This window comes from Eucyclogobius newberryi, unplaced genomic scaffold, assembly GCF_026437365.1.
Source record: "Eucyclogobius newberryi isolate DKJ021-1_F unplaced genomic scaffold, fEucNew1.0.hap1 SCAF_2, whole genome shotgun sequence".
NCBI lineage: Eukaryota > Metazoa > Chordata > Actinopteri > Gobiiformes > Gobiidae > Eucyclogobius > Eucyclogobius newberryi.
Window position 1 is genome coordinate 1,995,944 of NW_027315834.1, and position 72,089 is coordinate 2,068,032.

The 72,089-nt window shown below is 45.9% G+C and overlaps 2 protein-coding genes across 2 annotated transcripts; both read right to left on the reverse strand.

The window, feature by feature from the left end:
- Positions 1 to 11,807: 11,807 nt before the first annotated feature.
- On the reverse strand, positions 11,808 to 36,084 carry LOC140367927 (uncharacterized). The gene is made up of 4 exons (XM_072454713.1): positions 35,875 to 36,084; positions 33,312 to 33,416; positions 27,403 to 28,701; positions 11,808 to 14,952 (listed from the first exon to the last, which is right to left on the reverse strand). The coding sequence occupies exons 3-4, from the start codon at positions 28,678 to 28,680 to the stop codon at positions 13,111 to 13,113; spliced, it is 3,120 nt and encodes a 1,039-aa protein (XP_072310814.1). The 5' UTR covers positions 28,681 to 28,701; positions 33,312 to 33,416; positions 35,875 to 36,084; the 3' UTR covers positions 11,808 to 13,110.
- A 10,796-nt stretch (positions 36,085 to 46,880) lies between these two features.
- LOC140367906 (uncharacterized) lies at positions 46,881 to 50,095 on the reverse strand. The gene has a single exon (XM_072454683.1). The coding sequence runs from the start codon at positions 50,080 to 50,082 to the stop codon at positions 48,058 to 48,060; it is 2,025 nt and encodes a 674-aa protein (XP_072310784.1). The 5' UTR covers positions 50,083 to 50,095; the 3' UTR covers positions 46,881 to 48,057.
- Positions 50,096 to 72,089: the final 21,994 nt, after the last annotated feature.

The window sequence follows — 72,089 nt, forward strand, 5'->3', positions numbered from 1 at the left end:
TCTGTCCAGCGAATTCCCCTCTACACCATTCATCTTTCCAGCGCATTCGCCTCTACACAATCATTCAGTTCAAAGTATTTGCAGCTAAACCATTCATCATTCCAGAGCATTTGTGTATACACCATTCATCAGACCAGCGCATTCGCCTCTACACAATTCATCCCTCCAGAAAAGTCGCGTCTACACCATTCATCAGTCCAGATCATTCGCGTCTACACAATTCATCAGTCCAGTGCATTCGCGTGTACACCATTCATCAGTCCAGAGAATTTGAACATACACCATTCATCTGTCCAGAGCGTTCACGTCTACAAAATTCATCTGTCCAGAGCATTCGCGTCTACACCATTCATCAGTCCAGATCATTCGCATCCAAACCATTCATCAGTCCAGATCTTTCATGTCTAAACCATTCATCAGTCCATAACATTCGCGTCCACGACATTCATCAGTCCAGAGCATTCACGTCAACAACATGCATCAGTCCAGACCATTCGCGTCCACACCATTCATCAGTCCAGACCATTTGCGTCCACACCATTCATCAGTCCAGAGTATTCGCGTCTAAACCATTCAGCAGTCCAGACCATTCGCCTCTACACCATTCATCAGTCCAGAGCATTCGCGTCTAAACCATTCATCAGTCCAGAACATTCGCGTCTACACCATTCATCAGTCCAGAGCAATCTCGTCTGCACCATTCATCAGTCCAGGGTATTCGCGTCCGCAACATTCATCAGTCCAGAGCATTCGCGCGTAAACCATTCATCAGTCCATAGAATTCGCGCGTACACCATTCATCAGACCAGAGCATTCGATTCCACGTCATTCATCAGTCCAGACCATTTGCATCCACACCGTTCATCAGTCCAGAGCAATCTCGTCTGCACCATTTATCAGTCCAGGGCATTCGCGTCTAAACCATTCATCAGTCCTGATCTTTCGCGTCTAAACCATTTATCAGTCCATAACATTCGCGTCCACGACATTCATCAGTCCAGAGCATTCACGTCCACACCATCAGTCTAGTGCATTCGCGTCTACACCATTCATCAGTCAAGAGCATTCAATCGTACACCATTCATCAGTCCAGAGATATCGCGCGTACACCATTCATCAATCCAGAGCATTCGATCGTACACCATTCATCAGTCCAGAGAAATTGCGCGTACACCATTCATCTGTCGAGAGCATTCGCGTCTACAGCATTCTTCATCCCAGAGCATTCGCGTCTACACCTTTAATCAGTCCAGAGCATTTGCATCTACACCATTCATCTGTCCAGAGCATTCACGTCTACAACATTCATCTGTCCAGAGCATTCGCGTCTACACCATTCATCAGTCCAGATCATTCGCATCCAAACCATTCATTAGTTCAGATCTTTCATGTCGAAACCATTCATCAGTCCATAACATTCGCGTCCACAACATTCATCAGTCCAGAGCATTCACGTCCACAACATTCATCAGTCCAGACCATTCGCGTCCACACCATTCATCAGTCCAGACCATTCGCGTCCACACCATTCATCAGTCCAGAGTATTCGTGTCTAAACCATTCAGCAGTCCAGACCATTCGCCTCTACACCATTCATCAGTCCAGAGCATTCGCGTCTAAACCATTCATCAGTCCAGAACATTCGCGTCTACACCATTCATCAGTCCAGAGCAATCTCGTCTGCACCATTCATCAGTCCAGAGTATTCGCGTCCGCAACATTCATCAGTCCAGAGCATTCGCGCGTAAACCATTCATCAGTCCAGAGCATTCGCTTCCACGTCATTCATCAGTCCAGACCATTTGCGTCCACACCATTCATCAGACCAGAGCAATCTCGTCTACACCATTAGTCAGTCCAGCGCATTCGCGTGTACACCGTTCATCAGTCAAGAGCAATCTCGTCTGCACCATTCATCAGTCCAGGGCATTCGCGTCTAAACCATTCATCAGTCCTGATCTTTCGCGTCTAAACCATTTATCAGTCCATAACATTCGCGTCCACGACATTCATCAGTCCAGAGCATTCACGTCCACACCATCAGTCTAGCGCATTCGCGTCTACACCATTCATCAGTCAAGAGCATTCAATCGTACACTATTCATCAGTACAGAGAAATCGCGCGTACACCATTCATCAATCCAGAGCATTCGATCGTACACCATTCAACAGTCCAGAGAAATTGCGCGTACACCATTCATCTGTCGAGAGCATTCGCGTCTACAGCATTCTTCATCCCAGAACATTCGCGTCTACACCATTCATCAGTCCAGAGCATTTGCATATACAACATTCATCAATCCAGAGCATTCACGTCCACAACTTTCATCAGTCTAGCGCATTCGCGTCAAAACCATTCATCAGTCCAGAACATTCGCGCCTACACCATTCATCAATCCAGAGGATTCACGTCCACAACTTTCATCAGTCTAGAGCATTTGCGTGTACACCATTCATCAGTCAGGAGAATTCGCGCGTACACCATTCATCAGTCCAGAGTATTCGCTTCCACACCATTCATCAGTCCAGCGCATTCGCGTCAAAACCATTCATCAGTCCAGAACATTCGCATCTACACCATTCATCAGTCCAGAGTATTCGCTTCCACACCATTCATCAGTCCAGCGCATTCGCGTCAAAACCATTCATCAGTCCAGAGCATTCGCGTCCACACCATTCAACAGTACAGATCATTCGCGTCCAAATCATTCATCAGACTAAACCATTTGCGTCCACACCATTCATCAGTACATAGCATTCACGTCTACACCATTCATCTGTCCAGAGGATTCGCGTCTGCACCATTCATCATTCCAGATCATTCGCGTCTAAACCATTCATCAGTCCAGATCTTTCGCGTCTAAACCATTCATCAGTCCAGAGCATTCACGTCCACACCATCAGTCTAGAGCATTTGCGTGTACACCATTAATCAGTGCAGAGAATTCACGTGTACACCATTCATCAGTCCAGAGCATTCGCGTCCACACCATTAATCAGTCCAGATAATTAGGTCTACACCATTCATCAGTCCAGAACCTTCGCGTCTACACCATTCATCAGTCCAGAACATTCGCGTCCACACCATTCATCAGACTAAACCATTTGCGTCCACACCATTCATCAGTACACAGCATTCACGTCCACACCATTCATCTGTCCAGAGGATTCGCGTCTGCACCATTTATCATTCCAGATCATTCGCGTCCAAACCATTCATCAGTCTTGATCTTTCGCTTCCAAACCTTTCATCAGTCCATAACATTCGCGTCCACGACATTCATCAGTCCAGAGCATTCACGTCCACACCATCAGTCTAGCGCATTCGCGTCTACACCATTCATCAGTCCAGAGCATTCGATCGTACACCATTCATCTGTCGAGAGCATTCGCGTCTACAGGATTCTTTATCCCAGAGCATTCGCGTCTACATTTTTAATCAGTCCAGAGCATTCGCGTCTTCACCATTCATCTGTCCAGCGAATTCCCCTCTACACCATTCATCTTTACAGCGCATTCACCTCTACACAATCATTCAGTTCAAAGCATTTGCAGCTAAACCATTCATCAGTCCAGAGCATTTGTGTATACACCATTCATCAGTCCAGTGCATTCGCCTCTACACAATTCATCCGTCCAGAAAAGTCGCGTCTACACAATTCATCAGTCCAGAGCATTCGCGTCTACACCATTCATCAGTCCAGAGGATTCGCGTCCAAACCATTCAGCAGTCCAGACCATTCGCCTCTACACCATTCATCAGACCAGACCATTCGCGTCCACACCATTCATCAGTCCAGAGTATTCGCATCCAAACCATTCAACATTCCAGAGCATTCGCGTCCACACCATTCATCAGTAAAGATCCTTCGCGTCTAAACTATTCATCAGACCAAACCATTAGCGTCCACACCATTCATCAGTCCAGAGTATTCGCGTCCAAAACATTCATCAGTACAGAACATTCGCGTCTACACCATTCATCTATCCAGAGCATTCTCGTCTACACCATTCATCAGTCCAGATCATTCGCGTCCAAACCATTCATCAGTTCAGATCTTTCACGTCCAAACCATTCATCAGTCCAGAACATTCACGTCCACACCATCAGTCTAGAGCATTTGCGCGTACACCATTAATCAGTCCAGAGAACTCACGTGTACACCATTCATCAGTCCAGAGTATTCGCTTCCACACCATTCATCAGTCCAGAGCATTCGCGTCCACACCATTCACCAGGCCAAAGAATTGGGTCTACACCATTCTGCAGTCCAGAGCATTTGCGTCTACACCATTCATCAGTCCAGCGCATTCGCGTCAAAAACATTCATCAGTCCAGAACATTCGCGCCTACACCATTCTTCATTCCAGAGCATTCGCGTCCACACCATTCAACAGTACAGATCATTCGCGTCCAAATCATTCATCAGTACAGATCATTTGCGTCTAAACCATTCATCAGACCAGAACATTCGCATCTAAATCATTTATCAGACCAAAGCATTTGCGTCCACACCATTCATCAGTACAGAGCATTCACGTCTACACCATTCATCCGTCCAGAGGATTCGCGTCTGCACCATTCATCAGTCCAGATCATTCGCGTCTAAACCATTCATCAGTCCATAACATTCGCGTCCACGACATTCATCAGTCCAGAGCATTCACGTCCACACCATCAGTCTAGCGCATTCGCGTCTACACCATTCATCAATCCAGAGCATTCGATCGTACACCATTCATCAGTCCAGAGAAATTGCGCGTACACCATTCATCTGTCGAGAGCATTCGCGTCTACAGCATTCTTCATCCCAGAGCATTCGCGTCTACACCTTTAATCAGTCCAGAACATTTGCGTCTACACCATTCATCTGTCCAGCGAATTCCCCTCTACACCATTCATCTTTCCAGCGCATTCGCCTCTACACAATCATTCAGTTCAAAGTATTTGCAGTTAAACCATTCATCATTCCAGAGCATTTGTGTATACACCATTCATCAGACCAGCGCATTCGCCTCTACACAATTCATCCCTCCAGAAAAGTCGCGTCTACACCATTCATCAGTCCAGATCATTCGCGTGTACACCATTCATCAGTCCAGAGAATTTGAACATACACCATTCATCTGTCCAGAGCGTTCACGTCTACAAAATTCATCTGTCCAGAGCATTCGCGTCTACACCATTCATCAGTCCAGATCATTCGCATCCAAACCATTCATCAGTCCAGATCTTTCATGTCTAAACCATTCATCAGTCCATAACATTCGCGTCCACGACATTCATCAGTCCAGAGCATTCACGTCAACAACATGCATCAGTCCAGACCATTCGCGTCCACACCATTCATCAGTCCAGACCATTTGCGTCCACACCATTCATCAGTCCAGAGTATTCGCGTCTAAACCATTCAGCAGTCCAGACCATTCGCCTCTACACCATTCATCAGTCCAGAGCATTCGCGTCTAAACCATTCATCAGTCCAGAACATTCGCGTCTACACCATTCATCAGTCCAGAGCAATCTCGTCTGCACCATTCATCAGTCCAGGGTATTCGCGTCCGCAACATTCATCAGTCCAGAGCATTCGCGCGTAAACCATTCATCAGTCCATAGAATTCGCGCGTACACCATTCATCAGACCAGAGCATTCGATTCCACGTCATTCATCAGTCCAGACCATTTGCATCCACACCGTTCATCAGTCCAGAGCAATCTCGTCTGCACCATTTATCAGTCCAGGGCATTCGCGTCTAAACCATTCATCAGTCCTGATCTTTCGCGTCTAAACCATTTATCAGTCCATAACATTCGCGTCCACGACATTCATCAGTCCAGAGCATTCACGTCCACACCATCAGTCTAGCGCATTCGCGTCTACACCATTCATCAGTCAAGAGCATTCAATCGTACACCATTCATCAGTCCAGAGATATCGCGCGTACACCATTCATCAATCCAGAGCATTCGATCGTACACCATTCATCAGTCCAGAGAAATTGCGCGTACACCATTCATCTGTCGAGAGCATTCGCGTCTACAGCATTCTTCATCCCAGAGCATTCGCGTCTACACCTTTAATCAGTCCAGAGCATTTGCATCTACACCATTCATCTGTCCAGAGCATTCACGTCTACAACATTCATCTGTCCAGAGCATTCGCGTCTACACCATTCATCAGTCCAGATCATTCGCATCCAAACCATTCATCAGTCCAGATCTTTCATGTTGAAACCATTCATCAGTCCATAACATTCGCGTCCACAACATTCATCAGTCCAGAGCATTCACGTCCACAACATTCATCAGTCCAGACCATTCGCGTCCACACCATTCATCAGTCCAGACCATTCGCGTCCACACCATTCATCAGTCCAGAGTATTTGTGTCTAAACCATTCAGCAGTCCAGACCATTCGCCTCTACACCATTCATCAGTCCAGAGCATTCGCGTCTAAACCATTCATCAGTCCAGAACATTCGCGTCTACACCATTCATCAGTCCAGAGCAATCTCGTCTGCACCATTCATCAGTCCAGAGTATTCGCGTCCGCAACATTCATCAGTCCAGAGCATTCGCGCGTAAACCATTCATCAGTCCAGAGAATTCGCGCGTACACCATTCATCAGTCCAGAAAATTCGCTTCCACGTCATTCATCAGTCCAGACCATTTGCGTCCACACCATTCATCAGACCAGAGCAATCTCGTCTACACCATTAGTCAGTCCAGCGCATTCGCGTGTACACCGTTCATCAGTCAAGAGCAATCTCGTCTGCACCATTCATCAGTCCAGGGCATTCGCGTCTAAACCATTCATCAGTCCTGATCTTTCGCGTCTAAACCATTTATCAGTCCATAACATTCGCGTCCACGACATTCATCAGTCCAGAGCATTCACGTCCACACCATCAGTCTAGCGCATTCGCGTCTACACCATTCATCAGTCAAGAGCATTCAATCGTACACTATTCATCAGTCCAGAGAAATCGCGCGTACACCATTCATCAATCCAGAGCATTCGATCGTACACCATTCATCAGTCCAGAGAAATTGCGCGTACACCATTCATCTGTCGAGAGCATTCGCGTCTACAGCATTCTTCATCCCAGAACATTCGCGTCTACACCATTCATCAGTCCAGAGCATTTGCATATACAACATTCATCAATCCAGAGCATTCACGTCCACAACTTTCATCAGTCTAGCGCATTCGCGTCAAAACCATTCATCAGTCCAGAACATTCGCGCCTACACCATTCATCAATCCAGAGGATTCACGTCCACAACTTTCATCAGTCCAGAGTATTCGCTTCCACACCATTCATCAGTCCAGCGCATTCGCGTCAAAACCATTCATCAGTCCAGAGTATTCGCTTCCACACCATTCATCAGTCCAGCGCATTCGCGTCAAAACCATTCATCAGTCCAGAACATTCGCATCTACACCATTCATCAGTCCAGAGTATTCGCTTCCACACCATTCATCAGTCCAGCGCATTCGCGTCAAAACCATTCATTAGTCCAGATCATTCGCGTCCAAATCATTCATCAGACTAAACCATTTGCGTCCACACCATTCATCAGTACATAGCATTCACGTCTACACCATTCATCTGTCCAGAGGATTCGCGTCTGCACCATTCATCATTCCAGATCATTCGCGTCTAAACCATTCATCAGTCCTGATCTTTCGCGTCTAAACTTTTCATCAGTCCATAACATTCGCGTCCACGACATTCATCAGTCCAGAGCATTCACGTCCACATCATCAGTCTAGCGCATTCGCGTCTACACCATTCATCAGTCCAGAGCATTCTCGTCTAAACCATTCAGCAGGCCATACCATTCACCTCTACACCATTCATCAGTCCAGACAATTCGCGTCCACACCATTCATCAGTCCAGAGCATTCGTGTCTACACCATTCATCAGTCCAGAGCATTCGCGTTTACAGCATTCATCAGTCCAGCGCATTCACGTCCAAACCATTCATCAGTCCAGATCATTTGCGTCCAAACCATTCATCAGTCCAGCGCATTCACTTCCAAACCATTCATCAGTCCAGATCATTCGCGTCTGCACCATTCATCAGTCCAGGGCATTCGCGTCTGCACCATTCATCAGTACAGATCATTCGCATCTAAACCATTCATCAGTACAGATCATCTACGTCTAAACCATTCATCAGTCCAGATCATTCGCGTCTGCACCATTCATCAGACCAAACCATTAGCGTCCACACCATTCATCAGTCCAGAGTATTCGCGTCCAAAACATTCATCAGTGCAGAGCATTCGCGTCTACACCATTCATCTATCCAGAGCATTCGCGTCTACACCATTCATCAGTCCAGATCATTCGCGTCCAAACCATTCATCAGTCCAGATCTTTCACGTCCAAACCATTCATCGGTCCAGAACATTCACGTCCACACCATCAGTCTAGAGCATTTGCGTGTACACCATTAATCAGTCCAGAGAACTCACGTGTACACCATTCATCAGTCCAGAGTATTCGCTTCCACACCATTCATCAGTCCAGAGCATTCGCGTCCACACCATTCATCAGGCCAAAGAATTGGGTCTACACCATTCTGCAGTCCAGAGCATTTGCGTCTACACCATTCATCAGTCCAGCGCATTCGCGTCAAAAACATTCATCAGTCCAGAACATTCGCGTCTACACCATTCAACAGTACAGATCATTCGCGTCCAAACCATTCATCAGTCCAGAACATTTGCGTCTACACCATTCATCAGTCCAGAGCATTCACGTCTACACCATTCATCAGTCCAGCGCATTCACGTCAAAACCATTCATCAGTCCAGAACATTTGCATCTACACCATTCATCAGTCCAGAGCATTCGCTTTTCCAGCATTCATCAGTCCAATGCATTCGCGTCTAAACCATTCTGCAGTCCAGAGCATTTGCGTCTACACCATTCATCAGTCCAGAACATTCACGTCTACACCATTCATCAGTCCAGAGCATTCACGTCCACACCATTCATCAGTCCAGAGCATCCGCGTCAACACCATTCATCTATCCAGAGCATCCGCGTCAACACCATTCATCTATCCAGAGCTTTCGCATCCACACCATTCGCGTACACACCATTTATCTGTCCAGAGCATTTGCGTCTACACCATTCATCAGTCCAGAGCATCCGCGTCTACACCATTCATCAGTCCAGAGCATCAGCGTCTACACCATTCATCAGTCCAGAGCTTTCGTGTCTACACCATTCATCAGTCCAGAGCATTCACGTCCACACCATTCATCTGTCCAGAGCGATGTGCTTCTGTAAACACAACTTTATGTAACTTTGAAGCGAGCTCTGGTTGGTAAGTGTCCGAACTCTTCTCAGTAATGTATTATTTGTCCTTCACATTCCAGTTAAGTGTGTGTCGTTTTTCTCAGGTTGTGTGTGTGTGTTTTTCCTCTATAAAACTCGTAACTATTATTATCCAAACACCACAGGCTGTGTCTTGTTTCCATTGTGTGTTCATAATAATACTAATATTACTACAAAAACAATATAGTTATTGTAACATATGATTTTATTTAACATTCATTTATTTCATTGACATTATTTGGAGAATTTATATTTTGATATTGATTGGAAGTTTGTTTATGTTGTGTTGCACTTCCCCCGACCCACTGGCTCCTCCCTCTCTTCCACACAGCCCCATCATCCACAAACAGAGACATCCCAGGCCCCGCCCCTACATTTAGAACAATATCATTGACCATCACATTAAACAGAACTGGACCCATGACACTCCCTTGGGGCGTGCGATTATCAATACTCACTACTTGAGATAAAGTGCTGCTCTGACTTGAACACTTCTCTCTTGTAAAAATGCCCTGATCCAATGGAAAGTGCGACCTGGAATGCCTGCATCATACAGTTGAATGATCAGCCCCGCCCTCCACAGCAGGTCATCGACCTGAACAAGAACCTCTTTACATGCAGATGCTTTTATTCTGTCACAGTCTAGAGAGAATACTGACTCCATGGGGCTCCTCCCCTTCCTAAAGCCATTCTGATCGAGGACAAAGCAGTTCTCCTTCTACAACTTATAGACGAGTCTTTCTGTCCCCGTCCTCTCCATGATCTTACAAAGGACTGATGTAAGAGCTATGGGCCCATATCAACCTGCTTTCTTTACCTCCTCATTGTTCCTCCCACTCATCCTACATCCTTTTCAGCTAGTGCAGCCTCTGCACTGCCCTCTGTCTTCCACTAGAGGGAGCGTGTCACATGAAAAACCTAAACCAGGTCTAAACCAGGACTAAACCAGGTCTAAACCAGGACTAAACCAAGACTAAACCAGGTCTAAACCAGGACTAAACCAAGACTAAACCAGGACTAAACCAGGTCTAAACCAGGACTAAACCAAGACTAAACCAGGTCTAAACCAGGACTAAACCAGGACTAAACCAGGACTAAACCAGGTCTAAACCAGGTCTAAACTAGCTCTAAACCAGAACTAAACCAGGTCCAAACCAGGTCTAAACCAGGTCTAAACCAGGACTAAACCAGGACTAAACCAGGACTAAACCAGGACTAAACCAGGTCTAAACCAGGACTAAACCAAGACTAAACCAGGTCTAAACCAGGACTAAACCAGGACTAAACCAGGACTAAACCAGGTCTAAACCAGGTCTAAACTAGGACTAAACCAGGTCCAAACCAGGTCCAAACCAGGTCTAAACCAGGACTAAACCAGGACTAAACCAGGACTAAACCAGGTTTATAATAATATTTAGTTGATGATTTCTCCAAATGAGATGGTGATGACTCTGTTCCAGCAGACGATGTTTTCAATGATCAAAACTGTCAGTTTGATGAGATGAAGTAAGTTTCATGAGTGAAAATACCAAGACATTTCCCAATATCACCCAACTACTTTATTCAGTCATATAAGCACTTATTTTGTGCGTTCAACAGATCAGACGAGGAAGAAGCATTTAATAAGAGAAGAAAAGATGTTGTCTTGGAGTCAGCTTTACTCACCTTGTTATCTGTGTGTTCTCTATGTTATGGAACCAATCGCTGTTACAGACAGGTACATTTCTAACCACCTGGGTTTATCCTTCAACACAACTGATTGTAAATGATACCAGTTGCCAAGACCTATGTCATATTACACATTCAAATACATTATTTCAGGCGAGAGGCGCCCTTCTTGCTGTAAAGACGCTGTGTGACAACTGTGGTGAAAAGGGTGAATGGTGAAGTCAACCATCAGTCAGACAAATGCCACTTCTCAACATTCTCCTCAGTGCAGCCATATTGTTCACCGGGTCCAGGACAACCACAGTCTTGTGGCTTTTCCCGTAGGTTCTAACTGAATAATATTTGTTTTTATCTGGATTATTTTTGCTCAATTTACTCCAGAATTAGTTGTCTACATTTTCTGATGTTGATCACTTTTTATTTCCAGTTTCCTCAACATACAGTGTATTTCAATGAGGACATTCTTTTATCATCAGTCTCTTTACCTACATGAGGTTGTTTTTGACACCTGCAAGGACAGCAAAGAGAGACTCATGGGAAAGTACCAGGGCTAAAGTCTCATTTCAGGAGCTGATGCCCGATGCCATCTGTTGTGGGCTCGTTTTTCAAAAGAACTATGGCCGAGTCAAAATCCAGTTTGACGGTTTATTTAAGTGCCAAAACAACTAAGAAGAATAAACAAAAATCCCTGTGCCATTTACAAAGTGTCCAAACTAAAACAATAGGATAAGGTATATTTACACTGGTCGTCTAGGCTTTAAAGTTCTCGCTTTCTCTGATTTTCAGATTCTCAGGTGCTGCCAGCTCTGCAGCCACACTCCCACTCCCTGGCAGCCCAAAACCGCCCCGCTCAAATACCCCTATGCCCCTCCCACGGACATACATGAGCCAATCAAAATACTTTCACAAACTACACACAATTTCCCCCAAATGAATACATGAAAATATACCCCAAAATAACACAAAATATTACCTCACCATTCCTTCGCCAAATGGGCGGTCCCAGTACAAATAAACAACAAAATACCAAAAAATAATCCCCTACAGTCACCTGATCATCGTTACCGCGCGCAACGGTGCCATAAAATGCGCCCCGTACCTTTATCTCCGTTTGGCCAATCAGTGTGCGGTACGGGAGCGTGTGCGGAAGTGAACAGAGTGAGGAGCTGGGCTCTCGGCAGGACCCAGTGTGCCCCCGGGATGCCACCGAAAGAGATGAAAACTGATATGAAATGAGGAGAGTGAAAGGTAAGATCAATGCGCTTGTGACACACGCATATCTTGGCCGGTTTACGCGTTCTGTGTGCGTGCTCAGCGCGCGATACAGGAGCGCGCGGTTGTGCGTGCCGTCAGTGCACGGGCTGACTTAGGCAGCTCGGTCACACCATCCCATGGGTCATTGTGCAAAGTTTGGGAGTTAGACTCTTTGAGCAAGCCACAAATAAGCTAATTTCAGTTCAACTTGTCCAGGTGAGATATGACTTTACACGTACTTACACATCTTATTTAATAAATGAGAGCTTAGAAAAACTGTTGATTATACCATATATTGTTTAGAGCAATGAAACCCTGGGAAGCTCGCACACGGAGCTGGAGGCTCTAAAACGTTGTCCACAAGAAGTTGGTGACATCCAATTACAGCTCTAGTGACAGACCGACACAGAAAGGAGGCCAAGTGGGTACGAGAGGGAAGTGCCTCATTTCTATGATTGCTGGCATGTGGTGAAAGGTAACTAGAATCAGAATATTGTCTTATGCCGTCTTGGTTTCCTAGTTTTCACCCATATGCCTTGTATACTTTCATGACTCAGCAGAAAACTGGATGCACTGTGAAAAAAGAAGGGCAATGAGAGGATGAAGGAGTGGATAAAGGGGAGAACATATCAGCTGTATTGGTGTGTTATGTGGTCAGACCTGGTGATGAAGACACCATAAAGGAGAAGTGGTTATGGACCATTGACCACTTGCAGAACATACATGAGAAGTGTCAAAGCCAGGGTCCTGGTTTAAGAAGAAATGGTTCAAAGCAGGTCTATTCTTCTCTTCTATTCTTCATGATAAAGAAACCAAACATTGTCACAATTTAAGCACAACATTTGTTCAGGTAGAGAATGCTTTGTTGAGTTGGAGGAGCTCTTAACAAAACCTCATTTCCTAAAAGACGCTGTCGAGATGTCCTCATACGGTCATTGTGGATTCTCATGTGTCTTATTAAGTGGCTTGATCTTGAAAAAACCTTCTCACAAACATCACAGCTGTAAGGTTTCTCTCCAGTGTGGATTCTGGTGTGTCTTTTGAGATTATTTGCTGTAGAAAACCTGTTTCCACACTGGTCACACTCATATGTTTTTTCTCCTGTGTAGATTCTGGCGTGTCTTTTGAGATGATTTGCCGTAGAAAACCTGTTTCCACACTGGTCACACTCATATGGTTTTTCTCCTGTGTGAGTAGGGTAATGTTCAGAGAGCCCATTCGATGTTCTAAAAGCCTTTTCACACTGGTCACACTTAAAAGGTTTCTCTCCAGAGTGGATTCTCATGTGTTTTATTAAGCTGCTTGACTGGGAAAATGCCTTTTCACAGACATCACAGCTGTAAGGTTTTTCTCCAGTGTGGATTCTCATGTGTGATATTAAGCTGCTTGACTGGGAAAATGCTTTTTCACAGACATCACAGCTGTAAGGTTTCTCTCCAGTGTGGATTCTCATGTGTGATATTAAGCTGCTTGAGTCTGAAAATGCCTTCTTACAAACATCACACCTGTAAGGTTTCTCTCCAGTGTGGATTCTCATGTGTGATATTAAGTGGCTTGACTGGGAAAATACCTTCTCACAAACATCACAGCTGTAAGGTTTCTCTCCAGTGTGGATTCTGGTGTGTGATCTTAAGTGGCTTGATCTTGAAAAAACCTTCTCACAAACATCGCAGCTGTAAGGTTTTTCTCCAGTGTGGATTCTCATGTGTGATATTAAGTGGCTTGATTCTGAAAATGCCTTCTCACAAACATCACAGCTGTAAGGTTTCTCTCCAGTGTGGACTCTCATGTGTGATATTAAGCTGCTTGATCTTGAAAAAACCTTCTCACAAACATCGCAGCTGTAAGGTTTCTCTCCAGTGTGGATTCTGCTGTGGCTTTTGAGAGAACTTGCTGTAGAAAAACTCTTTCCACACTGGTCACACTCGTATGGTTTTTCTCCTGTGTGGGTTCTGTAGTGAACTGGGAGTTCTTTTGATGTTTTAAAAGCCTTTTCACACTGGTCACACTTAAAAGGTTTCTCTCCAGTGTGGATTCTCATGTGTGATATTAAGCTGCTTGATCTTGAAAAAACCTTCTCACAAACATCACAGCTGTAAGGTTTCTCTCCAGTGTGGATTCTCATGTGTAATATTAAGTGGCTTGAGTTCGAAAATGCCTTCTCACAAACATCACAACTGTAAGGTTTCTCTCCAGTGTGGATTCTGCTGTGGCTTTTGAGAGAACTTGCTGTAGAAAAACTCTTTCCACACTGGTCACACTCGTATGGTTTTTCTCCTGTGTGGGTTCTGTAGTGAACTGGGAGTTCTTTTGATGTTTTAAAAGCCTTTTCACACTGGTCACACTTAAAAGGTTTCTCTCCAGTGTGGATTCTCATGTGTGATATTAAGCTGCTTGATCTTGAAAAAACCTTCTCACAAACATCACAGCTGTAAGGTTTCTCTCCAGTGTGGATTCTCATGTGTAATATTAAGTGGCTTGAGTTTGAAAATGCCTTTTCACAAACATTACAGCTGTAAGGTTTTTCTCCAGTGTGGATTCTGGTGTGTCTTTTGAGAGCACTTGCTGTAGAAAAACTGTTTCCACACTGGTCACACTCGTATGGCTTTTCTCCTGTGTGAGTTCTGTAGTGTGTCTTGAGAGCAGAAGCAGACCTCCATGTCTTTCCACACTGGTCACAGGTGAACCCCATTCTTCTGATGGACTTTTAGATCTGCCATGAACACAGAAAAAGAAGTAAAGTAATAATAGTGTTAAATAAAGAACTTGTTGAGAGTGGTGTTGTTACGGGGAAAATAAGTGTCATTTTCACAAGCTTCAGTGAGTTATGAAATGAACAGGACTTTACTGTTTCTATAAGAATGTGGACAGTGTAACAGGCTCTGGCTTTGGGTGAAGACCGACAGTATCAAACCAGTCTGACCCAGAGCTCTGTCATTTAAACATGTTTACATTCAACATTTTGACAGAAAGATGTTGAACATCAATGATGGAGGGTTTGTTCATCTGTTACTGTGGCAACAGGACACGCCCGTTGTTACTGCAGCTTCCAATTATTTCAGAAAAATATCGTTCCCTAGTTCTACATAAAATGAGGTTGTTCATGTTCAACTTCCCGCCGTCCTCTCACCGGCCGCGCGGCACCAATGTTTCAATCTTTCCAAAGCCAGTGCTTTTTCCTGCCGTATCTTTGTTTTACACTTTATTATGACCATTCCTTTCCTTGTTCTCCTGATGAAATGTATGTCTCCTATCTCCTCAGCCACAATCTTGACAACCTCGTGTGGCTCATTAAATACTCCCTCGATCACATCAGTTTCCACCACACCGACCGTAAATCCTCCTTCTCCTCTACTTGCTTCACTCAAACTCCATTTCTTTTTGCTTCTTTTCTTTTGAGTTGAGTAGATTTGGCTCGTCACTGTCCGACTCCATTTCCGCCTCCATCGCGTCACTCCTCGCTCCTCGCTCTAGAGAGCGGAGAAGGTTTGGACTTGGTTCAAGTCAAACTATTTCACCCAAAAACGCAGAAAAACACGCGCAGCGACTCGTTCTTTTCCCTCCCCCGTGTGACTCATCTGGACATCCTTCCACGCTTCCATCGTCCCCAGAGTCTGACTTTCATTTGTGTTGTTGTTTTAGCTTTGTAGCGTTAGCCGACTAGCTAACGTCACAAACAAGTTAAAACGTTGTCCTAAACGCTGGACATAAGTGAATGAAACACATTCCTGTACAAACATAATGTCATTCTCCACTGACCTTCGGCTGTGTTGAGCTGGAGCCGTTGTAGGTCTTGATGAAGTCGAGAGAGTCCAGAGTGCCTTTCTTCCTCTGCCCAGTAAACTCCTGACCGTGGAGCAGAGGCTGAGCAGGAACACGACTCGATACAACACGATTTGATTTGGATTCATCAAACAGAATGCAGGACACACGGAGCAGCGGCGACACAAACACACACACACACGCGCCGAGAACACACACGGAAGAACAGCAGCGCACTTCCGGTTACCCACAATGCCCCTCTCTCTTAAAGGGGCCAGGCCGGTAACACGACCCTCCCTCTGGATGAGAATTAAACCTTTGATATCGCTCCAGAACAACAGTGGTACAATGCAGCAAGAACAAATGACACATCAAACACTTAAAACGTAGAAAATCAACACAGAAAAATACAATAGTTTCATGTGAGAAATGTACAACACTCGAACAAACGAAACAACTCTTTTTTTTTTCTTCTTTAACCTGTGAGAAGGTATATATATATATATCTATATCTATATCTATATCTATAGATATAGATATAGATCTATATCTATATATATATATATATATATATAGATCTATATATATATAGATATAGATCTATATCTATAGCTATATATATATATATATATAGATATAGATATAGATATATATAAATAAATGTCTATGTCCATCGCGCTCTTATTTCCGGGTTCCTCGGTATCGGATAGAACTTTATCTTCCCGGTTGCTGCATCAACTGCCACATAAACCTTCACCATTGTGATAATAGTAAAGAGTGCGATATCATTAATGAAGTTTTGGGCCTCTTTGAACCGTGTTTCGTCGTAAATCGAAGCAGACTGACTGCGGTTTAGAATGGGCTTGTATAGGGGGACACGCACTGAGGACGGCCAAGAGCCTGGAGGAGCCTGGAGGAGCGTGGGAGGAGCGTGGGAGGAGCGTGGGAGGAGCGTGGGAGGAGCGTGGAGGAGCGTGGGAGGAGCGTGGGAGGAGCGTGGGAGGAGCGTGGGAGGAGCCTGGAGGAGCGTGGGAGAAGCGTGGAGGAGCGTGGGAGGAGCGTGGAGGAGCGTGGGAGGAGCGTGGGAGGAGCGTGGGAGGAGCCTGGAGGAGCGTGGGAGGAGCGTGGGAGGAGCGTGGGAGGAGCGTGGGAGGAGCGTGGGAGGAGCGTGGGAGGAGCCTGGAGGAGCGTGGGGGGAGCGTGGGAGAGCGTGGGGGGAGCGTGGGGGGCGTCCGTGTGACGTCACGTGAGTGCTCTCTATAGGATACAATAACAAAGACGTCTCATGACCTCTTGGGCTTTGTCAAAGCACTGGAAGAAGAACTGTTTGGACTACGACACAGTCTAAGGAATAAAGTCTGGCGGTAATGCAACACTCGGATGTCAACCGCCATAAAATAACAACAACAGTTAAATACAAATCAGAGTAAAGCTGGTGTTGGAGGACCTTTGGTCACAGACAGACCTTTATCTTTAATCATATTTCATCATGTTTTTATTACATTTCTCTTCTGAAGCCCCGCCCCCCTGTCCCGGGACTGTGACGTCAGCACCGACCTCTGTCTTCCACCAGAGGGAGCGCGTGTCACGTGAAAAGGCTCTGAAACAACAAACCCAGGACTAAACCAGGACTAAACCAGGTCTAAACCAGGACTGAACCAGGTCTAAACCAAGACTAAACCGGGTCTTAACCGGGACTAAACCGGGTCTAAACCAGGACTCAACCGGGTCTAAACTGGGTTTAAACCGGGTCTAAACCGGGACTAAACCCAGTTCTAAACCAGGACTAAAAGAAGATAAGACAAGCCTTTATTTGTCCCACAATGGGGTAATTCCTGTGTTGCAATACAGGGTAGGTACAAAAGTAGATATTGAGAAGCAGAAAAGCTTATAAAAAACACTCTTGTAGAAAAACTCTGATAAAACTCATATATTGCACCAGGAAGATCAACATTATGTCACGGTATTGCACACGATGGTATTGCACACGGCGGTATCGCACACGACGGTATCGCACACGACGGTATCGCACACGACGGTATCGCACACGACGGTATCGCACACGACGGTATCGCACACGACGGTATCGCACACGACAGTATTGTGCACGACAGTATCGCACATGAAGATGAACAACACAATGACACTGGCAATACATTTAGTCAAAATGTTGGAACAGCAAACGACAGTGTGAAATAATGAGAAAGCAAATGAAATGACATCACTTCTCGTACAACAACAATGCTCGTCTGCTCTCCCCAAAAGAGAAATCCCAGTGTTCCATGGTAATCCACTGAAATATTACACCTTTGTAGGAGCGGTTGAAAATGCTGTTGAATGTAACACAAATGACAACTGTGATAGATGATACTTTCTTGAACAATACACAAAGGGACATGCAAAGGAGCTGGTGAGAAGTCGCCAACATCTTGACCCAGAAAGAGGCTTCACAAGAGCAAAGACTTTACTAAAGGAACATTATGGGAATGAGCAGAAAGTGGCATCTGCTTCTATGGAAAGAGCCTTGTCCTGGCCCCAAATTAAAACTGAGGACGTCTCAGCATTGCAGGAACATGGTCTTTTTGTCCCCGGCTGTTGTAATGTAATGGAGGATGTTCAGTATCTACACGACCTGGATACCCCCTCCAGCATGCTTGAAATCATAAAAAAGGCCATACAAGATGAGGGAGCGGTGGAGAAGTTGTGCCTGCGACCTACAGGAGAAGCAGAACAGGAGAGCAAAGTTTACTGACATAACAACATTTGTGGAAAAGCAGGTGGAGATACTCACTGACCCAGTGTTGGGCAACATACAAGACACATTCACCATGAATAAAGGCCACAATAAACACTCACGGCCCCGCTCTGGAAATAAAGGGACCAGCTTTGTCACAACTGTAGAACCTATTGAGAAAAAACATCAGTTAGAGAAATCCGGTCAACATAAATATGCCGCTGTTGTGAAGGAAGACACACATTGGAGGAGTGTACACAGTTGGAAATGCTGCCACACAAAGAGAAGATGAGCTTCTTAAAGGAGAATGGCTTCTGTTCCAGTTGTATGTGTAAAGGACACATCAGGAAGGAATGCCGGAAGAGGATCTCCTGCTTAAAATGTGTCCGGAAGCATCCAACTGTATTGCACAGGGACAACATGAGTACTGACCGGACCCAGCAGAACATCTCTGGGTCTGTGGACAATGCCCTGGTTTCAAGTGGTCTTACAGGGGCTGGAGAACAGCACTGTAAGCTGCCTATTGTGCCAGTCCAGGTTAAGGCCAAACGAGGTAATAAAACCATCTACACCTACGCCTTCCTGGATCAAGGAAGCACAGCAGAGTTCTGTACAGAAGACTTGATGCACCGGCTGCACCTGACAGGAAGGAGGAGCAGCATTCTTCTCAGAACCATGGGCCAGGAAAAGGTTGTGAGCAGCTTTATTGTGCCAGAGTTGGAGGTTGCTGCATTTGACAGTGATAACTTCATTGATTTACCAAGTGTCTATTCACAGGAGTCACTGCCAGTGTATCAGAGCAACATTCCTACAAAGAAGGATCTAAGAAAATGGCCACACCTGAGACATCTTGCCTTACCTCAAATCGACGCAGGGATCGATCTCGTTGATTGGCATTAATGTTCCTAAAGCTATGGAGCCACAAGAGGTTATCTGCAGCATCAACGATGGACCCTCCGCCATAAGGACTGTGCTGGGCTGGACTGTGAATGGGCCGCTGACAGGGAACAGTGGGCAGGCCATTGATTGTGAGTCAGTGACAGTGAACAGGGTGTGTCCATCGTGAACTTAGAAGAAATGTGGCAACAGCAGTTTAAGTAAGACTTTCCTGAGTCATCCATGGACAAAGAGCCAGGATTGTCCAGAGAGGATAACAAAAAATCCTCGAAATGGTGACATCATCTGCTAAACATTTAGATGGTCACTATAAGGTCCGGCTGCCACTGAAGGAGCTGAACATCAGCATGCTTAACACTAAAAGAGCTGTTGAACAGAGGCTGAACTATTTGAAAAGGGTCTGTCTAAAGAAATCTGTGGCGTGGCAGAGGTGCAAGTGGAGGCTGTTGTCCTGCTCTAAGAAGAGAAAGGAGCTCGGAGCAAGTTACGCTCAATGCAATGAAGTGGAAGATGAGATGAAGCGATTCAAAAGAACATTTGCATCAAGCAGTCTCACTGTGGAGGACTTGAATGAAGCGGCACCCGCAGTCATAACATTCAGTCAGGAGAGAAGGTTCCCTGAGGAATTCAGGAGTCTGATTATAGGAGGAGAACCAACCACCTGTTTATGAAGAACTTGCCTTCTTTAGCTCAAGGGGAGTTCCAGCCTGCCAACCTGTATGCTACGAGAAGATGGAGACAAGTTCAATACATGTCAGACTTGTTCTGGAAACGGTGGATCAAGGAATACTTGCCTCTGTTACAGGAACGCCAGCGCTGGTCTAAAGTGGAAATGAATCTTATCCCCGGGGATATTGTGATTGTTATGGACAGAACTGCGCCAAGACATTCCTGGCTAATGGGAAAAGTTTTGGAGACATTTCCTGATCAGAAAGGATTCGTTCTCCAAGTCAGGATTATAATGAAGACTAGTTACCTGGACCTCTTTCTAAGGTCTGTTTGCTGATGGATCTGAGGCTGCATAAGGACGTTGCAGGCCTTGAAGTGACTTTTTCTTCCTTTGACTACTTATGACTATGATCTTGATTTATTGACATTTGTACATGGTAATTTTCATGTCTCCTATTGTTGTTTTTTGTAATTATTGGAAGATTTAATAATTCACCATTTCTCTTTGTTTTGGTTGTTTTTTTCTTTAAACACGTGGCTGGAAAGCCTTGACCACTGACACTGACCTCTGTCAAAATAGTTTTCTGGAAAATGAAACATAAGTAAATCTAAACCTCCAGCTTCATGCCAAAGGTCAGACTTTACCTTGAACCCTTTTGAAAACGCCCCATGGCTCCATGTGGTGATGTGGGCCGCCGGTCGCAACGCGAGCCAAATTGATAGTTTAACACGAGGTGGGGCTAACTATTAATTGCGACCAATCAGAAACCGTCACTAGGCAGAACAGGAGCCTTTAATTGACCCATTTAAACACCTTGTGCTTGGGGCCTATTTTTCCTAAAACACGTGACTAAACTGAAGGAGTTTCTGACCCTTTGGAGCACAAACCAGTGTCTGGACTGAAGCTGACCCTCTGTCATTTTGTATTTTCATTTCTGATTCATTGTGATTAGAAGTAGAAACAATCTCTGCAAAGAGGAAAAAGACATTTTAAATTAGACCTAGATTTTCTTTGTTAAATACAAATCAGAGTAAAGCTGGTGCTGGAGGATGGTCTGAGTGACACTAGTTTGAGCATTTGTTGCTTTGACAAGATTTTTTAAAAGTCACTGAAATATTTAGATGTAGTATTAATATGTAGATTAGGTTGAGGATATTTGTTTATTTGTGGGTTTGGAGAACAAACTGACTTCTTTCCAGAATGATTGATTGAACTGGAAATAAGTGGGTGACACTTTCTTTTGAAGTACAACATATCTAGCAGCTTGAGAGCTCCTTTTATCACACGTGGACAACATTGAATAAATAAAGTAGACTGAATAAATCAGCAGCTGTCCACAGGGGTGATGTTTTGTTTGAAGTATATATATGCCTCCCACTAAAGTCATACAGAAATGAACATCCATCCATCCATCTTCTGCCACTTTATCCGGGGCCGGGTCACGGGGGCAGCAGTCTGAGCAGGGACTCCCAGACTTCCCAGACACTTTCTCCAACTCCTCCGGGGGGATCCCGAGGCGTTCCCAGGCCAGCCGAGAGACATAGTCTCTCCAGCGTGTCCTGGGTCTTCCCCGGGGCCTCTTCCCGGTGGGACATGCCTGAAACACCTCCCCAGGGAGGCGCCCAGGAGGCTCCAGAACAGATGCCCGAGCCACCTCAGCTGGCTCCTCTCGACGTGGAGGAGCAGCGGCTTTACTCCGAGCTCCCCCCGTGTGGCCGAGCTCCTCACCTTATCTCTAAGGGAGCGCCCAGCCACCCGGCGGAGGAAACTCATTTCGACCGCTTGTATCCTCGATCTTGTTCTTTGTTCTTTCGGTCACTACCCAAAGCTCATGACCATGGGTGAGGGTAGGAACGTAGAGTGACCGGTAAATAGAGAGCTTTGCCTTTCGGCTCAGCTCCCTCTTCACCACAACGGTCCGATGCAGCGACTGCATCACTGCAGCCGCTGCACCGATCCGCCCGTCAATCTCACGCTCCATCCTTCCCTCACTCGTGAACAAGACCCCGAGATACTTGAACTCCTCCACTTGGGGCAAGGACTCCCCACCCACCTGGAGAGGGCAAGGCACCTTTTTCCGGTCGAGAACAATGGCCTCGGATTTGGAGGTGCTGATTCTCATCCCAGCCGCTTCACACTCGGCTGCAAACCGTCCCAGTGCATGTTGCAGGTCCGGGTTTGATGGAGCCATCAGGACAACATCGTCTGCAAACAGCAGAGATGGAATCCTGTGGTCCCCAAAATGGACACCCTCCGACCCCTGACTGCGCCTAGAAATTCTGTCCATAAAAACTATGAACAGAACCAGTGACAAAGGCAGCCCTGGCGGACATCCAACATGCACTGGGAGCAGGTCTGACTTACTGCCGGCAATGAACACAGCTCCTGCTCCGGTCATACAGGGACCGGACAGCCCTGAGCAAAGGGCCCCAGACCCCGTACTCCCGGAGCACCCCCCAAAGGACACCCCGAGGGACACGGTCGAAAGCCTTCTCCAGATCCACAAAGCACATGTGGACTGGTTGGGCAAACTCCCATGAACCCTCGAGCACCCGATGGAGGGTATAGAACTGGTCCAGTGTTCCACGACCGGGACAAAAACCACTCTGCTCCTCCTGAATCCGAGGTTCAATTATCGCTCGGATTCTCCTCTCCATTACCTTGGAATAGACCTTACCGGGGAGGCTGAGGAGTGTGATCCCTCTGTAGTTGGAACACACCCCTTCTTGAACAGAGGGACCACCACCCCGGTCTGCCAGTCCAGAGGCACGGTCCCCGACCGCCACGCGATGTTGCAGGGACGTGTCAGCCAAGACAGTCCTACAACATCCAGATACTTTAGGTACTCAGGGCGGATCTCATCCACCCCCGGAGCCCTGCCACCGAGGAGTTTGCGAACAACCTCAGTGACTTCAGCTTGGGTGATGGATGAGCCAGCCTCCGAGTTCCCGGTCTCTACTTCCTCTTCGGAAGACGTGACTGAGGTATTAAGGAGATCCTCAAAGTATTCCTTCCACCGTCCGACGACATCCCCAGTCTAGGTCAGCAGGCCTCCACCTGCACCGTAAACGGTGTTGGTGAGACACTGCTTCCCCCTCCTGAGGGACGGGCGGTTTGCCAGAATTTCTTGGGTGCCGACCGATAGTCCTCCTCCATGGCCTCCCCGAACTCCTCCCAGGCCCGGGTTTTTGCCTCTGCGACAACACGAGCCGTGGCTCGCTTGGCCTGCCAATACCTGTCAATGACCTCAGGAGACCTACAAGCCAGAGTGGCCTGATAGGCCTCCTTCTTCAGTCTGACGGCATCCCTTACTTCCGGTGTCCACCACCGGGTTCGGGGGTTGCCGCCACAACAGGCACCGGAGACCTTGCGACCACAACTCCGAGCAGCCGCATTAACAATGGAGGCGGAGAACATGGTCCACTCGGACTCAATGTCCCCGACCTCCCCCGGGACATGGGAGAAGCTCTCCCGGAGGTGCGAGTTGAATACCCTACTGACAAAGCGCTCCAACTAGACGTTCCCAACAGACCCTCACAATGCGTTTGGGTCTGCCAAGTCTGTCCGGCTTCCTCCTCCGCCAGCGGATCCAACTCACCACCAGGTGGTGATCGGTTGACAGTTCCGCCCCTCTCTTCACCCGAGTGTCCAAAACACGCGACCAGAGGTCTGATGACACGACAACAAAGTCGATCATTGACCCCCGGCCTAGGGTGTCCTGGTGCCATGTGCACGAACACCATGTTCAAGCACAAGGGTGTCCATCACCCTTGTGCTTGAACATGGTGTTCGTTATGGACAATCCGTGGCACAGAAGTCCAAAAACTGAACACCGCTCGGGTTCAGATCGGGAAGTCGTTCAGATCGGGGAAGTCGTTCTTCCCGATCACCCCTCTCCAGGTGTCACTGTCATTGCCCACGTGGGCGTTCAAGTCCCCCAATAGAACAACGGAGTCCCCGGTCGGTGCACTGTCCAGTACCCTTCCCAAGGACTCCAAGAAGGCCGGGTACTCTGCACTGCCGTTCGGCCCGTAGGCCGCCACAACAGTGAGAGACCTGTCCCCCAACTTCGGGTGGGGGACAGGTCACTGGGGTGAACTCCAACACGTGGCGGCTGAGCTGAGGGGCTATAAGCAAGCCCACACCAGCCCCGCCTCTCCCCGTGGGCAACACCAGAGAAGTGGAGCGTCCAGCCCCTCTCGAGGAGATGGGTTCCAGAGCCCAAACTGTGCGTGGAGGTGAGGCCCACTATATCTAATCGGTATCGCTCAACCTCCCGCACAAGCTCAGGCTCTCTCCCCCCCAGCGAGGTGACATTCCATGTCCCCAGAGTTAGTCTCTGCACCGGCCCCTTATGGATCCTCCTGCGGGTGGTGGGCCCACAGGAGGGCGGCCCCACGTCGCTCTTTCGGGCTGTGCCCGGCCGGGCCCCGTGGGGTAGGACCCGGCCACCAGGCGCTCGCCATGGAGCACCCATCCCAGGCCTGGCTCCAGGATGGGGCCCCGGTGACGCCGTTCCGGGCGACGTAAACTGCCTTGTTCTTGTAGTCATCATAAGAGGCTTCTGAACCGATCTTTGTCAGACCCGTCACCTAGGACCTGTTTGCCTTGGGAGACCCGACCAGGGGCTTGAAGCCCCCGACAACATAGCTCCTGGGATCATTCAAACCCCTCCACCACGTTAAGGTGTCGGTTCAAGGAGAGGTGAACATGTGAAAGTGAATACATTAAAGCTCTTAGTTTATAAAGTATTCAAGTGCATCTCTTATTGCAGTTGTCACATCTTGTTGGGAATTTGGAGGAGCTTGTACATGAACTTCATTTTAATATCAAAGAAGATGTGACTAACTTAACTCCTGATGACGTGGACGCTCAGTCAAACCTGAAAATCCATTTACATGTGTGAAAACAGAATCACAAAACCTTTTATTGCCTTTGTCAGTGAACAAAAATCACAGACTAGGAACTTGCATCGGTGAGTGAACGATTGACAAAGCCTCAAAGTTATCAAAGTATTTTTTTTTTAAGACATGTACAGTGGATATTACAAGAAATTGATTTGCCAAACTCGATCCTCATCATTAATTACAACTATTTTGGATTAGTTTGGGGTGAATGGGGTGTGGCCTAGAGTGGGCGTACTCTCAGTCAAAGACATTTCTAATTAGGACAAATATAAGTTAAAGCATCAAAATGACATGTAACCATAACAACAAACTGCAACAATGTCAATGAACACACATCATGAGCAGGTCATGAGGAAGTACATTAAAGGTTGAATGGACAATTTTTTTGGCCCAAATCTGAGTCTTATTTCCTCGTGGCGTGGACTGCCGATTAGTCCTGCCACGTGTCAATCATAAAACGCACCTCCCGCTCACCTGCAACCGCGTGCGGATCATCCCATATTTCCATGTGTCTAAGCGCATTGATCTATCATAATATAGTTCCCTCAGTGTACGGGGCAAAATGAAGACGGAGAAAGACAGTTCGAGCTGATGCAGAAGTAGACGGAAATCTACGGGAGACGAGAGATGCGATGCGCTCCATTGCGCTACTAAACGAACGCACGTGTGTGTTGTATTGGTCCGCACGGGGGAGGGGCATGTGCACGGGGGAGTGGCATGTGCACGGGGGAGGGGCATGAGCACAGGGGAGTGGCATGTGCACGGGGGAGGGGCATGAGCACGGGGGAGTGGCATGTGCACTTCCGCCTGCGTTCTCAAATCGCCGAAAAATCGTCCATTGCGCCTTTAAATATGACATAAACACAGTTCAAACACAGTTCTTAAGGCAAACTAAACTAAAGCATGATTTAGTGACAAGTTTAGATCACACAGTAAACCTTAAGATAAGATATTCCTTTATTGTCCACACATGGGGAAATACAGACACAGAGGAAAAGGACGGATTACTTTTAAAAAACACTCTTAATAGAAGAACTCTTAGAAACAAAAACTCCTATAAACAGAACCCCTCATTTCGTAATAAGGAATGAAGGGGAAAAGAGAGATAAAATAAAAACAGCTAGCGTAAGACAAAATAATACTAATAATAAATGGTAAAATAATCACTCTATTTACATCATTTATATAAATCACTTTAAATGTGAAATACAGTCATTAAGGACTTCATCCTGAGAAAGTTTCCATCCAGCAGAACAAGAGGATTTGTTACAGTGGACGATTCCACTTCTCCACAGGGGTCAGGTCCTTTTGGTGTCCTCTGTGTTCTTTATCAGAGGTGTTGACCCAAAGGGGGGGAGGGGGGTGTGGTGAAGACAGTGTTGTTGCTCCATGGGGGATGGGGAACATTCTTCCACCCATCCAACATTTTGCTTTGCTTTCTGCAACAGTGTCTTGAATGATGAAAAGGTCATGTCTTTTAAAGGTCTCTTTGGACACATATGTCCTACAGAGGACATTTTGTTCAGAAAGAGAATCACTCTTTGAACAGAAATGGAAGCTTAAGGTTCAACATACCCGTCGTATACAATAGTGTCTTGAAGCCACGGGGCGGGAGAAGCTTATCAGGTACTCAGTGATGAGGGAGCTAAAGTCAGCTAACTAGCTTGGAGAATAATCTCAAGTGAAACTGTAAACACCCTTCATCAGTAGGTTCTGCCTGGTGGGCGGGGCCTACTCAGAGTAGAATAATATCTGCATTCTCAAACTAGATCCTCAGATTGAGAATGACTCTTGGATGAGTCGAAACGTCCTGTTTTTCTAAAAAAACAGTGTCAAGATGACGAGCTCATTTATCATAAAACATGAACATTAGCAGAAGTTTGATATGAAAACACATGAATCTGATAAAACTAAGGCTTTTCAACAGTGTGAACTCTCATGTGTTTTATTAAGCTGCTTGAGACTGAAAATACCTTCTCACAAACCTCACAGCTGTAAGGTTTATCTCCAGTGTGGATTCTGGTGTGTTTCTTGAGAGAACCTGCTCGAGAAAAATTGTTTCCACATTGGTCACACTCATAGTTTCTCTCCAGTGTGGATTCTCATGTGATTTATTAAGCTGCTTGAGACTGAAAATGCCTTCTCACAAACATCACAGCTGTAAGGTTTCTCTCCAGTGTGGATTCTCATGTGTCTTATTAAGCTGCTTGAGTCTGAAAAAGCCTTCTCACAAACATTACAGCTGTAAGGTTTCTCTCCAGTGTGGATTCTCATGTGTGATATTAAGTGGCATGACCGGGAAAATGCCTTCTCACAAACATCACACCTGTAAGGTTTCTCTCCAGAGTGGATTCTCATGTGTTTTACTAAGCTGCTTGATTCTGAAAATACCTTCTCACAAACATCACACCTGTAAGGTTTCTCTCCAGAGTGGATTCTCATGTGTTTTATTAAGCTGCTTGAGTCTGAAAATGCCTTCTCACAAACATCACAGCTGTAAGGTTTCTCTCCAGTGTGGATTCTCATGTGTTTTACTAAGCTGCTTGAGTCTGAAAATGCCTTCTCACAAACATTACAGCTGTACGGTTTCTCTCCAGTGTGGATTCTGGAGTGGGTCTTGAGAGCACTTGCTTTAGAAAAACTGTTTCCACACTGGTCACACTCGTATGGTTTCTCTCCTGTATGGGTTCGGTAATGTTTGGTGAGGTCAGTTGACGTTCTGAAAGCCTTTTCACACTGGTCACACTTAAAAGGTTTCTCTCCAGTGTGGATTCTCATGTGTGATATTAAGCATCTCGAGTCTGAAAATGCCTTCTCACAAACTTCACACCGGTAAGGTTTCTCTCCAGTATGGATTCTCATGTGTGATATTAAGGGGCTTGACTGAGAAAATGCCTTCTCACAAACATTACAGCTGTAGGGTTTTTCTCCAGTGTGGATTCTGGTGTGTATTTTGAGATGATCTGCTTTAGAAAAACTCTTTCCACACTGGTCACACTCATATGGCTTTTCTCCTGTGTGGGTTCTGTAGTGAATCAAGAGGACATTTGATGTTCTAAAAGCCTTCTCACACTGGTCACACTTACAAGGTTTCTCTCCAGTGTGGATTCGTGAGTGGGTCTTGAGAGCACCTGCTGTAGAAAAACAGTGTCCACACTGGTCACACTCATATGGTTTCTCTCCAGTGTGGATTCTCATGTGTGTTATTAAGGGGCTTGACTGGGAAAATGCCTTCTCACAAACATTACAGCTGTAAGGTTTTTCTCCAGTGTGGATTCTGGTGTGTATTTTGAGATGACCTGCTGTAGAAAAACTGTTTCCACACTGGTCACACTCGTATGGCTTTTCTCCTGTGTGAGTTCTGTAGTGTGTCTTGAGTGCAGAAGCAGACCTCCATGTCTTTCCACACTGGTCACAGGTGAACCCCATTCTTCTGATGGACTTTTAGATCTGCCATGAACACAGAAAAAGAACACATAAAGTAATAATAGTGTTAAATAAAGAACTTATACTTTTTTCAGTTCCTTATCACTGTTGAGAGGGGTGTTACAGAAAAGAATATTTTCACAAGCTTCAGTGAGTTATGAAATGAACAGGACTTTACTGTTTCTATAAGAATGTGGACAGTGTAACAGGCTCTGGCTTTGGGTGAAGACCGACAGTATCAAACCAGTCTGACCCAGAGCTCTGTCATTTAAACATGTTTACATTCAACATTTTGGCAAAGGATTTGGCAAAAACATGGGGTTTGTTCATCTGTTACTGTGGCAAACAGGACACGCGAGTTGTTACTGCAGCTTCCAATTATTTCAGAAAAATATCTTTCCCTATTTCCCTAGTTCTACATAAAATGAGGTTGTACATTTTCAACTTTTTTGTTAAACTCATTTTGAACCTGGAGCTTTGACTTGCACCATTTCCGTTGGGCCCGGTGACACTCCCTTTTCTGTGCCCTGACCCAATCATCATTTCTCCATGGAGCCTTCTGCTTATTTTTAACCATTTTAGCCTCTATAGGAGCAATGGTGTCCAGAACACTCAAAACACTAGATGTAACAGAGTTCAACAAATCATTTACATTAAGAACATGAGACATTTTCAAAGTTGATCATTTCCATAAACAGTGCACCTGTGCCATTGTGGTGCCTGAGGTGATTCTTGAGGCGCGTCGAGTGGGAAAAAAGGAAGCTCACTCTGTTAGAGAATGTTTCTTCCATACAAGCATCCATGTACAGACAGCCGACATATCGTCTGGACTCCTCGCAGCCGGAATGGAGAGAGCCCCGCTTTAAGCTTTTCACCTCATATTTATACTGCACCAGAACAAAGAGCCATAAACCATTGATCTTTGACAGAAATTAGCTCACGGAAACGGTTCTCCTATGAGGCAAGCAGAGGTACAGGAAAAGTACCCATCTAGGGTCTCCTTCAACATCTCTTCTTCCCGTCTAAACCTTCTGCTCGTAAAACAAGGGGCCCCAGAATCCTGTGCAGAAAAAACAAATTCCTTAAGGCCAGACTATTATCAGGCCAGATCTTACATGGTGATGTGTATTAAACTATGGCCCATCATTTATGTGTGTCCTTTGAACAACTGCAGGACCAGCCCCTGAACAGCTGCAGGACCAGCCCCTGAACAGCTGCAGGACCAGCCCCTGAACAGCTGCAGGACCAGCCGTTGGTTTAGTAAATACAGACATGTCAAAGAAGACAGACATGATCAGACAGAGCAGCATCGACCACATTGACATTTGAAATATTAACCCCCTTTGTAATTATAAGATCTAGAATGTGCCCTCTGCTGTGGGTGGGGCCTCTCTGCGCTGTGGGTGGGGCCACTCTGCGCTGTGGGTGGGGCCACTCTGCGCTGTGGGTGGGGCCACTCTGAACCATCTCAGTAAAATCATCAATAAAACTTTTATAGCTCTCGTGGTCCATTGTCTTCTTTTATCGTGGGAATAACACCAGCATCAAATTTAACTTAGTTGTAGGTTCCAACACCACAAGTTCCAAGGTTCTGAATCTCTCCTCCAGCGCAGAGGACCGTCCTCTTAAACACACATAAAAAATTTAGTTTCTGCCTTAAAAAAAAAACACATTTTATTCTTAATTTCATATAAGTTTGTCCCCAAAACAGCAACATTTCACTTCACCAATTAAAAAAGCTTTGATTAAAATAACAATCGAAGCTTTTTTGTAATCGATTTATTCGATTAACTCGAGTAATCGTTGCAGCCCTAATTCTCATTATCTTGATTTTATGTTTTTAACTGAAACTTGACAAAAACACAGGAAATGTAGTTCTGATAGAATCTGCTCCACCCAACGTTAAATTTGAATCTGAAACACGAGAAAACAAAAAGGGGGGCGGAGTCTGTGCTGTCTTTAGAGATGAAATAATTACCCGCAGTTTGTCTTATGGGGTTTTTATCATTTGAGTATGTATCCTTTAAAATGGAGCCATCTCTCCATCCATTCTCGTCATTGTTTTATACGAGCCTCTCCAGCACAGCCAACATTTTATTGTTGATTTTACTGAGATGTTTCAGTGGCACAGACTCTGATGGTTTGGTCATTACAGGTGATTTCAATGTGCATGTGGATCATATTTGTGACAAACGCTAAAGAGCTTGACACTGTCCTTGAAACCTTCAGGCTTACTCAGCATGTGAGTGGCCCCGCCCACAGCAGTGTGACCCCACCCACAGCAGAGTAGCTCCACCCACAGCAGAGTGGCCCCGCCCACAGCAGAGTGCACATTCTAGATCTAATAATTACAAAGGGGGAATGGAAATGACAAACTTTGAAAAGGTCTCATGTTCCAATGTAAATGATTTGTTGAACTCGGATGCCAACCGCCATAAAACAACAACAACAACATGATTTGTTGAACTCTGTTTTATCTCTATAAATTCCACAAACACTTCACAGTGGCACAATTCAACATCATAAATCAACATAAGACTTTACTTTCAGAGTAGTAAAAATATCCTAACGATATTAAATGACTAAAAGCAGGACAAAAGCACTAAAACAGTGTTTACCAGAAACATGACTCGACTAGTGCAAAGCAGACCTAAGACAAAACCAGGGCTAAAGCAAGACTAAAACCATAACTACCAGAAAAACATGGATAAACTATAAAGCAGGAATAAAGCCTCGTACAGACCGCTGCGGCCTAATCGCGCCCGACGCAGAATTTGAGCGCGTGTACATTTGAAAGGTTTACGCACCGGACGCGCGTTCGACGCCACGGGCACATACACAGGCGCGAGTACGGAGCGCTCGAGCTGTCTGCGCACATGCGCAGTGGTCTGTGTGGCCTTTCATTGTGTAAAATGGCGGATATCGAGTGTTGTTTTCGCGTTTTTGGTTTGTTTCTGTCTCTGTATTCCACCGTGAATACATCGTACAGCTCCTTTCTCCCACACGGCCACAATCAGTCTTTCGTCTGCCATTGTTGACGAGCAAGGAAGAAGTGGCTCTTCTTGGGGAATTCCACGGGGAATACCGGAAATGCGAGTGGAAATACGTACGTACGTCACTGGAGCGTCAGCTTTGATTGGCTGCTGCGGAGGGTGCTACGCTTCTGCTGCAGAGACCTCAACATATCTGAACGCCGCATCGGCCGGCTCATACGTGCGCTCAAAGCGTCGAGAGCGTAAGAAAACGCGCCGCAAAGACAAAGAAATCGCGCCGCGGATAACGCACTACGTGCTCGACGCACGTTTACTATAGACTTTGAATGTAAACTGGACGCTTCGGCCGCGGCGGTGTGGAAGCCGCTTTAGTGCTTGTGTGAAGGATATAAAAACCTGGATGACACTTAATTATCTCCTTCTTAACCCTGAAAAAACCGAGGTCATTCTGCTGGTCCTAAACATCTACGAGACGCTCTATCTGAGCAGATAGTCACACTGGACAATGTCAGTGAAGCCTCCAGTTCTACTGTAAGAAACCTCAGAGTCTTATTTGACCAGGAGCTCTCATTTAAAGCTCATATAAATCACGTCTGTAAAACAGACTAATTCCATTTGCGCAACAAGAGCCAAAATCAGAAGGATTCTGCCTAAAAGTGATGCTGAAAAACTTATCCATGCATTTGTAACGTCTAGATTCTCCTGTAACTCCTGCTCACAGCAGGTCCTAAAAGCTCCATAAAAAGCTTTCAACTGGTTCAAAATGCAGCAGCAAGATTACTAACAGGAACAAAAAGAAGAGAGCACATTACGCCGGAACCATAATCCAAACAGAGCTCTTCGTTCTCAAAATGCTGCACATAGATGTCCTTGTGTGCGCGAACTAAGAAAATAAAATTCACCACAAACGGCCACCGGGGGCAATCAAGCAGGAAGCGCTAGAGTTTGACACACTGTAGAAGACTCTTGTGGACAGTAGAAGCACTGTCCAGGGGACACGTTGTGTTCTCTATAGTTTTAATTTCAAAACGCTGTTGTGTGTTTTATTACAAACTAGAGATGCACCGATTCCAAAATCCTTGGCCGAAACCGGTTTCCGGTTTTTAAGGAGGTCTGACCTGCCAAAACCGATTTTTCTATCTAGCCACTGATTTTCCCACAAACTACCCAGTATTATATATGTGAAAAAGGGTCATGTAAACAGGACACACGTTTTTATATATATATATATACACGAAGTCAACAACTCTTTTCTTTGTCACCCATGCTCGGCAGTGAAGTTTGTTATACCATTGGACGGTTCTTGGTCATTCAACTGTAGTGTGTGTGTGTGTGTATATATGTATATATGTATATATATATATATATATATATATATATATATATATATATATATATATATATATATATATATATATATATATATATATATATATATATATATATATATATATATATATATATATATATATATATATATATATATATATATATATATATATATATATATATATATATATATATATATATATATATATATATATATATATATATATATATATATATATATATATATATATAGCCATTTAGATGACACAGGCTAAAAAACAACTTGTAATCCAACCAAATGCTTTTACACACCTGTGGGTGCAGCAGAAAGGCCAGCATCCCCTGAAGGAGCAGCAGGAGCAGGGGAAGGAGCAGCAGGGGCAGGAACAACAGGGAGGGCTGAAGGCAAATCCAGATCTTAAAAGAGAACATTGTACAGCAGTTATATTTGAGCCCAGTACATTTACTGCAATATTATTCAAACTTTTACTATTATAATACAGTATATTAAATGAGGCACATATGTTGCCAATAACATTTTCCAGTTTCATCAGCTCTTTGATAACTTCACACGCTCTCTAGAAGCACAATCAGCTGTGCACTATAGATTCTAGAGCACTATAGATTCTAGAGCACTATAGATTCTAGAGCACAGCTGATTGTGTGAACATGTCTGAGGCTGTGCGACAATTAAATAGTCCTGACATTACATTGTAGTCACTCATTTCGCTGTTCGAGTCAGTAATTTAAGTTTTGTTTCTACATCATGTTTGTCTCAAATGCATCAAAGTATTTTTAAAGTCTCATTTCAGGTGGATGAGGTCTCTTGTTAGCATTAGCTCGTAGCTTAGCTCTCTGCTAGTTGAGCAGAACAACAACCCTTCCGACAGCCCTGCTGCTGTTTCTTCTGGCCCCTTCATGTGTCCCTACTCTTCTGCACATGTCCTCTGTCTTCTGTCTCCTTCATGTGTCCCTGCTCTTCTGCAGATAACTCTGAATAAACACATGAACTCGTCAAACACAAACCAGCGCAAATTATTTTGACCGCATCAACTATCAACACGTAGATTTTAATTCTCTCAAAGTTGTAATAACTGACCCACAGTCCAGTCTCCTCTGATCCTCCTCCAGGCTCGGTCCTTCTGGTGTTCCACCAAAGTTGAACAAATCTGAACTTTTCTGCCACGAACATTTTTAACGCCTTGAAGCTTCTGCCTGTCAAAGCGTCTAGAGCGGTAAGCACCAAAACGCACCCTCTGCGCCGCGCTCCGCGGAGAAAACGCTGAAATTGCGCCGCGGGAAACGCAGGAGGTGTTCGACCCACGTTTACATAGACTTGAATGTAAACTGGACACTTTGGCCGCCGCGCTCTGAAAGACTCTTGTAGTTTTTAGCTGTTTTGCTCTGGGCGCGTTGAGCTGCTGCGCACCGCGCATGCGGGTCAGTTTGGATCGGCCGAAAACCAGCAATTACGACATGGACCGGCCGGTCACAGATTCTGGCCGATTCGACCTAAAACCGGCTTTTTAAATCGGCGGCCGATTGATCGGTGCATCTCTATTACAAACAGTATCATAGTCACTGAGAAATCAGTCTTATTAGTCCCGCAGCGCAGAGCGAACCGTGGCCCGAGGCGCAGCGCGGTCCGCGGGCACGTTCAATAGACAACTGGCGTGTCACTATTGTGTAAATGAGACTTTCTTGGCCAGACCTGACTCACGAGTCAAAAGACACATTTGCATCATTATCTGGAGCATATGTAATATATGTAAATATCTCATGTCACAATGTAACACTCACTCGATGAGTACGAGCTCAGGAGCAGATGATCCTGATGCGAAGACACAGGTAAATCAGCTCACAGAGTCTTCAAGGACAGAGACAGCTGTGATCTGTTCTAAAGCGGACCGCGGGTGACAGGTTAGTTTATGAATAATATCATCCAGAAATGGTCTAGAAGTGGCACATTTTGGAGCAGTTGATGAGCATAAAGTGACAGCAAGAAGCAAACGAAGCATCAACCTGGACAAAGTGTCCAACCACTGGAGACGTGAGAAGGACAGACGTGCAAAAATGTAACATTAAAGTCAAAATGTTTGCATATTCTGGTGACATTTATTAACATTTTTTATTTATGGATATTAATCATTACATGATGTTACTACTCGATCATTTGTGGGGAGAAGAAATGCTAATTAAAAAAAACTGAAATGTAATTAAATTAATCATTATTTAATGCATTTGGAAAACAATTTGTACATTAAGCCATGCATGTGTTTGCTTTGTTACAAGTTACAGGTCAAATCTTGCGTGTAATTTATAGTAATTCATCCGTTCACACAAACACACCATCCATATTTTCCTAAGCCGGCCCCTCGGTCAAATTTTAGAACCCAATGTGGCCCCTCGAGTCAAAAAGTTTGCCCACCCCTGTTCTACACTCTTCAAAATCACATTCATACTTTCCACAGTTTGCTCATCTCTTTTCCCCTCTACACACCGTCACAACATGGCCATATTCTTGAGCAGTAAAACATCTTACAGGAGGTTGTTCAAAAGGTCTTATTCCAGAGCAGATATAATCCAAAAGAATCTTTTCCGGGAGTTCACCTCCAAATGTCAGGCAGATTGCTGTTTGGACGTGGCTCAAGTCAAACTATTTCACCCAAAAACGCAGAAAAACACGCGCCGCGACTCGTTCTTTTCCCTCCCCCGTGTGACTCATCTGGACATCCTTCCACGCTTCTTGTTGTTTTAGCTTTGTAGCGTTAGCCGACTAGCTAACGTCACAAACAAGTTAAAACGTTGTCCTAAACGCTGGACATAAGTGAATGAAACACATTCCTGTACAAACATAATGTCATTCTCCACTGACCTTCGGCTGTGTTGAGCTGGAGCCGTTGTAGGTCTTGATGAAGTCGAGAGAGTCCAGAGTGCCTTTCTTCCTCTGCCCAGTAAACTCCTGACCGTGGAGCAGAGGCTGAGCAGGAACACGACTCGATACAACACGATTTGATTTGGATTCATCAAACAGAATGCAGGACACACGGAGCAGCGGCGACACAAACACACACACACACGCGCCGAGAACACACACGGAAGAACAGCAGCGCACTTCCGGTTACCCACAATGCCCCTCTCTCTTAAAGGGGCCAGGCCGGTAACACGACCCTCCCTCTGGATGAGAATTAAACCTTTGATATCGCTCCAGAACAACAGTGGTACAATGCAGCAAGAACAAATGACACATCAAACACTTAAAACGTAGAAAATCAACACAGAAAAATACAATAGTTTCATGTGAGAAATGTACAACACTCGAACAAACGAAACAACTCTTTTTTTTTTTCTTCTTTAACCTGTGAGAAGGTATATATATATATCTATATCTATATCTATATCTATAGATATAGATATAGATATAGATATAGATCTATATCTATATATATATATATATAGATCTATATATATATAGATATAGATCTATATATATAGCTATATATATATATATATATATATATAGATATAGATATAGATATATATAAATAAATGTCTATGTCCATCGCGCTCTTATTTCCGGGTTCCTCGGTATCGGATAGAACTTTATCTTCCCGGTTGCTGCATCAACTGCCACATAAACCTTCACCATTGTGATAATAGTAAAGAGTGCGATATCATTAATGAAGTTTTGGGCCTCTTTGAACCGTGTTTCGTCGTAAATCGAAGCAGACTGACTGCGGTTTAGAATGGGCTTGTATAGGGGGACACGCACTGAGGACGGCCAAGAGCCTGGAGGAGCCTGGAGGAGCGTGGGAGGAGCGTGGGAGGAGCGTGGGAGGAGCGTGGGAGGAGCGTGGAGGAGCGTGGGAGGAGCGTGGGAGGAGCGTGGGAGGAGCCTGGAGGAGCGTGGAGGAGCGTGGGAGAAGCGTGGAGGAGCGTGGGAGGAGCGTGGGAGGAGCGTGGGAGGAGCGTGGAGGAGCGTGGGAGGAGCGTGGAGGAGCGTGGGAGGAGCGTGGGAGGAGCCTGGAGGAGCGTGGGGGGAGCGTGGGGGGAGCGTGGGGGGAGCGTGGGAGAGCGTGGGGGGAGCGTGGGGGGAGCGTGGGAGAGCGTGGGGGGAGCGTGGGGGGAGCGTGGGAGAGCGTGGGAGGAGCGTGGGAGGAGCGTGGGAGGAGCGTGGGAGGAGCGTGGGAGGAGCGTGGGAGGAGCCTGGAGGAGCGTGGGGGGAGCGTGGGAGAGCGTGGGGGGAGCGTGGGGGGAGCGTGGGGGGAGCGTGGGGGGCGTCCGTGTGACGTCACGTGAGTGCTCTCTATAGGATACAATAACAAAGACGTCTCATGACCTCTTGGGCTTTGTCAAAGCACTGGAAGAAGAACTGTTTGGACTACGACACAGTCTAAGGAATAAAGTCTGGCGGTAATGCAACACTCGGATGTCAACCGCCATAAAATAACAACAACAGTTAAATACAAATCAGAGTAAAGCTGGTGTTGGAGGACCTTTGGTCACAGACAGACCTTTATCTTTAATCATATTTCATCATGTTTTTATTACATTTCTCTTCTGAAGCCCCGCCCCCCTGTCCCGGGACTGTGACGTCTGCACCGACCTCTGTCTTCCACCAGAGGGAGCGCGTGTCACGTGAAAAGGCTCTGAAACAACAAACCCAGGACTAGACCAGGACTGAACCAGGTCTAAACCAGGACTAAACCGGGACTAAACCAGGACTAAACCAGGTCTAAACCAGGTCTAAACCGGGTCTAAACCAGGACTAAACCAGGACTGAACCAGGTCTAAACCCAGGTCTAAACCAAGACTAAACCAGGTCTTAACCGGGACTAAACCGGGTCTAAACCAGGACTCAACCAGGACTAAACCGGGTCTAAACTGGGTTTAAACCGGGTCTAAACCGGGACTAAACCCAGTTCTAAACCAGGACTAAAAGAAGATAAGACAAGCCTTTATTTGTCCCACAATGGGGTAATTCCTGTGTTGCAATACAGGGTAGGTACAAAAGTAGATATTGAGAAGCAGAAAAGCTTATAAAAAACACTCTTGTAGAAAAACTCTGATAAAACTCATATATTGCACCAGGAAGATCAACATTATGTCACGGTATTGCACACGGCGGTATCGCACACGGCGGTATCGCACACGACGGTATCGCACACGACGGTATCGCACACGACGGTATCGCACACGGCGGTATCGCACACGACGGTATCGCACACGACGGTATCGCACACGACAGTATTGTGCACGACAGTATCGCACATGAAGATGAACAACACAATGACACTGGCAATACATTTAGTCAAAATGTTGGAAAAGCAAATGAAATGACATCACTTCTCGTACAACAACAATGCTCGTCTGCTCTCCCCAAAAGAGAAATCCCAGTGTTCCATGGTAATCCACTGAAATATTACACCTTTGTAGGAGCGGTTGAAAATGCTGTTGAATGTAACACAAATGACAACTGTGATAGATGATACTTTCTTGAACAATACACAAAGGGACATGCAAAGGAGCTGGTGAGAAGTCGCCAACATCTTGACCCAGAAAGAGGCTTCACAAGAGCAAAGACTTTACTAAAGGAACATTATGGGAATGAGCAGAAAGTGGAATCTGCTTCTATGGAAAGAGCCTTGTCCTGGCCCCAAATTAAAACTGAGGACGTCTCAGCATTGCAGGAACATGGTCTTTTTGTCCCCGGCTGTTGTAATGTAATAGAGGATGTTCAGTATCTACACGACCTGGATACCCCCTCCAGCATGCTTGAAATCATAAAAAAGGCCATACAAGATGAGGGAGCGGTGGAGAAGTTGTGCCTGCGACCTACAGGAGAAGCAGAACAGGAGAGCAAAGTTTACTGACATAACAACATTTGTGGAAAAGCAGGTGGAGATACTCACTGACCCAGTGTTGGGCAACATACAAGACACATTCACCATGAATAAAGGCCACAATAAACACTCACGGCCCCGCTCTGGAAATAAAGGGACCAGCTTTGTCACAACTGTAGAACCTATTGAGAAAAAACATCAGTTAGAGAAATCCGGTCAACATAAATATGCCGCTGTTGTGAAGGAAGACACACATTGGAGGAGTGTACACAGTTGGAAATGCTGCCACACAAAGAGAAGATGAGCTTCTTAAAGGAGAATGGCTTCTGTTCCAGTTGTATGTGTAAAGGACACATCAGGAAGGAATGCCGGAAGAGGATCTCCTGCTTAAAATGTGTCCGGAAGCATCCAACTGTATTGCACAGGGACAACATGAGTACTGACCGGACCCAGCAGAACATCTCTGGGTCTGTGGACAATGCCCTGGTTTCAAGTGGTCTTACAGGGGCTGGAGAACAGCACTGTAAGCTGCCTATTGTGCCAGTCCAGGTTAAGGCCAAACGAGGTAATAAAACCATCTACACCTACGCCTTCCTGGATCAAGGAAGCACAGCAGAGTTCTGTACAGAAGACTTGATGCACCGGCTGCACCTGACAGGAAGGAGGAGCAGCATTCTTCTCAGAACCATGGGCCAGGAAAAGGTTGTGAGCAGCTTTATTGTGCCAGAGTTGGAGGTTGCTGCATTTGACAGTGATAACTTCATTGACTCCGCCAGGGCTGCCCTTTGTCATCGGTTCTGTTCATAGTTTTTATGGACAGAATTTCTAGGCGCAGTCAGGGGTCTGAGGGTGTCCGGTTTGGGGACCACAGGATTCCATCTCTGCTGTTTGCAGACGATGTTGTCCTGATGGCTCCATCAAACCCGGACCTGCAACATGCACTGGGACGGTTTGCAGCCGAGTTTGAAGCGGCTGGGATGAGAATCAGCACCTTCAAATCCGAGGTCATAGTTCTCGACCGGAAAAAGGTGGCTTGCCCTCTCCAGGTGGGTGGGGAGTCCTTGCCCCAAGTGGAGGAGTTCAAGTATCTCGGGGTCTTGTTCACGAGTGAGGGAAGGATGGAGCGTGAGATCGACAGGCGGATCAGTGCAGCAGCTGCAGTGAGGCAGTCGCTGCAGCAGTCGTTCCTACGCTTACCTATGGTGATGAGCTTTGGGTAATGACCGAAAGGACAAGATCGCGGATACAAGCGGTCGAAATTAGAGATGAGGTGAGGAGCTCGGCCACACGGGGGGAGCTCGGAGTAGAGCCACTGCTCCTCCACGTCGAGAGGAGCCAGCTGAGGTGGCTCGGGCATCTGTTCCGGATGCCTTCTGAGGTGTTTCAGGCATGTCCCACCGGGAAGAGGCCCCGGGGAAGACCCAGGACACGCTGGAGGGACTATGTCTCTAGGCTGGCCTGGGAACGCCTCGGGATCCCCCCGGAGGAGTTGGAGGAAGTGTCTGGGGAGAAGGATGTCTGGGAGTCCCTGGTTACACAGCTGCCCCCGCGACCCGGCCCCGGATAAAGCGGTAGAAAATGAATGGATGGATGGAACTTCATTGATTTACCAAGTGTCTATTCACAGGAGTCACTGCCAGTGTATCAGAGCAACATTCCTACAAAGAAGGATCTAAGAAAATGGCCACACCTGAGACATCTTGCCTTACCTCAAATCGATGCAGGGATTGATCTCGTTGATTGGCATTAATGTTCCTAAAGCTATGGAGCCACAAGAGGTTATCCACAGCATCAACGATGGACCCTCCGCCATAAGGACTGTGCTGGGCTGGACTGTGAATGGGCCGCTGACAGGGAACAGTGGGCAGGCCATTGATTGTGAGTCAGTGACAGTGAACAGGGTGTGTCCATCGTGAACTTAGAAGAAATGTGGCAACAGCAGTTTAAGTAAGACTTTCCTGAGTCATCCATGGACGAAGAGCCAGGATTGTCCAGAGAGGATAACAAAAAATCCTCGAAATGGTGACATCATCTGCTAAACATTTAGATGGTCACTATAAGGTCCGGCTGCCACTGAAGGAGCTGAACATCAGCATGCTTAACACTAAAAGAGCTGTTGAACAGAGGCTGAACTATTTGAAAAGGGTCTGTCTAAAGAAATCTGTGGCGTGGCAGAGGTGCAAGAGGAGGCTGTTGTCCTGCTCTAAGAAGAGAAAGGAGCTCGGAGCAAGTTACGCTCAATGCAATGAAGTGGAAGATGAGATGAAGCGATTCAAAAGAACATTTGCATCAAGCAGTCTCACTGTGGAGGACTTGAATGAAGCGGCACCCGCAGTCATAACATTCAGTCAGGAGAGAAGGTTCCCTGAGGAATTCAGGAGTCTGATTATAGGAGGAGAACCAACCACCTGTTTATGAAGAACTTGCCTTCTTTAGCTCAAGGGGAGTTCCAGCCTGCCAACCTGTATGCTACGAGAAGATGGAGACAAGTTCAATACATGTCAGACTTGTTCTGGAAACGGTGGATCAAGGAATACTTGCCTCTGTTACAGGAACGCCAGCGCTGGTCTAAAGTGGAAATGAATCTTATCCCCGGGGATATTGTGATTGTTATGGACAGAACTGCGCCAAGACATTCCTGGCTAATGGGAAAAGTTTTGGAGACATTTCCTGATCAGAAAGGATTCGTTCTCCAAGTCAGGATTATAATGAAGACTAGTTACCTGGACCTCTTTCTAAGGTCTGTTTGCTGATGGATCTGAGGCTGCATAAGGACGTTGCAGGCCTTGAAGTGACTTTTTCTTCCTTTGACTACTTATGACTATGATCTTGATTTATTGACATTTGTACATGGTAATTTTCATGTCTCCTATTGTTGTTTTTTGTAATTATTGGAAGATTTAATAATTCACCATTTCTCTTTGTTTTGGTTGTTTTTTTCTTTAAACACGTGGCTGGAAAGCCTTGACCACTGACACTGACCTCTGTCAAAATAGTTTTCTGGAAAATGAAACATAAGTAAATCTAAACCTCCAGCTTCATGCCAAAGGTCAGACTTTACCTTGAACCCTTTTGAAAACGCCCCATGTGGTGATGTGGGCCGCCGGTCGCAACGCGAGCCAAATTGATAGCTTAACACGAGGTGGGGCTAACTATTAATTGCGACCAATCAGAAACCGTCACTAGGCAGAACAGGAGCCTTTAATTGACCCATTTAAACACCTTGTGCTTGGGGCCTATTTTTCCTAAAACACGTGACTAAACTGAAGGAGTTTCTGACCCTTTGGAGCACAAACCAGTGTCTGGACTGAAGCTGACCCTCTGTCATTTTGTATTTTCATTTCTGATTCATTGTGATTAGAAGTAGAAACAATCTCTGCAAAGAGGAAAAAGACATTTTAAATTAGACCTAGATTTTCTTTGTTAAATACAAATCAGAGTAAAGCTGGTGCTGGAGGATGGTCTGAGTGACACTAGTTTGAGCATTTGTTGCTTTGACAAGATTTTTTAAAAGTCACTGAAATATATAGATGTAGTATTAATATGTAGATTAGGTTGAGGATATTTGTTTATTTGTGGGTTTGGAGAACAAACTGACTTCTTTCCAGAATGATTGATTGAACTGGAAATAAGTGGGTGACACTTTCTTTTGAAGTACAACATATCTAGCAGCTTGAGAGCTCCTTTTATCACACGTGGACAACATTGAATAAATAAAGTAGACTGAATAAATCAGCAGCTGTCCACAGGGGTGATGTTTTGTTTGAAGTATATATATGCCTCCCACTAAAGTCATACAGAAATGAACATCCATCCATCCATCTTCTGCCACTTTATCCGGGGCCGGGTCACGGGGGCAGCAGTCTGAGCAGGGACTCCCAGACTTCCCAGACACTTTCTCCAACTCCTCCGGGGGGATCCCGAGGCGTTCCCAGGCCAGCCGAGAGACATAGTCTCTCCAGCGTGTCCTGGGTCTTCCCCGGGGCCTCTTCCCGGTGGGACATGCCTGAAACACCTCCCCAGGGAGGCGCCCAGGAGGCTCCAGAACAGATGCCCGAGCCACCTCAGCTGGCTCCTCTCGACGTGGAGGAGCAGCGGCTTTACTCCGAGCTCCCCCCGTGTGGCCGAGCTCCTCACCTTATCTCTAAGGGAGCGCCCAGCCACCCGGCGGAGGAAACTCATTTCGACCGCTTGTATCCTCGATCTTGTTCTTTGTTCTTTCGGTCACTACCCAAAGCTCATGACCATGGGTGAGGGTAGGAACGTAGAGTGACCGGTAAATAGAGAGCTTTGCCTTTCGGCTCAGCTCCCTCTTCACCACAACGGTCCGATGCAGCGACTGCATCACTGCAGCCGCTGCACCGATCCGCCCGTCAATCTCACGCTCCATCCTTCCCTCACTCGTGAACAAGACCCCGAGATACTTGAACTCCTCCACTTGGGGCAAGGACTCCCCACCCACCTGGAGAGGGCAAGGCACCTTTTTCCGGTCGAGAACAATGGCCTCGGATTTGGAGGTGCTGATTCTCATCCCAGCCGCTTCACACTCGGCTGCAAACCGTCCCAGTGCATGTTGCAGGTCCGGGTTTGATGGAGCCATCAGGACAACATCGTCTGCAAACAGCAGAGATGGAATCCTGTGGTCCCCAAAATGGACACCCTCCGACCCCTGACTGCGCCTAGAAATTCTGTCCATAAAAAACTATGAACAGAACCAGTGACAAAGGCAGCCCTGGCGGACATCCAACATGCACTGGGAGCAGGTCTGACTTACTGCCGGCAATGAACACAGCTCCTGCTCCGGTCATACAGGGACCGGACAGCCCTGAGCAAAGGGCCCCGGACCCCGTACTCCCGGAGCACCCCCCAAAGGACACCCCGAGGGACACGGTCGAAAGCCTTCTCCAGATCCACAAAGCACATGTGGACTGGTTGGGCAAACTCCCATGAACCCTCGAGCACCCGATGGAGGGTATAGAACTGGTCCAGTGTTCCACGACCGGGACAAAAACCACTCTGCTCCTCCTGAATCCGAGGTTCAATTATCGCTCGGATTCTCCTCTCCATTACCTTGGAATAGACCTTACCGGGGAGGCTGAGGAGTGTGATCCCTCTGTAGTTGGAACACACCCCTTCTTGAACAGAGGGACCACCACCCCGGTCTGCCAGTCCAGAGGCACGGTCCCCGACCGCCACGCGATGTTGCAGGGACGTGTCAGCCAAGACAGTCCTACAACATCCAGATACTTTAGGTACTCAGGGCGGATCTCATCCACCCCCGGAGCCCTGCCACCGAGGAGTTTGCGAACAACCTCAGTGACTTCAGCTTGGGTGATGGATGAGCCAGCCTCCGAGTTCCCGGTCTCTACTTCCTCTTCGGAAGACGTGACTGAGGTATTAAGGAGATCCTCAAAGTATTCCTTCCACCGTCCGACGACATCCCCAGTCTAGGTCAGCAGGCCTCCACCTGCACCGTAAACGGTGTTGGTGAGACACTGCTTCCCCCTCCTGAGGGACGGGCGGTTTGCCAGAATTTCTTGGGTGCCGACCGATAGTCCTCCTCCATGGCCTCCCCGAACTCCTCCCAGGCCCGGGTTTTTGCCTCTGCGACAACACGAGCCGTGGCTCGCTTGGCCTGCCAATACCTGTCAATGACCTCAGGAGACCTACAAGCCAGAGTGGCCTGATAGGCCTCCTTCTTCAGTCTGACGGCATCCCTTACTTCCGGTGTCCACCACCGGGTTCGGGGGTTGCCGCCACAACAGGCACCGGAGACCTTGCGACCACAACTCCGAGCAGCCGCATTAACAATGGAGGCGGAGAACATGGTCCACTCGGACTCAATGTCCCCGACCTCCCCCGGGACATGGGAGAAGCTCTCCCGGAGGTGCGAGTTGAATACCCTACTGACAAAGCGCTCCAACTAGACGTTCCCAACAGACCCTCACAATGCGTTTGGGTCTGCCAAGTCTGTCCGGCTTCCTCCTCCGCCAGCGGATCCAACTCACCACCAGGTGGTGATCGGTTGACAGCTCTGCCCCTCTCTTCACCCGAGTGTCCAAAACACGCGACCAGAGGTCTGATGACACGACAACAAAGTCGATCATTGACCCCCGGCCTAGGGTGTCCTGGTGCCATGTGCACGAACACCATGTTCAAGCACAAGGGTGTCCATCACCCTTGTGCTTGAACATGGTGTTCGTTATGGACAATCCGTGGCACAGAAGTCCAAAAACTGAACACCGCTCGGGTTCAGATCGGGAAGTCGTTCAGATCGGGGAAGTCGTTCTTCCCGATCACCCCTCTCCAGGTGTCATTGTCATTGCCCACGTGGGCGTTCAAGTCCCCCAATAGAACAACGGAGTCCCCGGTCGGTGCACTGTCCAGTACCCTTCCCAAGGACTCCAAGAAGGCCGGGTACTCTGCACTGCCGTTCGGCCCGTAGGCCGCCACAACAGTGAGAGACCTGTCCCCCAACTTCGGGTGGGGGACAGGTCACTGGGGTGAACTCCAACACGTGGCGGCTGAGCTGAGGGGCTATAAGCAAGCCCACACCAGCCCCGCCCCCCCCGTGGGCAACACCAGAGAAGTGGAGCGTCCAGCCCCTCTCGAGGAGATGGGTTCCAGAGCCCAAACTGTGCGTGGAGGTGAGGCCCACTATATCTAGTCGGTATCGCTCAACCTCCCGCACAAGCTCAGACTCTTTCCCCCCCAGCGAGGGGACATTCCATGTCCCCAGAGTTAGTCTCTGCACCGGCCCCTTATGGATCCTCCTGTGGGTGGTGGGCCCACAGGAGGGCGGCCCCACGTCGCTCTTTCGGGCTGTGCCCGGCCGGGCCCCGTGGGGTAGGACCCGGCCACCAGGCGCTCGCCATGGAGCACCCATCCCAGGCCTGGCTCCAGGATGGGGCCCCGGTGACGCCGTTCCGGGCGACGTAAACTGCCTTGTTCTTGTAGTCATCATAAGAGGCTTCTGAACCGATCTTTGTCAGACCCGTCACCTAGGACCTGTTTGCCTTGGGAGACCCGACCAGGGGCTTGAAGCCCCCGACAACATAGCTCCTGGGATCATTCAAACCCCTCCACCACGTTAAGGTGTCGGTTGAAGGAGAGGTGAACATGTGAAAGTGAATACATTAAAGCTCTTAGTTTATAAAGTATTCAAGTGCATCTCTTATTGCAGTTGTCACATCTTGTTGGGAATTTGGAGGAGCTTGTACATGAACTTCATTTTAATATCAAAGAAGATGTGACTAACTTAACTCCTGATGACGTGGACGCTCAGTCAAACCTGAAAATCCATTTACATGTGTGAAAACAGAATCACAAAACCTTTTATTGCCTTTGTCAGTGAACAAAAATCACAGACTAGGAACTTGCATCGGTGAGTGAACGATTGACAAAGCCTCAAAGTTATCAAAGTATTTTTTCTTAAGACATGTACAGTGGATATTACAAGAAATTGATTTGCCAAACTCGATCCTCATCATTAATTACAACTATTTTGGATTAGTTTGGGGTGAATGGGGTGTGGCCTAGAGTGGGCGTACTCTCAGTCAAAGACATTTCTAATTAGGACAAATATAAGTTAAAGCATCAAAATGACATGTAACCATAACAACAAACTGCAACAATGAGAATGAACACACATCATGAGCAGGTCATGAGGAAGTACATTAAAGGTTGAATGGACGATTTTTTTGGCCCAAATCTGAGTCTTATTTCCTCGTGGCGTGGACTGCCGATTAGTCCTGCCATGTATCAATCATAAAACGCACCTCCCGCTCACCTGCAACCGCGTGCGGATCGTCCCATATTTCCATGTGTCTAAGCGCATTGATCTATCATAATATAGTTCCCTCAGTGTACGGGGCAAAATGAAGACGGAGAAAGACAGTTCGAGCTGATGCAGAAGTAGACGGAAATCTACGGGAGACGAGAGATGCGATGCGCTCCATTGCGCTACTAAACAAACGCACGTGTGTGTTGTATCGGTCCGCACGGGGGAGGGGCATGTGCACGGGGGAGTGGCATGTGCACGGGGGAGGGGCATGAGCACGGGGGAGTGGCATGTGCACTTCCGCCTGCGTTCTCAAATCGCCGAAAAATCGTCCATTGCGCCTTTAAATATGACATAAACACAGTTCAAACACAGTTCTTAAGGCAAACTAAACTAAAGCATGATTTAGTGACAAGTTTAGATCACACAGTAAACCTTAAGATAAGATATTCCTTTATTGTCCACACATGGGGAAATACAGACACAGAGGAAAAGGACGGATTACTTTTAAAAAACACTCTTAATAGAAGAACTCTTAGAAACAAAAACTCCTATAAACAGAACCCCTCATTTCGTAATAAGGAATGAAGGGGAAAAGAGAGATAAAATAAAAACAGCTAGCGTAAGACAAAATAATACTAATAATAAATGGTAAAATAATCACTCTATTTACATCATTTATATAAATCACTTTAAATGTGAAATACAGTCATTAAGGACTTCATCCTGAGAAAGTTTCCATCCAGCAGAACAAGAGGATTTGTTACAGTGGACGATTCCACTTCTCCACAGGGGTCAGGTCCTTTTGGTGTCCTCTGTGTTCTTTATCAGAGGTGTTGACCCAAAGGGGGGGAGGGGTGTGTGGTGAAGACAGTGTTGTTGCTCCATGGGGGATGGGGAACATTCTTCCACCCATCCAACATTTTGCTTTGCTTTCTACAACAGTGTCTTGAACGATGAAAAGGTCATGTCTTTTAAAAGTCTCTTTGGACACATGTCCTACAGAGGACATTTTGTTCAGAAAGAGAATCACTCTTTGAACAGAAATGGAAGCTTAAGGTTCAACATACCTGTCGTATACAATAGTGTCTTTAAGCCACGGGGCGGGAGAAGCTAATCAGGTACTCAGTGATGAGGGAGCTAAAGTCAGCTAACAAAAGGGTTTGATAGCCCTTTACAGTTAGGATACAAAGGAGAGTAATCTCAAGTGAAACTGTAAACACCCTTCATCAGTAGGTTCTGCCTGGTGGGCGGGGCCTACTCAGAGTAGAATAATATCTGCATTCTCAAACTAGATCCTCAGATTGAGAATGACTCTTGGATGAGTCGAAACGTCTTGTTTGTCTAAAAAACAGTGTCCAGATGACGAGCTCATTTATCATAAAACATGAACATTAGCAGAAGTTTGATATGAAAACACATGAATCTGATAAAACTAAGGCTTTTCAACAGTGTGAACTCTCATGTGTTTTATTAAGCTGCTTGAGACTGAAAATACCTTCTCACAAACATCACAGCTGTAAGGTTTCTCTCCAGTGTGGATTCTCATGTGTCTTATTAAGCTGCTTGAGTCTGAAAAAGCCTTCTCACAAACATTACAGCTGTAAGGTTTCTCTCCAGTGTGGATTCTCATGTGTGATATTAAGTGGCATGACCGGGAAAATGCCTTCTCACAAACATCACACCTGTAAGGTTTCTCTCCAGAGTGGATTCTCATGTGTCTTATTAAGCTGCTTGATTCTGAAAATGCCTTCTCACAAACATCACACCTGTAAGGTTTCTCTCCAGAGTGGATTCTCCTGTGTTTTATTAAGCTGCTTGAGTCTGAAAATGCCTTCTCACAAACATCACAGCTGTAAGGTTTCTCTCCAGTGTGGATTCTCATGTGTTTTACTAAGCTGCTTGAGTCTGAAAATGCCTTCTCACAAACATCACAGCTGTACGGTTTCTCTCCAGTGTGGATTCTGGAGTGGGTCTTGAGAGCACTTGCTTTAGAAAAACTGTTTCCACACTGGTCACACTCGTATGGTTTCTCTCCTGTATGGGTTCGGTAATGTTTGGAGAGGTCAGTTGACGTTCTGAAAGCCTTTTCACACTGGTCACACTTAAAAGGTTTCTCTCCAGTGTGGATTCTCATGTGTGATATTAAGTTGCTTGAGTTTGAAAACACCTTCTCACAAACATCACAGCTGTAAGGTTTCTCTCCAGTGTGGATTCTGGAGTGGATCTTGAGAACACCTGCATCAGAAAAAATGTTTCCACACTGGTCACACTTGTATGGTTTCTCTCCTGTGTGGATTCTCATGTGATTTATTAAGTGGCTTGACTGGGAAAATGTCTTCTCACAAACTTCACACCAGTAAGGTTTCTCTCCAGTGTGGATTCTCATGTGATTTATTAAGTGGCTTGACTGGGAAAATGTCTTCTCACAAACTTCACACCTGTAAGGTTTCTCTCCAGTGTGGATTCTCATGTGATTTATTAAGTGGCTTGACTGGGAAAATGTCTTCTCACAAACTTCACACCTGTAAGGTTTCTCTCCAGTGTGGATTCTCATGTGTTTTATTAAGTCGCTTAACTCTGTAAATGCCTTCTCACAAACATCACAGCTGTAAGGTTTCTCTCCAGTGTGGATTCTCATGTGTTTTATTAAGCATCTCGAGTCTGAAAATGCCTTCTCACAAACTTCACAGCTGTAAGATTTATCTCCAGTGTGGATTCTCATGTGTTTTATTAAGCATCTCGAGTCTGAAAATGCCTTCTCACAAACTTCACAGCTGTAAGATTTATCTCCAGTGTGGATTCTCATGTGTGATATTAAGCATCTCGAGTCTGAAAATGCCTTCTCACAAACTTCACACCGGTAAGGTTTCTCTCCAGTATGGATTCTCATGTGTGATATTAAGGGGCTTGACTGGGAAAATGCCTTCTCACAAACATCACAGCTGTAGGGTTTTTCTCCAGTGTGGATTCTGGTGTGTCTTTTGAGATGATCTGCTTTAGAAAAACTCTTTCCACACTGGTCACACTCATATGGCTTTTCTCCTGTGTGGGTTCTGTAGTGAATCAAGAGGACATTTGATGTTCTAAAAGCCTTCTCACACTGGTCACACTTACAAGGTTTCTCTCCAGTGTGGATTCGTGAGTGGGTCTTGAGAGCACCTGCTGTAGAAAAACAGTGTCCACACTGGTCACACTCATATGGTTTCTCTCCAGTGTGGATTCTCATGTGTGTTATTAAGGGGCTTGACTGGGAAAATGCCTTCTCACAAACATTACAGCTGTAAGGTTTTTCTCCAGTGTGGATTCTGGTGTGTATTTTGAGATGACTTGCTGTAGAAAAACTGTTTCCACACTGGTCACACTCGTATGGCTTTTCTCCTGTGTGAGTTCTGTAGTGTGTCTTGAGAGCAGAAGCAGACCTCCATGTCTTTCCACACTGGTCACAGGTTAACCCCATTCTTCTGATGGACTTTTAGATCTGCCATGAACACAGAAAAAGAACACAAAGTAATAATAGTGTTAAATAAAGAACTTATACTTTTCTCAGTTCCTTATCACTGTTGAGAGGGGTGTTACAGAAAAATAAGAATATTTTCACAAGCTTCAGTGAGTTATGAAATGAACAGGACTTTACTGTTTCTATAAGAATGTGGACAGTGTAACAGGCTCTGGCTTTGGGTGAAGACCGACAGTATCAAACCAGTCTGACCCAGAGCTCTGTCATTTAAACATGTTTACATTCAACATTTTGGCAAAGGATTTGGCAAAAACATGGGGTTTGTTCATCTGTTACTGTGGCAAACAGGACACGTGAGTTGTTACTGCAGCTTCCAATTATTTCAGAAAAATATCTTTCCCTAGTTCTACATAAAATGAGGTTGTACATTTTCAACTTTTTTGTTAAACTCATTTTGAACCTGGAGCTTTGACTTGCACCATTTCCGTTGGGCCCGGTGACACTCCCTTTTCTGTGCCCTGACCCAATCATCATTTCTCCATGGAGCCTTCTGCTTATTTTTAACCATTTTAGCCTCTATAGGAGCAATGGTGTCCAGAACACTCAAAACACTAGATGTAACAGAGTTCAACAAATCATTTACATTAAGAACATGAGACATTTTCAAAGTTGATCATTTCCATAAACAGTGCACCTGTGCCATTGTGGTGCCTGAGGTGATTCTTGAGGCGCGTCGAGTGGGAAAAAAGGAAGCTCACTCTGTTAGAGAATGTTTCTTCCATACAAGCATCCATGTACAGACAGCCGACATATCGTCTGGACTCCTCGCAGCCGGAATGGAGAGAGCCCCGCTTTAAGCTTTTCACCTCATATTTATACTGCACCAGAACAAAGAGCCATAAACCATTGATCTTTGACAGAAATTAGCTCACGGAAACGGTTCTCCTATGAGGCAAGCAGAGGTACAGGAAAAGTACCCATCTAGGGTCTCCTTCAACATCTCTTCTTCCCGTCTAAACCTTCTGCTCGTAAAACAAGGGGCCCCAGAATCCTGTGCAGAAAAAACACATTCCTTAAGGCCAGACTATTATCAGGCCAGATCTTACATGGTGATGTGTATTAAACTATGGCCCATCATTTATGTGTGTCCTTTGAACAGCTGCAGGACCAGCCCCTGAACAGCTGCAGGACCAGCCCCTGAACAGCTGCAGGACCAGCCCCTGAACAGCTGCAGGACCAGCCGTTGGTTTAGTAAATACAGACATGTCAAAGAAGACAGACATGATCAGACAGAGCAGCATCGACCACATTGACATTTGAAATATTAACCCCCTTTGTAATTATAAGATCTAGAATGTGCCCTCTGCTGTGGGTGGGGCCTCTCTGCGCTGTGGGTGGGGCCACTCTGCGCTGTGGGTGGGGCCACTCTGCGCTGTGGGTGGGGCCACTCTGCGCTGTGGGTGGGGCCACTCTGAACCATCTCAGTAAAATCATCAATAAAACTTTTATAGCTCTCGTGGTCCATTGTCTTCTTTTATCGTGGGAATAACACCAGCATCAAATTTAACTTAGTTGTAGGTTCCAACACCACAAGTTCCAAGGTTCTGAATCTCTCCTCCAGCGCAGAGGACCGTCCTCTTAAACACACATAAAAAATTTAGTTTCTGCCTTAAAAAAAAAAACACATTTTATTCTTAATTTCATATAAGTTTGTCCCCAAAACAGCAACATTTCACTTCACCAATTAAAAAAGCTTTGATTAAAATAACAATCGAAGCTTTTTTGTAATCGATTTATTCGATTAACTCGAGTAATCGTTGCAGCCCTAATTCTCATTATCTTGATTTTATGTTTTTAACTGAAACTTGACAAAAACACAGGAAATGTAGTTCTGATAGAATCTGCTCCACCCAACGTTAAATTTGAATCTGAAACACGAGAAAACAAAAAGGGGGGCGGAGTCTGTGCTGTCTTTAGAGATGAAATAATTACCCGCAGTTTGTCTTATGGGGTTTTTATCATTTGAGTATGTATCCTTTAAAATGGAGCCATCTCTCCATCCATTCTCGTCATTGTTTTATACGAGCCTCTCCAGCACAGCCAACATTTTATTGTTGATTTTACTGAGATGTTTCAGTGGCACAGACTCTGATGGTTTGGTCATTACAGGTGATTTCAATGTGCATGTGGATCATATTTGTGACAGAAACGCTAAAGAGCTTGACACTGTCCTTGAAACCTTCAGGCTTACTCAGCATGTGAGTGGCCCCGCCCACAGCAGTGTGACCCCACCCACAGCAGAGTAGCTCCACCCACAGCAGAGTGGCCCCGCCCACAGCAGAGTGCACATTCTAGATCTAATAATTACAAAGGGGGAATGGAAATGACAAACTTTGAAAAGGTCTCATGTTCCAATGTAAATGATTTGTTGAACTCGGATGCCAACCGCCATAAAACAACAACAACAACATGATTTGTTGAACTCTGTTTTATCTCTATAAATTCCACAAACACTTCACAGTGGCACAATTCAACATCATAAATCAACATAAGACTTTACTTTCAGAGTAGTAAAAATATCCTAACGATATTAAATGACTAAAAGCAGGACAAAAGCACTAAAACAGTGTTTACCAGAAACATGACTCGACTAGTGCAAAGCAGACCTAAGACAAAACCAGGGCTAAAGCAAGACTAAAACCATAACTACCAGAAAAACATGGATAAACTATAAAGCAGGAATAAAGCCTCGTACAGACCGCTGCGGCCTAATCGCGCCCGACGCAGAATTTGAGCGCGTGTACATTTGAAAGGTTTACGCACCGGACGCGCGTTCGACGCCACGGGCACATACACAGGCGCGAGTACGGAGCGCTCGAGCTGTCTGCGCACATGCGCAGTGGTCTGTGTGGCCTTTCATTGTGTAAAATGGCGGATATCGAGTGTTGTTTTCGCGTTTTTGGTTTGTTTCTGTCTCTGTATTCCACCGTGAATACATCGTACAGCTCCTTTCTCCCACACGGCCACAATCAGTCTTTCGTCTGCCATTGTTGACGAGCAAGGAAGAAGTGGCTCTTCTTGGGGAATTCCACGGGGAATACCGGAAATGCGAGTGGAAATACGTACGTACGTCACTGGAGCGTCAGCTTTGATTGGCTGCTGCGGAGGGTGCTACGCTTCTGCTGCAGAGACCTCAACATATCTGAACGCCGCATCGGCCGGCTCATACGTGCGCTCAAAGCGTCGAGAGCGTAAGAAAACGCGCCGCAAAGACAAAGAAATCGCGCCGCGGATAACGCACTACGTGCTCGACGCGCGTTTACTATAGACTTTGAATGTAAACTGGACGCTTCGGCCGCGGCGGTGTGGAAGCCGCTTTAGTGCTTGTGTGAAGGATATAAAAACCTGGATGACACTTAATTATCTCCTTCTTAACCCTGAAAAAACCGAGGTCATTCTGCTGGTCCTAAACATCTACGAGACGCTCTATCTGAGCAGATAGTCACACTGGACAATGTCAGTGAAGCCTCCAGTTCTACTGTAAGAAACCTCAGAGTCTTATTTGACCAGGAGCTCTCATTTAAAGCTCATATAAATCACGTCTGTAAAACAGACTAATTCCATTTGCGCAACAAGAGCCAAAATCAGAAGGATTCTGCCTAAAAGTGATGCTGAAAAACTTATCCATGCATTTGTAACGTCTAGATTCTCCTGTAACTCCTGCTCACAGCAGGTCCTAAAAGCTCCATAAAAAGCTTTCAACTGGTTCAAAATGCAGCAGCAAGATTACTAACAGGAACAAAAAGAAGAGAGCACATTACGCCGGAACCATAATCCAAACAGAGCTCTTCGTTCTCAAAATGCTGCACATAGATGTCCTTGTGTGCGCGAACTAAGAAAATAAAATTCACCACAAACGGCCACCGGGGGCAATCAAGCAGGAAGCGCTAGAGTTTGACACACTGTAGAAGACTCTTGTGGACAGTAGAAGCACTGTCCAGGGGACACGTTGTGTTCTCTATAGTTTTAATTTCAAAACGCTGTTGTGTGTTTTATTACAAACTAGAGATGCACCGATTCCAAAATCCTTGGCCGAAACCGGTTTCCGGTTTTTAAGGAGGTCTGACCTGCCAAAACCGATTTTTCTATCTAGCCACTGATTTTCCCACAAACTACCCAGTATTATATATGTGAAAAAGGGTCATGTAAACAGGACACACGTTTTTATATATATATATATATATATACACGAAGTCAACAACTCTTTTCTTTGTCACCCATGCTCGGCAGTGAAGTTTGTTATACCATTGGACGGTTCTTGGTCATTCAACTGTAGTGTGTGTGTGTGTGTGTGTGTGTATGTATGTATGTATGTATGTGTGTGTGTGTGTGTGTATGTATATATGTATATATGTATATATGTATATATGTATATATATATATATATATATATATATATATATATATATATATATATATATATATATATATATATATATATATATATATATATATATATATATATATATAGCCATTTAGATGACACAGGCTAAAAAACAACTTGTAATCCAACCAAATGCTTTTACACACCTGTGGGTGCAGCAGAAAGGCCAGCATCCCCTGAAGGAGCAGCAGGAGCAGGGGAAGGAGCAGCAGGGGCAGGAACAACAGGGAGGGCTGAAGGCAAATCCAGATCTTAAAAGAGAACATTGTACAGCAGTTATATTTGAGCCCAGTACATTTACTGCAATATTATTCAAACTTTTACTATTATAATACAGTATATTAAATGAGGCACATATGTTGCCAATAACATTTTCCAGTTTCATCAGCTCTTTGATAACTTCACACGCTCTCTAGAAGCACAATCAGCTGTGCACTATAGATTCTAGAGCACTATAGATTCTAGAGCACTATAGATTCTAGAGCACAGCTGATTGTGTGAACATGTCTGAGGCTGTGCGACAATTAAATAGTCCTGACATTACATTGTAGTCACTCATTTCGCTGTTCGAGTCAGTAATTTAAGTTTTGTTTCTACATCATGTTTGTCTCAAATGCATCAAAGTATTTTTAAAGTCTCATTTCAGGTGGATGAGGTCTCTTGTTAGCATTAGCTCGTAGCTTAGCTCTCTGCTAGTTGAGCAGAACAACAACCCTTCCGACAGCCCTGCTGCTGTTTCTTCTGGCCCCTTCATGTGTCCCTACTCTTCTGCACATGTCCTCTGTCTTCTGTCTCCTTCATGTGTCCCTGCTCTTCTGCAGATAACTCTGAATAAACACATGAACTCGTCAAACACAAACCAGCGCAAATTATTTTGACCGCATCAACTATCAACACGTAGATTTTAATTCTCTCAAAGTTGTAATAACTGACCCACAGTCCAGTCTCCTCTGATCCTCCTCCAGGCTCGGTCCTTCTGGTGTTCCACCAAAGTTGAACAAATCTGAACTTTTCTGCCACGAACATTTTTAACGCCTTGAAGCTTCTGCCTGTCAAAGCGTCTAGAGCGGTAAGCACCAAAACGCACCCTCTGCGCCGCGCTCCGCGGAGAAAACGCTGAAATTGCGCCGCGGGAAACGCAGGAGGTGTTCGACCCACGTTTACATAGACTTGAATGTAAACTGGACACTTTGGCCGCCGCGCTCTGAAAGACTCTTGTAGTTTTTAGCTGTTTTGCTCTGGGCGCGTTGAGCTGCTGCGCACCGCGCATGCGGGTCAGTTTGGATCGGCCGAAAACCAGCAATTACGACATGGACCGGCCGGTCACAGATTCTGGCCGATTCGACCTAAAACCGGCTTTTTAAATCGGCGGCCGATTGATCGGTGCATCTCTATTACAAACAGTATCATAGTCACTGAGAAATCAGTCTTATTAGTCCCGCAGCGCAGAGCGAACCGTGGCCCGAGGCGCAGCGCGGTCCGCGGGCACGTTCAATAGACAACTGGCGTGTCACTATTGTGTAAATGAGACTTTCTTGGCCAGACCTGACTCACGAGTCAAAAGACACATTTGCATCATTATCTGGAGCATATGTAATATATGTAAATATCTCATGTCACAATGTAACACTCACTCGATGAGTACGAGCTCAGGAGCAGATGATCCTGATGCGAAGACACAGGTAAATCAGCTCACACAGAGTCTTCAAGGACAGAGACAGCTGTGATCTGTTCTAAAGCGGACCGCGGGTGACAGGTTAGTTTATGAATAATATCATCCAGAAATGGTCTAGAAGTGGCACATTTTGGAGCAGTTGATGAGCATAAAGTGACAGCAAGAAGCAAACGAAGCATCAACCTGGACAAAGTGTCCAACCACTGGAGACGTGAGAAGGACAGACGTGCAAAAATGTAACATTAAAGTCAAAATGTTTGCATATTCTGGTGACATTTATTAACATTTTTTATTTATGGATATTAATCATTACATGATGTTACTACTCGATCATTTGTGGGGAGAAGAAATGCTAATTAAAAAAAACTGAAATGTAATTAAATTAATCATTATTTAATGCATTTGGAAAACAATTTGTACATTAAGCCATGCATGTGTTTGCTTTGTTACAAGTTACAGGTCAAATCTTGCGTGTAATTTATAGTAATTCATCCGTTCACACAAACACACCATCCATATTTTCCTAAGCCGGCCCCTCGGTCAAATTTTAGAACCCAATGTGGCCCCTCGAGTCAAAAAGTTTGCCCACCCCTGTTCTACACTCTTCAAAATCACATTCATACTTTCCACAGTTTGCTCATCTCTTTTCCCCTCTACACACCGTCACAACATGGCCATATTCTTGAGCAGTAAAACATCTTACAGGAGGTTGTTCAAAAGGTCTTATTCCAGAGCAGATATAATCCAAAAGAATCTTTTCCGGGAGTTCACCTCCAAATGTCAGGCAGATTGCTGTTTGGACGTGGCTCAAGTCAAACTATTTCACCCAAAAACGCAGAAAAACACGCGCCGCGACTCGTTCTTTTCCCTCCCCCGTGTGACTCATCTGGACATCCTTCCACGCTTCTTGTTGTTTTAGCTTTGTAGCGTTAGCCGACTAGCTAACGTCACAAACAAGTTAAAACGTTGTCCTAAACGCTGGACATAAGTGAATGAAACACATTCCTGTACAAACATAATGTCATTCTCCACTGACCTTCGGCTGTGTTGAGCTGGAGCCGTTGTAGGTCTTGATGAAGTCGAGAGAGTCCAGAGTGCCTTTCTTCCTCTGCCCAGTAAACTCCTGACCGTGGAGCAGAGGCTGAGCAGGAACACGACTCGATACAACACGATTTGATTTGGATTCATCAAACAGAATGCAGGACACACGGAGCAGCGGCGACACAAACACACACACACACGCGCCGAGAACACACACGGAAGAACAGCAGCGCACTTCCGGTTACCCACAATGCCCCTCTCTCTTAAAGGGGCCAGGCCGGTAACACGACCCTCCCTCTGGATGAGAATTAAACCTTTGATATCGCTCCAGAACAACAGTGGTACAATGCAGCAAGAACAAATGACACATCAAACACTTAAAACGTAGAAAATCAACACAGAAAAATACAATAGTTTCATGTGAGAAATGTACAACACTCGAACAAACGAAACAACTCTTTTTTTTTCTTCTTTAACCTGTGAGAAGGACAGGCCTACACCCTGACTCAGGCAACAACACCTCAGAGCTGAATCTAATGATCCAGTCACCAAACTTGTCTTGTTGCTGTTTTGGGACATTTGTGAAATTAAGAATAAAATGTTTTATTTGTTGTTATTTTAAGCAGAAACTCATTCATCTTCTACAGCTTTCTCCCGTTGGGAGTAGCAGGTGACTGGAGCCTATCCCACTGACTTTGGGCCTTCTTTGTTATTCAATAATTATATGAACTACATAGTTTATTTAAATAATAATAATAATATGCTTTTCAAAATGGATTATGGAATGGAAAAAAACCTGAACTGATAACTCGATTAATCGAAGAAAACAATCAATAGATTCCTCGATGACTAAAATAATCAATAGCTGCAGCTCTAGGTGAGAGTGGTGATGTCATGGAAAAAATGTCATTTTCACAAGTTTCAGTGAGTTATGAAATGAAGAGGACTTTACTCTTTCTTTTTTAACAGTGAATAAACAAGAAACAAACAGTAAAAAAACAAGAGCAGAGAGAGAACAAGTCTTCGACATCCTGAAAAAACATAGAAACCAAGGCACATGTCAAATAAAACAATCGTCCCACTTTGTCCACAATTTTTTCCATTTTGTGAATGTCTAGTACGATGTCATCCACTGTTTTGTGAGAGCCTTTTTCACTGCTCCAGAGCTAACTGTTTATTGTGTCCATGTCAGGAGTTTGGAGTTCCAAGTAAATGGTTCTGAAATCCAGTGGAACGACAATGTCATAAATTGTCTTTAAAGCTTTATTGATCTCAGTCCAGTGCTTCTGAGCAACAGGACAGTCCCAGAACTCCATAGTGGTCCTTGGATGTTCATATATTTTCACATTTCTCGTCAGTCAGGAAAAAATGACCCTCTCTTTTCCATTTATTTTTAATGTCATTTATAAAGTGGCTGCCTAAATAGTTAACACATCTCCTGCTGCACCGCTCTCTCTCTCACCTGGAGAAGCCTGGCAGCTCTGTGAGGATCCTGTTCTTTCATCTCTCCAGCGCCTTCAACACCATCAGCTCCTGAGGGACAAGATGGAGACGGCTGGTGTGGAGTACGACCTGCAGAGTGGATCCTGGACTACCTCACAGACCGACCCCAGTTTGTGAGAGCCCGGGACTGTGTGTCTGACACTCGGACCTGCAGTGTGGGGGACCTGCAGTGTGGGGGACCTGCAGTGTGGGGGACCTGCAGTGTGGGGGACCTGCAGTGTGGGGGACCTGCAGTGTGGGGGACCTGCAGTGTGGGAGACCTGCAGTGTGGAGGACCTGCAGTGTGGGGGACCTGCAGTGTGGGAGACCTGCAGTGTGGGGGACCTGCAGTGTGGGGGACCTGCAGTGTGGGGGACCTGCAGTGTGGGGGACCTGCAGTGTGGGAGACCTGCAGTGTGGGGGACCTGCAGTGTGGGGGACCTGCAGTGTGGGAGACCTGCAGTGTGGGGGACCTGCAGTGTGGGGGACCTGCAGTGTGGGGGACCTGCAGTGTGGGAGACCTGCAGTGTGGGGGACCTGCAGTGTGGGGGACCTGCAGTGTGGGGGACCTGCAGTGTGGGAGACCTGCAGTGTGGAGGACCTGCAGTGTGGGGGACCTGCAGTGTGAGGGACCTGCAGTGCGGGGGACCTGCAGTGTGGGGGACCTGCAGTGTGGGGGACCTGCAGTGTGGGGGACCTGCAGTGTGGGGGACCTGCAGTGTGGGGGACCTGCAGTGTGAGGGACCTGCAGTGCGGGGGACCTGCAGTGTGGGGGACCTGCAGTGTGGGGGACCTGCAGTGTGGGGGACCTGCAGTGTGGGGGGGCCCCAGGGCACCGTCCTCGCGCCCTTTCTCTTCACCCTTTACACTACAGACTTCAGACATGGACAGCTGTGTCCTGCAGAAGTTCTCTGACCACTCTGCCATCATCGGACTCATCACGGACGACGATGATGTGGAGGACAGAGGACTGGAGCAGGACTTTGTGGAACCACCTCCTCATCAACGCGGGGAAGACCAAGGAGATGGTGGTGGACTTCCACAGAGGCCACGCCCCCCTCACCAGTGAACATCCAGGGACGGGACAGGCCACGCCCCCCTCACCAGTGAACATCCAGGGACGGGACAGGCCACGCCCCCCTCACCAGTGAACATCCAGGGACGGGACAGGCCACGCCCCCCTCACCAGTGAACATCCAGGGACGGGACAGGCCACGCCCCCCTCACCAGTGAACATCCAGGGACGGGACAGGCCACGCCCCCCTCACCAGTGAACATCCAGGGACGGGACAGGCCACGCCCCCCTCACCAGTGAACATCCAGGGACGGGACAGGCCACGCCCCCCTCACCAGTGAACATCCAGGGACGGGACAGGCCACGCCCCCCTCACCAGTGAACATCCAGGGACGGGACAGGCCACGCCCCCCTCACCAGTGAACATCCAGGGACGGGACAGGCCACGCCCCCCTCACCAGTGAACATCCAGGGACATTGAGAGAGTGACTCATACAAGGACCTGGTGTTTCATCTGAACCACAAACTGGACTCATAACACAGACTGAACAGGAAGAGCCAGAGTCGGCCTAAGGAGACTAAGGAGACTCAGGTCTTTTGGAGTGACAGGGCCGCTCCTGACAGGGCCACTCCTGACATGGCCGCTCCTGACAGGGCCACTCCTGACAGGGCCGCTCCTGACAGGGCCGCTCCTGACAGGGCCGCTCCTGACAGGGCCGCTCCTGACAGGGCCACTCCTGACATGGCCGCTCCTGACAGGGCCGCTCCTGACAGGGCCACTCCTGACAGGGCCGCTCCTGACAGGGCCACTCCTGACAGGGCCGCTCCTGACAGGGCCACTCCTGACAGGGCCACTCCTGACAGGGCCGCTCCTGACAGGGCCGCTCCTGACAGGGAAGACCTTCTCCTCCTCTGTGGTGCATCAGCTCCTGTAGGTGTGGTCATCACAGAGGGAGAGGAAGAAGCTGGACAAAGCTCCGTCCTGGGCTGTCCTCTGGACTCGGTGCAGGAGGTGGAGGAAAGAAGGGTCCTGGCTAAACTCACATCTATGCTGGACCATGAGTGTCGCCCCCTGCAGACACTGTGTCCCCTGCAGGACACTCTGTCCCCTGCAGGACACTCTGTCCACTCTGGAGAGCAGCTTCAGTGACTGATCCACCCTCGCTGTTGAAGGAGACGTTTCACAGTCTGTCCTTCTGCTGCTGTCACACTTTAGAACAAACATGTGCAATACTGACTTAACCATGTGCAATACCGTCATATTCATGTGCAATTACTGTCGTACTCACACACAATAATGTCACATTCATGTGCATATAACTGATGTAAATAGAGTGTTTATTTTACCATTATTATTAGTGTTATTTTGTCTTACGCTGTTTTTATTTTATTCTATTTCATCTTTATTTTCCCCCTCCATTCCTTTTGTCTATAGGAGTTTTTGTTTATAAGAGTTCTTCTATTAAGAGTGTTTTTTAAACTTCCTATAAGTTATCTGTCCTTTTCCTCTGTATCTACCTGCCTATCTAACGAAATGTCCCCATGTGTGGACAATAAAGAATATCTCATCTCATCTTATCTTATCTTATTCATGTTTCCTCTTACCATAAGCAGCTTCAAGGATGGATCCAGACTTTTTGGTGGGTTTTAGTACTCCAGCCTTCTTTGGAGACTTGAACTTCTTAGGGAGTTGATTGGATGATGGTGTCTTACTCCGTGGATCTTCCTGCAGGAGAACAGTTCCATCCTCAGTCATGTGGGAAAAGAGACATTTTTGTTTATTAATATGGATACCCCCCACATGCTTTATTTTACTCAGATATAATTGAAACTGTTCTGTATGAAAACACTGTACTTAAGGTACTTATAACGGCTTATGAAACTAATTACTCATTCAGTTTCAATGCATGCTGTGTGTTGGTGGTACCACCAAGAGGCGTTCGCATGTTTTGAGAAAAGGAGATTGCTCGTGAATAAGAGAGAGCGGATAGAGAGAGAACGCAGAATGTAAAGATGTAACACCTTGTTGTTTGCCGTGACTTCTGAGAGAATAAATGGAGAAGCACTGAAATCTACAAAAGTTTCCTCCTCTTCTTCTATAAGTGCAACAGTCGCATACGTCTGATCTAACTGGGACTTCAGGAGCACTATACATTTGTCACGAGCTCGGTTGGATGGAGACTTTCTCTTGCGAGGTGGAAGGTCAGAGAACTGTTTGGCTTTTTTTTTTCAGTGAACAGTTCATCTTTCAGTGGATCTACATTTCTATCAGTGTCGTCAGCGCTGCAGGTCGTTTCCACGTTGTCGGTTTCAGATTCTTCAAGATTGTCTGTTGGGATTGTTTGCTTTTGTGCAGGTGTTTGATCTGATGGTGTGGAATTCTGTGTCCCATTGATGACTGCCATGTCCAGCTGGGAAATGGGATCATCTCTGTAGCACTTTCCTAGTTGATTCCATCCTACATATGGCATCTGTCGTATGGCGCACATGTGTTTACAGGGAAGTTTGTAGCTCTTCCAGTGGAAACAGGAACAGTATGGTGCTCTACTATCTGATCTAAGCCACAGGGAGTAGTGACACTCTCCATCGTCACTTGTTGCTTGATATCTTCAGACCGTCTCATCCACTACTTGTACTTTATCTTCTGGAAAATGTGCATTGATCCTTTTCATGTCTTTTGGCCTGTTCTTCACGTGATCTGGGACCACACTACTCTATCTTCTGTAAGCATCTGAGTAGCGGATATTCAGTTCCTGAAATCTGGAATGAAAATGTTGGACTATAGAATGAAAAGTAACAATTGTTGTTTGAACATAGATACGAAATATATTTGGTGCAAACATTTCAAGCCAAGCAACTTACTTGTGGAAACTGTCAGGTGAAAACTGCTTGACTATGACAGTGATCAGTTCACTTAAGCTACAGATGCGGTAGCCAGTGAGGTAGATTGATTCAAGCCATTCATTCTGACGTTCCACTCCATTGTTTGTATTGATGGCAATGTGAAGACTCTCCTCTCTGAAAGCACTGACCCAACGCTGGGATGAAAAACAGATGAAAATGTATGTTAAGACTTACTTGTTTATTCCAAAAATAAATGCTGATTTGCTAATGTAAGTATCATTTCCATGCCTCAGGCTCAGTTTCCCAAGTGTCATATGGTGAAGAACCTTCAGAACTTCGGCTCTGAACTCTGTGACTCCATGCTCTTTTTAGAGACCCATTCTGTCCACGCTTTCTCGCCATGAAAGTTGCATATGAGAACTTTAGTTTCTGCAAAATATCAGATCATTTTTAAATAAGAAGAATAACAAGCAGTTATTCAAATTCTAAAGCCCCTCTAGGAAATTAAAGTAGTACAGTTTTTATGATTACCATTTTATTGAATTAAAGTGTTAAGGGGTAAGGTATGAACAACAAACAATCTGGATGTTACTCACCAGGAAAACAGTCCTCGAGTGCTCTTATTTCTGCCGGGCTGTAATCGAACATGATGTGAACAGGTTGCCAGTCTTTGTTGTTTTCTTTTATAATCTTCAGGGCTTCAGTAATGGACTCTATATCTTCATTCTGTCTAATGAACACTGCAGCAACACAATAGCATACATTTGTTGGACCACCCCCATTTATGGCCTTCACCAGCTCTTTCAAGGAGAAAAACGAATGAAAAGGATCAGAATTAACCATGTTCATTTCAAGTTTGTACGGCTGATTATCTAACATTGTGTTCCTCCTACATCCCCCAAGTTTGCTCCACTGTGGACGAGCTGAAAAGCTCTAAAAGATCTGCCTTCTGCCAATCGTTGACTGCTACAACTCCATCACTTTCTCACAGCGGAACAGATCTCAAGCGTTTAATCCCTGGCATTGGTTTTACAGCTGACCATATTTCATGAACAGAGGTTTCTGCTCCAGCTCACCACAGTATTTCCTCCAACATGCTTTCTTTGCTCTCTTAATGACTCTCCTTGCAACAGCTCTTAGCCTCTTATATTCTACTGCATTATGCTCAATTGGCTGTCTCCTTAGTCTCTTTTATGCTTTATTCCTCTTCCTAATTGCCTCGCTACACTCCTTGTTCCACCATGGCACACACACCTTTTCTTTTGGGCCTTTCCTTTCTGGAATATATAACTGAACATTACACGCAATCATTTCACACAAACTGTTGTTCCTCTCATCTACTGCACCTTCATTCACCTTATCTAGGTCTTTGCAACAAGCTTCTGCAAATTCATCCCATTTAGCTCGACTAAACTCCGTCACATCCGGTGAGAAAAGAAAAGAAACAATCTCTGCAAAGAGGAAAAAGACATTTGAAATTAGACCTAGATTTTCTTTGTTAAATACAAATCAGAGTAAAGCTGGTGCTGGAGGATGGTCTGAGTGACACTAGTTTGAGCATTTGTTGTTTTGACAAGATTTTTTAAAAGTCACTGAAATATATAGATGTAGTATTAATATGTAGATTAGTTTTAGGATATTTGTTTATTTGTGGGTTTGGAGAACAAACTGACTTCTTTCCAGAATGATTGATTGAACTGGAAATAAGTGGGTGACACTTTCTTTTGAAGTACAACATATCTAGCAGCTTGAGAGCTCCTTTTATCACACGTGGACAACATTGAATAAAGTAGACTGAATAAATCAGCAGCTGTCCACAGGGGTGATGTTTTGTCAGGGGCCCAAGTATATATATGCCTCCCACTAAAGTCATACAGAAATGAACATGTGGAAGTGAATACATTGAAGCTCTTAGTTTATAAAGTATTCAAGGAATGTGCATCTCTTATTGCAGTTGTCACATCTTGTTGGGAATTTGGAGGAGCTTGTACATGAACTTCATTTTAATATCAAAGAAGATGTGACTAACTTAACTCCTGATGACGTGGACGCTCAGTCAAACCTGAAAATCCATTTACATGTGTGAAAACAGAATCACAAAACCTTTTATTGCCTTTGTCAGTGAACAAAAATCACAGACTAGGAACTTGCATCGGTGAGTGAACGATTGACAAAGCCTCAAAGTTATTGAAGAAAGAAAATGTATTTGTCAAAGTATTTTTTATAAAAAATTTTCAATGAATATTCAGAAAAAGTCAATTTCCAAACTCGATCCTAATCATTAATTGGAATTATTTTGGATTAGTTTGGGGTGAATGGGGTGTGGCCTAGAGTGGGCGTACTCTCAGTCAAAGACATTTCTAATTTGGACAAATATAAGTTAAAGCATCAAAATGACATGTAACCATAGCAACAAACTGCAACAATGAGAATGAACACACATCATGAGCAGGTCATGAGGAAGTTGAAGTATCTTAAAACTGCATAGGAATGTGTAGGATAAACAGGAGAGGCTTCCTGGTCGAAAAACAGGAAATGTTGTTGAGTGACTGAGCGATGAAGAATGTGTAGGTTAAGTTTCCAACCTCTCCTGGGAATAAGACGATAGCCGTAAAATTGCATCCAGCTGGACTCGTGTGGGGCCCAGGCTCACGAGGGAGTTTTCTTTGTCTTTGAAATGCATATAAAATTTGATTGCTGTTTATTCATGATTAAAACCATTTTCTAAATCACGAAGCAGTGTCAAGCGAGCTGTCTTTTGTCGACCCAACGCACCTTCGAAACACCACCTCTGGGGAGGCACCACAAAGTACATTAAATATGACAAACACATTTCAAACACAGTTCTTAAGACAAACTAAACTAAAGCATGATTTAGTGACAAGTTTAGATCACACAGTAAACGTTAAGTCACTTTAAATGTGAAATACAGTCATTAAGGACTTCATCCTGAGAAAGTTTCCATCCAGCAGAACAAGAGCATTTGTTACAGTGGACGATTCCACTTCTCCACAGGGGTCAGGTCCTTTTGGTGTCCTCTGTGTTCTTTATCAGAGGTGTTGACCCAAAGGGGGGGAGGGGGGTGTGGTGAAGACAGTGTTGTTGCTCCATGGGGGATGGGGAACATTCTTCCACCCATCCAACATTTTGCTTTGCTTTCTGCAACAGTGTCTTGAATGATGAAAAGGTCATGTCTTTTAAAAGGTCTCTTTGGACACATGTCCTACAGAGGACATTTTGTTCAGAAAGAGAATCCCTCTTTGAACAGAAATGGAAGTTTAAGGTTCAACATACCTGTTGTATACAATAGTGTCTTGAAGCCACGGGGCGGGAGAAGCTTATCAGGTACTCAGTGATGAGGGAGCTAAAGTCAGCTAACAAAAGGGTTTGATAGCCCTTTACAGTTAGGATACAAAGGAGAGTAATCTCAAGTGAAACTGTAAACACCCTTCATCAGTAGGTTCTGCCTGGTGGGCGGGGCCTACTCAGAGTAGAATAAATATCTGCATTCTCAAACTAGATCCTCAGATTGAGAATGACTCTTGGATGAGTCGAAACGTCCTGTTTGTCTAAAAAACAGTGTCAAGATGACAAGCTCATTTATCGTAAAACATGAACATTAGCAGGAGTTTGATATGAAAACACATGAATCTGATAAAACTAAGGCTTTTCAACAGTGTGAACTCTCATGTGTTTTATTAAGCTGCTTGAGACAGAAAATGCCTTCTCACAAACATCACAGCAGTAAGGTTTTTCTCCAGTGTGGATTCTGATGTGTCTTTTGAGATGACTTGCTGTAGAAAAACTGTTTCCACACTGGTCACACTCGTATGGCTTTTCTCCTGTGTGAGTTCTGTAGTGTGTCTTGAGTGCAGAAGCAGACCTCCATGTCTTTCCACACTGGTCACAGGTGAACCCCATTCTTCTGATGGACTTTTAGATCTGCCATGAACACAGAAAAAGAAGACGTAAAGTAATAATAGTGTTAAATACAGATTTTTTTTCACAAGCTTCAGTGAGTTATAAAATGAACAGGAATTTACTGTTTCTATAAGAATGTGGACAGTGTAACAGGCTCTGGCTTTGGGTGAGGACCGACAGTATCAAACCAGTCTGACCCAGAGCTCTGTCATTTAAACATGTTTACATTCAACATTTCGACAAAGGACTTGGCAAAAAGATGTTGAACATCAATGATGGAGGGTTTGTTCATCTGTTACTGTGACACGCCAGTTGTTACTGCAGCTTCCAATAATTTCAGAAATTCAAAAAACATCGTTCCCTAGTTCTACATAAAATGAGGTTGTAAGATAAGATATTCCTTTATTGTCCCACATGGGGAAATTTCATTGGTGCAACGCAGGTAGATACAGAGGTAGATACAGAAGAACAGATCACTTATAGGAAGTCTGAAAAACACTTTCAGTAGAAGATCTCCTATAAATAAATAAAAACTCCCATAGACAAATAAATAAATAAATACATAAATACCATTGCATGTGATCACGACAGTAATTGCACATGAATATGTGTCACGACGGAACATAGCTTGCACATGAATTTCACAGTAATTGCACATATGACAGAATTGCACATCAGTATTAGGTTAGGTCAGTATTTCGAGTGTTCAGTACTAACAGTGTTTGTTATAAGTCTGACAGCAGCAGGAAGGAAAGACCTACGGAACCTCTCCCTCCCACAGCGAGGGTGGATCAGTCTCTCACTGAAGCTGCTCTCCAGAGCGGACAGAGTGTCCTGCAGGGGACAGAGTGTCCTGCAGGGGGCGACACTCATGGTCCAGCATAGATGTGAATCTAGCCAGGACCCTCCTGTCCTCCACCTCCTGCACCGAGTCCAGAGCACAGCCCAGGACGGAGCTGGTATTCTTGATGACTTTGTCCAGTCTCTTCCTCTCCCTCTCTGTGATGCTGCTGCTCCAGCAGGCTACACTGTACAGGAGGGCTGATGCCACCACAGAGTCGTAGAAGGTCTTCAGGAGTGGCCCTGTCACTCCAAAAGACCTGAGTCTCCTCAGGAGGTAGAGCCGACTCTGGCTCTTCCTGTCTGCGTCTGTGCTATGAGTCCAGTCCAGTTTGTGGTTCAGATGAACACCCAGGTCCTTGTATGAGTCCACTCTCTCAATGTCCCGTCCCTGGATGTTCACTGGTGAGGGGGCAGTGGGGTGGCGTCTGCGGAAATCCACCACCATCTCCTTGGTCTTTCCCGTGTTGATGAGGAGGTGGTTCCGCTGACACCAGTCCACAAAGTCCTGCTCCAGTCCTCTGTACTCCGCATCATCGTCGTCCGTGATGAGTCCGATGATGGCAGAGTCATCAGAGAACTTCTGCAGGACACAGCTGTCCGTGTCGTGTCTGAAGTCTGCAGTGTAAAGGGTGAAGAGAAAGGGCGCGAGGACAGTGCCCTGGGGCGCCCCCACACTGCAGGTCCGAGTGTCAGACACACAGTCCCGTGCTCTCACAAACTGGGGTCGGTCTGTGAGGTCGTCCAGGATCCACTCTGCCAGGTCATATTCCACACCAGCCGTCTCCAGCTTGTCCCTCAGGAGCTGATGGTGTTGAAGGTGCTGGAAAGATCGAAGAACAGAATCCTCACAGAGCTGCCAAGCTTTTCCAGGTGAGAGAGAGAGCGTTGCAGCAGGGAGATGACGGCGTCCTCCACTCCGATGCCAGGCCGATATGCAAACTGCAGCGGGTCCATGGCTGAGCTCAAGGTGGAGCGGAGGTGGTCCAGGACTAGCCGCTCCAGTGTTTCATCCGGTGGGACGTGAGAGCCACCGGCCTGAAGCTGTTGAAGTCTTTGGCGTGCGGTGTCTTAGGCACAGGTACCAGACAGGAGGTCTTCAGACCTGTGGTACCACCCTCAGATTCAGGCTCATGTTGAAGACATGCTCCATAACTCCACAGTTCATCTGCAGGACTTAAGGAGCCTGGGGCTGATGCCATCAGGTCCTGCTGCCTTCCTCACTTTAATCCTCTTCAGCTCACTCCTCACCTGTGCTGCTGTGACAGTCAGTGGTTGGCAGGGGGACTGTGTGCTGGGGGGATGGGTGAGTCCAGGCGAAGTGGGGAGCTGATGGTCCGGGGCAGATAAGCGAAGAGGAACAGATGCAGGGCATTGTCCAGCTGTGGAAGAGGGAGCATGCAGCTGTGCAGGGGGAGGGGCAGGTGACCGATCAAATCTCAAGAAGTGAGCATTTAAATCATTCACCCACTGTAGATCCCCCTCTGTCTGGGCAGGGGGGATTTTGAAGCCCGAGGTGGTTTTCAGGCTCCTCCACACTCCCTGAATGTTCTTTTGCTGCAGCTGCTCCTCCATCCTCCTCTTGTAGCCGGCCTCAGCCTGCCTGATCTTCCTCCTCAGCTCCTTCTGCACAGTCCTCAGCTCCTCCTCGTTCCCTGAGCTGAAGGCTCGCTTCTTCTCCTTCAGCAGAGCCTTCAGTTGACGGTTAATCCATGGCTTGTTGTTTGGAAAACTCCACACCGTCCGGGAGGGAACAATGTTCTCAAAACAGAAGTTGATGTAGTCCGTGATGCACTCTGTGATGGTGTTGATGTCCTCCCCATGTGGGCCATAGAGCTCAGTCCAGACAGTGGTGCTGAAGCAGTCCCTCAGAGCCTCCTCGCTCTCAGCAGACCACATCCTCACCTCACGGGACACCACAGGCTGCCTGCGCACGATGGGTTCATACACAGGCCTCAGATGTACAAGGGTGTGGTCCGAGCTGCCCAGGGGAGGGAGGGGGGAGGAGGAATAAGCCTCTTTGGTGTTGGCAAAAAACAAGTCCAATGTTCTATTCTCTCTGGTGGGGCAGGTGACATACTGGGTGTATGTGGCAGAACAGAAGAGGGAGCAGCGTGGTTAAAGTCACCAGAGATGAGGAAGAGAGCCTGTGGATGCTGTGTTTGCAGCTACAAGTGCAGGAGAGCAGTGCTTCACAAGCATATTCAGCATTGGCAGACGGGGCCACATAGACTGCGATCAAAATCACATGTGAGTATTGTGAGTATTGTTTGTGGCCATGTTTGAATGTGGAAGTTCTGTAAGTTAGAGTGCAGATGTTTGCTGTTAAGTGATAGCGCTCGGCTCGGCTCCACGTGTTGTTACTACTAATAGTGCTTTAGTTCTACACATATATGTCCATAATTCAATCCTATGTCCTGTATATTTCATTATAAATAGTGCCTTGTGTATATATTTTGCAGTTTACCTTGTATTTTATGACGTTTCTTGGAAAGAGTTGAGGTTTATTTATAACTATATTTGTAAGCTTAGGGCCCCCTCTTGTGGTCATTTAGTGTAAGGCCAAATCAAATAAATGGTGTGTTTCCGGTAAGGCCGCAGTTATTTTTAATACTTGGTTTACGGATTTTTAAATGAAATATATTGAACAGGCGGGCGAAATATAAATATAATTTCAATTTCAAACGATTTTTTCTTCCGGGTTTGCACAAAACGGACCACGGGAGGAGGGGGGGGACGCGGCACGCAGGAGATTGTAACAGTAGATTTAGCGTGTTTTGCATTCGTAGAACTGACACTTCTAAGTGTGCAACCTTAGTCACGGCAAAACGCGCTAGAGGAAATGTGGTAAAAGGGTTTAAAGGGTCAGGGTTGAGTCAGGGTTGCGCGTAGCAGACAGGAATACGGGCGCTCGCGTCTCCTCATGCTCTCCCGGGGCTGCACGCAGGGACGGAGCTGCTTTGTCACAGACTCCTGCAGGAAAAATTGCTTCACGCGCTCTTATCTTATCTTCTATAAAAAAAAAAAAGATAATTTATTCATTTATATCATAGAAATCAATAATCTAAGTGCGGCAGGTCAGTAAACCATGTAATAAAGTAACTGCGGCCTAACATTGAAAAAGAAATTCAGGTGGTAAGTTGGATTTTTTTTTTTTAAAGTTTAAAATCCTGGCACAGGTTTTGCAGACAGTTTTCTTTCCTCAGAAGTGAGCGCTTCACATTGAAGTGGCCTTATTGGTGCAGATATTGAATAAAATAGTTCTCTACATCTATAGAGCTCATTCACATGACCTCACCCGAGCCAAGAGTCTGTGATTTAGGCATCAGATATGGATCTGAGTTGATTGATCGCAGCTTTTCTAAATATCGACCTCTGTGTTGCTCATCCAAGGAGTTTGTGGAATCTGAAAGCTCTGGAGCCTCCATCATTTACGTTTGAGATCACTTTCCACGCTCTTGAAGGTTATGGAAAGCCAATATGATCACACTCTTCCACATAGCAGCAGCGTATTGGGGCATATTTTCCGACGCTTTTACAAAATAAAGCGGCGCTTTTAACGCCGTAAACGTAAATTTACGCCAGACGGCGCTCGGCGTTCTCTTAATTTACGCCATACGCCGCTCCTAAGTGGCGGAGTGGCGTCATAAGGCGCTGGTACAGCTGGCAGCCCGGTGTAAACGCTCTCTCTTCTTTCTCACACTTATTGTGCTTTATCTCCTATATTTTGTAAATATTGTTAGTATATTTTTTCTATTTTTCTGTACGATAGGGACACGCGCTGGAATAGTTTTTTAATTCAACTGTTTTTGACTTTTTTCGGCTGGATTTGAGCGTTTTTCGTTGCGTTCGTTGTGTTGTTGTGACGTGAGCTAGCTCCGCCCCCCGCGCCCTCCGGCCGCGCTAAAGTACGGCGTGTCGTCGGTACACGTTTATATACACGTTTATATACACGTTTATATGAAAGAGGAACTTCACCAACGATCGGGACACGCACTGGAATCGCTTTAAATTAACGTGTTTTGACTTTATTCGGCTGGATTGAGTGTTTTCGTCGTGTCGTTGCGATGTGTCTTGGCTCTGAGTCCCCCGGCTCCGGCCCCGCCCCCCGGCTCCGGCCCCGCCCCCCGGCTCCGGCCCCGCCCCCCGGCTCCGGCCCCGCCCCCCGGCCGGCGTCGCACCGCGTTTCCACAAAGGAGGAACTCATGAAACTGCGGAGAACAGTCGTCTTACCCGGAGATCGTCACGTTATCCCGTCGCAATACTGACCTAACCTAATACTGATGTGCAATTCTGTCATATGTGCAATTACTGTGAAATTCATGTGCAATTCATGTGCTGTCGTGACACATATTCATGTGCAATTACTGTCGGGATCACATGCAATGGTATTTATTTATTAATTTGTTTATGGGAGTTTTTATTTATTTATAGGAGATCTTCTACTGAAAGTGTTTTTCAGACTTCCTATAAGTGATCTGTTCTTCTGTATCTACCTCTGTATCTACCTGCGTTGCAACAATGAAATTTCCCCATGTGGGACAATAAAGGAATATCTTATCTTATCTTATCTTATCTTATCTTAGTGTGATCATATTGGCTTCCCATCGAGTATCTTCTGCATTCTCCGGACCACGGCTCGGCAGCCAATAAGAGCCAAGCACACAATTTTCGTTGACCAATTAGTGCACAGCATGCAAATGTTAATGGCAGACTATTGTCAAACGCTTCCCGGCCCGATTTAA

Bases quoted from the DNA above. Each gene is read 5' to 3' on its own strand.
- LOC140367927 (XM_072454713.1), bottom strand. From the start codon at position 28,680: ATGGGGTTCACCTGTGACCAGTGTGGAAAGACATGGAGGTCTGCTTCT. The intron at 14,953-27,402 runs GTTTGTGAGAAG...ACCTGTGACCAG, and splicing joins AGAAACCTTACAGCTGTGAT to TGTGGAAAGACATGGAGGTC.
- LOC140367906 (XM_072454683.1), bottom strand. From the start codon at position 50,082: ATGGGGTTAACCTGTGACCAGTGTGGAAAGACATGGAGGTCTGCTTCT.